The sequence below is a fragment of the Dendrobates tinctorius genome, unplaced genomic scaffold, assembly GCF_039654945.1.
Source record: "Dendrobates tinctorius isolate UK_male_01 unplaced genomic scaffold, ASM3965494v1 ptg000256l, whole genome shotgun sequence".
NCBI lineage: Eukaryota > Metazoa > Chordata > Amphibia > Anura > Dendrobatidae > Dendrobates > Dendrobates tinctorius.
In genome coordinates, this window is record NW_027361923.1 from 5,973,776 (window position 1) to 6,045,864 (window position 72,089).

Sequence of the window (72,089 nt, forward strand, 5' to 3'; positions counted from 1 at the left end):
GCAAATACAGTGGGATGTTGCATTGATAGACACATCCTCCAACATACACACACTATTTTGGTAGGTTTGATGTAACATCTTAGGGTTGCATGTAATTCATGGGTGGGCTATGTTTCACAAATAGGTAGTTACTCTTGCAGAACAGCTTCGAATTGTGGCTCATTGAGAGGTCCTGAATACGGCATTTACCTATGTGTTGCCAATATACCCTACTCAGACCTTTGGATTGGATACTGATAAGAGCTAGGAGAGGTCCCTCTGCTCCATATGAGAGCACAAGTACTGTTAATCTCTTATCGGGGGGCCATGTTACAAATTTTGCATTAGACCGCAGGAGCTTGTCAGAGTAACCTGCTTTATATTCCCTTGTAGATAAAGGATGATTGCAACAGTCAGAATATGCAGGAGTTCTTTGTTTATATCCCACCAAGGACAACATCTGCAAGGATTATGTATGTTTTCCCTGTGTTTGTTGTGTTTGCGTGGGTTTTCTCCTGATTCACCATTTTTTCCCCCCACTCCAAAGGTAGACTGATAGGGTATTTGTATATACTCGAGGATAAGATGAGTTTTTCAGTACATTTTGTGTGCTGAAAAAGCCTCCCCTCTGCTTATACTTAAGTGAGGGTCCCAGAAGATGTAGGGAGAGCGGCAGCAGCATAGCAGCAATAGCAGCAGCTCACAGGAGGCAGGAGACGGCTGCTGCAACTAAAACCTATGCCAGCTGCTAAAGAGAAATTAATATTCACTGCACTCACAGTGAATATTCCTTTCTCTTCAATAGCGCAACCTCGGTCTCATGCATGGAAAGTTTTTTTGGAGAGGTTTCCGCAATGTCTCTTGCAATTAAAACACCACCTCACAAAACCAAAGTGGATGAGTGAACACAGGGGCGCACAGTGTCCAAGAGGGAAGGGGCCACTATCCCCTCCAAAGCATGTGGAATTGTGCATTATTATGAGCCACATATTGTTCTCACATAGGGGCCACATATCTTATAGAGCCACATATTATTCTTGCATATGGACCACATATATTATAGATCCACATATTGTTCTTACATAGGGGCCACATAGCATAGAGCCACATATTGTTGTCACATAGGGGCCACATATCTTGTAGAGCCACATATTGTTCTCACGTAGCATAGAGCCACATATTGTTCTTACATAGGGGCCACATATCTTATAGAGCCACATATTACTCTTGCATAGGGACCACATTTCTTATAGAGCTAGATGTTCTTGCATAGGGGCCACATATCATAGAGCCACATATTGTTCTTGCATAGGGGCCACATATCTAATAGAGCCACAATTTATTCTTGCATAGGGGCCACATATCTTGTAGAGCCACATATTGTTCTCGCATAGGGGCCACATATCTTGTAGATCCACATATTGTTCTCGCATAGGGGCCACATATCTTATAGAGCCACATATTGTTCTCGCATAGGGGCCACATATCTTGTAGTGCCACATATTGTTCTTACATAGGGGCCACATAGCATAGAGCCACATATTGTTGTTACATAGGGGCCACATATCTTGTAGAGCCACATATTGTTCTCACGTAGCATAGAGCCACATATTGTTCTTACATAGGGGCCACATATCTTATAGAGCCACATATTACTCTTGCATAGGGACCACATATCTTATAGAGCTAGATGTTCTTGCATAGGGGCCACATATGATAGAGCCACATATTGTTCTTGCATAGGGGCCACATATCTAATAGAGCCACAATTTATTCTTGCATAGGGGCCACATATCTTGTAGAGCCACATATTGTTCTCGCATAGGGGCCACATATCTTGTAGAGCCACATATTGTTCTCGCATAGGGGCCACATATCTTGTAGAGCCACATATTGTTCTCGCATAGGGGCCACATATCTTGTAGAGCCACATATTGTTCTCGCATAGGGGCCACATATCTTATAGAGCCACAATTTGTTCTTACATAGGGGCCACATATCTTGTAGAGCCACATATTGTTCTTACATAGGGGCCACATATCTTGTAGAGCCACATATTGTTCTCGCATAGGGGCCACATATATTATAGATCCACATATTGTTCTTACATAGGGGCCACATAGCATAGAGCCACATATTGTTGTTACATAGGGGCCACATATCTTATAGAGCCACAATTTGTTCTTACATAGGGGCCACATATCTTGTAGAGCCACATATTGTTCTTACATAGGGGCCACATATCTTGTAGAGCCACATATTGTTCTCGCATAGGGGCCACATATCTTATAGAGCCACAATTTGTTCTTACATAGGGGCCACATATCTTGTAGAGCCACATATTGTTCTTACATAGGGGCCACATATCTTGTAGAGCCACATATTGTTCTCGCATAGGGGCCACATATCTTATAGAGCCACAATTTGTTCTTACATAGGGGCCACATATCTTGTAGAGCCACATATTGTTCTCGCATAGGGGCCACATATATTATGGATCCACATATTGTTCTTACATAGGGGCCACATAGCATAGAGCCACATATTGTTGTTACATAGGGGCCACATATCTTATAGAGCCACAATTTGTTCTTACATAGGGGCCACATATCTTGTAGAGCCACATATTGTTCTTACATAGGGGCCACATATCTTGTAGAGCCACATATTGTTCTCGCATAGGGGCCACATATCTTGTAGAGCCACATATTGTTCTTGCATAGGGGCCACATATCATAGAGCCACATATTGTTCTCACAAAGGGGCCACATATCTTGTAGAGCCACATATTGTTCTCACATAGGGGCCACATATCTTGTAGAGCCACACATTGTTCTCGCATAGGGGCCACATATCTTGTAGAGCCACATATTGTTCTAGCATAGGGGCCACATATCTTGTAGAGCCACATATTGTTCTCACGTAGGGGCCACATATCTTGTAGAGCCACATATTGTTCTCGCGTAGGGGCCACATATCTTGTAGAGCCACATATTGTTCTTGCATAGGGGCCACATATCATAGAGCCACATATTGTTCTCACATAGGGGCCACATATCTTATAGAGCCACAATTTGTTCTTACATAGGGGCCACATATCTTGTAGAGCCACATATTGTTCTCGCATAGGGTCCACATATCTTGTAGAGCCACATATTGTTCTCACATAGGGGCCACATATCTTGTAGAGCCACATATTGTTCTCGCATAGGGGCCACATATCTTATAGAGCCACATATTGTTCTCGCATAGGGGCCACATATCTTGTAGAGCCACATATTGTTCTAGCATAGGGGCCACATATCTTGTAGAGCCACATATTGTTCTCACGTAGGGGCCACATATCTTGTAGAGCCACATATTGTTCTCACGTAGGGGCCACATATCTTGTAGAGCCACATATTGTTCTCGCGTAGGGGCCACATATCTTGTGGAGCCACATATTGTTCTCGCATAGGGTCCACATATTTTGTAGAGCCACATATTGTTCTTACATAGGGGCCACATATCTTGTAGAGCCACATATTGTTCTTGCATAGGGGCCACATATCTTATAGAGCCACATATTGTTCTCGCATAGGGGCCACATAGCTTGTAGAGCCACATATTGTTCTAGCATAGGGGCCACATATTTTATAGAGCCACATATTACTCTTGCATAGGGGCCACATATCTTGTAGAGCCACATAATGTTCTCACATAGGGGCCACATATTTTATAGAGCCACATGTTGTACTTATATAAGGGCCACATCTTATAGAGCCACATATTGTTCTTACATAGGGGCCACATATTTTATAGAGCCACAAATTGTTCTTATATGCTCTCATCTGTGTCTTGACAATGGGTGACATCTCCACAAACAATATTTGAAAGTGATGGATCCAAATGATTGTTCATGAGATGGAACAATTTACGTCTATGTTTAAAAGAATAGTTATCTCACAGCAGTCGTCCATAAGAGTCATGTGCCACCTCCAGGCCTCATGTACCATGGACAGTGCCCAGGCCACACACAGACGCCAGCTGACATATTACATGGTGATCTGGTTGATGTAGGGGACACCAGCCACAACCGAGGTAGCCCAAGAATTGCTGGCATCTGCCATTCATTCATTGCATTCGGTCTACATGTAAATGACCAGACAAGCCTCTACGTCATTACCGGTCAGGCTGGCACACCGGCAGGTAGGGTTGCCACCTGGCTGGCATTTTTCTGTAGTGAAGACAGAGCCGTATGCCACCATTATAAACAGGGCACAAGTCTAGCAGTGCCATCAGTACATGTACACCACACACCCGATATGACGAGGGAATGTGACGGCGACAATGTGACCCTCATTTAGCATCACGTGACACCACAAGAGATACAGAAATTCCACACAGCACCCTGATGGCACCACAAGTACCATGTGACACCCACAATGGACGTGCAGACAACTCCCTGGCACTGTGGATGGGGCTGACACGGCAAACGCAGGAGGTGTTTACACAGGATCCTGTGATGTGACATGTGCAAGATGGATGTCCCTGCTGCAGCTCACATGTGAGCACCATACATGATGGATGTCACAGCCTCGGCACTGCAGCGCCAGCTCAGTCCAAGGTGATCACACAATGCGGAGTGACTGCACTGCAGCCCCGGGACTACAAAGCCCAGCATCCCTGCCCAGCTGCGGACACGGCTTACTGGATCATGCGTCCTCCCCATCCTCCATGCAGCGCATTGCATCCAGCTGGTGCAGCGGGATCCAATCCCAGGCTCGTACACAGCATCCGAGCCCGTCTCACTTCACCCTGCAAAACCCAGAGCCAGCCCCCTTGTCTTCAAGACGTGTGACATCACCGGGCTGGACTCCTCCCTCCCGACCCCGACCCAGGACAAGTCTGTTGTAGAGTTGAGCGACTTTTGGTTTTTTATGGTCGAGTTTCGTTTCGTGAAACCCGACTTTTCCAAAAGTCGGGTCGAGCAAGATCGGCCGATTATAGGGAAAAGTCGGGGTCGTCCCGAAACACGAAACCCAATGTAAGTCAATGGGGAATAAAAGTCGGCAGTGAGAGGAGGACAGGAAACACACCTACAGTGCCCATTTGAATGCCAAAAGCATCAATTCTTCTTACTTAAGCTGGTCAACCTTAATTAACTTCATAATACAAGTTACGCACTGAAAAATGGGGGTTATTTGGCTAAAGTTGTGGGGGGGGTAGGGCTGGCTCCAGGTTTTCATGTGCCCTGGGCGAAAGAGCGCCCCTTTAACACATAATACCACAACTCATCATGCTCCGATACGGCAGAGAAATAGCGGTATAGTACAATGAAAAATGCTTCACTTTTTACATCTCATGACGAGGCCCATCTATTTCTCCATACAGAATCATTGGTCCCATATAATGTTTGAAACAGTATATGATGAGCTCCACATAATGCTACAGTATACACTCACTGGCCACTTTATTAGGTACACCTGTCCAACTGTGTGTTAAGACTTAATTTCTAATCAGCCAATCACATGGCGGCAACTCAGTGCATTTAGGCATGTAGACATGGTCAAGACAATCTCCTGCAGTTCAAACCGAGCATCAGTATGGGGAAGAAAGGTGATTTGAGTGCCTTTGAACGTGGCATGATTGTTGGTGCCAGAAGGGCTGGTCTGAGTATTTCAGAAACTGCTGATCTACTGGGATTTTCACGCACAACCATCTCTAGGGTTTACAGAGAATGGTCCGAAAAAGAAAAAAAATCCAGTGAGCGGCAGTTCTGTGGCCGGAAATGCCTTGTTGATGCCAGAGGTCAGAGGAGAATGGGCATACTGGTTCGAGCTGATAGAAAGGCAACAGTGACTCAAATTGCCACCCGTTACAACCAAGGTAGGCAGAAGAGCATCTCTGAACGCACAGTGCGTCGAACTTTGAGGCAGATGGGCTACAGCAGCAGAAGACCACACTGGGTACCACTCCTCTCAGCTAAGAACAGGCATCTGATGGCTACTTTCAGCAGGATAATGCGCCATGTCATAAAGCTCGAATCATCTCAGATTGGTTTCTTGAACATGACAATGAGTTCACTGTACTCAAATGGCCTCCTCAGTCACCAGATCTCAATCCAATAGAGCATCTTTGGGATGTGGTGGAACGGGAGATTCGCATCAGGGATGTGCAGCCGACAAATCTGCGCCAACTGTGTGATGCCATCATGTCAATATGGTCCAAAATCTCTGAGGAATGCTTCCAGCACCTTGTTGAATCTCTGCCACGAAGAATTGAGGCAGTTCTGAAGGCAAAAGGGGGTCCAACCCGTTACTAGCATGGTGTACCTAATAAAGTGGCCAGTGAGTGTATGTTGGTCCCCATGGATGAAGCTCCACTGTCTTATGGGCCCAAATAATGCTCCAAACATAATGGGCCCCATTTCTAATGCTCTAGTGTATAATGGGCCCTGTAAATGCTGCTCCAGTGTCTGATGTCCACCTTTGGAATGTTCCAGTGTATGGTGGGCCCCATCTATCATTCTCCAGAGTATAGTGCTCCCCAAAAATTGCTGTCCCAACATTGAAAACAATGAAATAAGTCTCCTCGCTAGGGAATCCCTGTACTAGTCTGGACTCCTCGTCGTCCCCATCTTCCATCTCACTGCACAGTATTTCAACCTTGCAAGTGCTGTGATCCTGAGCAAGCAGGGGGGGCCCACTCGTTGGCGACGGCACTGGCACAGGGCCCTGATAGTACGGTGGTGTGTCTGATGGCGGGTGGGCCGAACCTGCACTTTCATCTGCAGCTTCCTCTTTGTCACCGTGTAAGATGGAACTGTATATGGGAAGGGTAACCTGAGTTTCATCAGGGTCAGATTCAGGCCGGGTAGCGTGCGAGGGGAATGTAGTGGTCTGGGTCAATGTACCAGCAGATTCATCGAGCAGTGGCTGGGCATCAGTGCACTTGTGTCGCCCCCAGGAGTACGGTCGCCACAGTGGCATTACCTTCCTCCTAGGGAGTGTGATGTCATGCTTGGGAGCAACGAAGGATCTCTCTAGCAGGTTAACTGATTGGGCGGCGTTATTCCCACGAGTCATGACCCTCCAAACAGCGTTCATGAAGGCAAAGTGTTTGTTTTATGTGGGCAGTATGGTTGCAAAGCTGAACCTTAAAGGAATGTCCAGAAGGGCACCACCAGGAGTGGAGCCTACGGCGTAATTTGACTCAACACGGGCAACCTCAACCATGCCAGCTACAGAACAGATGCACACATTGCAAGCTTAATTCCGTTAACGAACGAGACTCCGTCATGCCCCGCGGTCCGAGTCCGGCTCACTAGAGGGACACGTGAGGCTCTGGCACATGAGATTGGCCAATAACTGGTGTGTCATGCCCTTACATGTCCGTGGCTGCATGTGCGCTACACTGAAAAGGCCAGCGTTTGTCGCTTACAGGTACAGATAACCCGCTGAACAACATTAGTGATGGGGATCACTGATTACAATTATTACTCGCGAACGATGATTTCCCAGTAAGTGCAGGTCAACCGCAGTTCCGGAATTAGGCCTAACCGTCATTCCTGAAAAAAATGAAAAACTTACGTGTGCAAACCACAGGTGCTGTAGCTTGCTTAACAGCTCGCCAGCCGTTCTCACGCCCAGTATGGGTTACACGTGATTGCACAAAGGTGAGAAAGGGTACCGTATCCCCAGATAACATGTATGGATAGCGTACACATTCAAAATATATGTCTATACAGTATGAGGCAGGCTCAGACGGTGTTAGGCCCAGTATGGATTGCACGTGATTGCACAAAGGTTAGAAAGGGTACCGTATCCCTGGATAACATGTATGGATAGCGTACACATTCAAAATATATGTCTCAGGAGGCAGGCTCAGACGGTGTTAGGCCCAGTATGGCTTGCACGTGATTGCACAAAGGTGAGAAAGGGTACCGTATCCCCGGATAACATGTATGGATAGCGTACACATTCAAAAGATATGTCTATACATCAGGAGGCAGGCTCAGACGGTGTAAGGCCCAGTATGGCTTGCAAGTGATTGCACAAAGGTGAGAAAGGGTACCGTATCCCCGGATAACATGTATGGATAGCGTACACATTCAAAAGATATGTCTATACATCAGGAGGCAGGCTCAGACGGTGTTAGGCCCAGTATGGCTTGCAAGTGATTGCACAAAGGTGAGAAAGGGTACCGTATCCCTGGATAACATGTATGGATAGCGTACACATTCAAAAGATATGTCTATACATCAGGAGGCAGGCTCAGACGGTGTCAGGCACAGTATGGATTTGACGGCCCAGACTACACAGCGGAGGAGCAGGGAGAGGTAAAGATTGCAAATGCTGGGGCCCTGCCCAAGCAAGGGGGGCCCACTCGTGGGCGTCGGTACTGGCACTGGGCCCCTCATAGTACGGCGGTGTGTCTGACGGCGGGTGTGCACCACCACCGTCAGACACTTGATTGCACTATGAGGGACCCTGTGCCAGTGCCCGCGCCCAAGATTCGGCCTACCCACCTGTCCAGGGCAACGGCACTCGCACGGTGTCGTGCGCTAGGTGGTGACCCCGGCCATGGGGGGGGAGGCAGCACAGTTAGGGAGTTTTTGAAAGTGGCATATGTTGATGTTGGACATTCAGCTGATGCAAAAGGCGAAATAGGTCAAGTCCCAGGAAGAGGTGGACCAAAGCAAGCCATTTTTCTGTCACCCTATGTGTCATCAGGGGAAGGTGGGACAAAATCCTTGGACACCCATGCATGGTTCATTTTAATGAAGGTTAGATCATCCACATTTTGGGTTGACAGACGGGTCCTTTTTCTGTCAGGATTGATCCAGCTGCACTGAAGACTCTTTCCGATAGCACACTTGCAGCTGGGCAAGCGAGCTCCTGTAAGGCATATTGTGCCAATTCAGGCCAGGTGTCCAGTTTAGCAGCCCAATAGTCAAAGGGGAATGACCTGTGTGGGAGAACATCGATATGGGAGGAAAAGTAGTTTGTAACCATAGTTGACAACTGCTGTCTCCTGTCACTTTCCATCGATGCTGTATTACCAGTTGTGTGAGCGGTACTTGAAAAATCAGTCCACAACATTGTCATGAAACTCCTGTCTCCAACGCCACTTCTGCTGTGTGCACCATGAACACCTCTGCCAAGCTGCCCCCGGCCCGTACGGCTCGTGTGAGAACCATCACCGCTGCTGTGTGCTGGGAATGCCTCAAGCAACCGATTTACCAGAGTTGCTTGTTTATTAGCCAATATTAGGTCAAGGTTCTCCTGTGGCATGATGTTTTGTAATTTGCCTTTATAGCGTGGATCCAGGATGCTGGCCAACCAGTAGTCGTCATCGTTCATCATTTTGGCAATGCGGGGGTCCCTTTTTAGGATCCGCAAGGCATAATCTGACATGTGGGCCAATGTTCCCGGTGTCAATGATGCACTGCGAGTGCTGGTTGGAGGAGCACTTTCTGGCAAATCCACATCCCTCCAGTCACGCACAAACCCTGTACCAGACCTTGCCACGCCAACATTTTCACTTGCCCCACGAGATGCATCCTTCTCCCCTAAGTAATCATCCCCATCATCATCCTCCTCCTCCTCCTCTTCTTCCTCCAACTCGTCCAGGAGAGGTCCCTGAGCAGACAATGGCTGAATGTCATCAAAGATTCCCTCCACCTCTTCCTCCTCGTCAACATTGGCTGCAGACGCCTGCTCCTTAAGGTGCGTCAAAGTTTGCATGAGCAGACGCATAAGTGGGATGCTCATGCTTAGGATGGCGTCGTCTGCGCTTACCAGCCGTGTGCATTCCTCAAAACACTGAAGGACTCATCAGGGTCAGAATCTGGCTCTGTATACTGCGAGGACAATGTAGTGCTCTGAGTGAATGTACCAGCAGAATCATCTATCAGCGGCTGTGCATCAGTGCACTCCATGTCAGATTCATCTTGGCCTGGGTAATTCACCATTTCACTTGATAATCCAGGCATGGTATGTGAAAACAGCTCCATGGAGTAATCAGTAGTATGGCCTGCGTCATCCTTCAATCTTGGTTGTGGTGAAGGACACAAGGAAAGGTGTGGTTCATGAACATGAGCCTCCAATGACGACTCAGTGCTTTTACTTTTTACAACTTCAGAAGAGGAGGCGATAGAGCTGGAGGCTGAGTCAGCAATGTAAGACAAAACTTTTTCCTGATGCTCTGGCGTTAAAAGCGGTTTGCCAACTCCTAGAAAACTAAGCCTTCGAAGCCTTATGGAGCCAGACGATGACGCAGGCTCAACACCTCCTGCATTCGGTCTTATTTTGCTTTTGCCACTACCATCAGATCCACCACCAACACCATCATTACCAGCTGCCAACCCCCGCCCAATTCCACGGCCTCTTCCACCAGCCTTCCTCATTTTTGGTAGAAATGTAGACAAAATCCTACAAACTATATAGTAATGTAAAACAAGGTACAAGGTGTCTATAGGACAGGGGAGATTTAGATTTTCTGCAGACACTTGTGGACACTGGACACTTGGATTGTGTGAGGCCCACTGAATATCACAGCGCTATGTCACAGGCTCGATGGCACAGGTGTGAAAAAAGTGACTACAGGATAAGGGAGATTTTGAATTTCTGGGAGATTTTGAATTTCTGCAGACACTTGTGGACACTGGACACTTGGATTGTGTGAGGCCCACTGAATATCACAGCGCTATGTCACAGGCTCGATGGCACAGGTGTGAAAAAAGTGACTACAGGATAAGGGAGATTTTGAATTTCTGGGAGATTTTGAATTTCTGCAGACACTTGTGGACACTGGACACTTGGATTGTGTGAGGCCCACTGAATATCACAGTGCTATGTCACAGGCTCGATGGCACAGGTGTGAAAAAAGTGACTACTGGATAAGGGAGATTTTGAATTTCTGCAGACACTTGTGGACACTGGACACTTGGATTGTGTGAGGCCCACTGAATATCACAGTGCTATGTCACAGGCTCGATGGCACAGGTGTGTAAAAAGTGACTACAGGATAAGGGAGATTTTGAATTTCTGCAGACACTTGTGGACACTGGACACTTGGATTGTGTGTGGCCCACTGAATATCACAGTGCTATGTCACAGGCTCGATGGCACAGGTGTGAAAAAAGTGACTACAGGATAAGGGAGATTTTGAATTTCTGGGAGATTTTGAATTTCTGCAGACACTTGTGGACACTGGACACTTGGATTGTGTGAGGCCCACTGAATATCACAGCGCTATGTCACAGGCTCGATGCAGCAGGTGTGAAAAAAGTGACTACAGGATAAGGGAGATTTTGAATTTCTGCAGACACTGGACACTTTTGGATTGTGTGAGGCCCAATGAATATCAGAGTGCTATGTCACAGGCTCGATGCAGCAGGTGTGAAAAAAGTGACTACAGGATAAGGGAGATTTTGAATTTCTGCAGACACTTGTGGACACTGGACACTTTTGGATTGTGTGAGGCCCACTGAATATCAGAGCGCTATGTCACAGGCTCTATGGCACAGGTGTGAAAAAAGTGAATTGTAGAATTGGGCAGAATAGGAATCTCCCTAGAGTGTAGGTCTGTAAGAACGGAACAAGTCCTCCACTTATCCTTCCACAGTGACACACAGATAGCTTCACTGTGGCTGTGATAACAGCCGTTACACAGTACTGTGTGAGGAGCGTACACCGCTGTATGGTGTGAATAAATGCACGCTCAGTACCTTAGCAGGACAAAAAAAAAATTGGGATTGCCTTTAAAAAAGCAGTTTGCAGAGCAGTGGGGAAACAGCAATGCAGCTGTCAGGAAGCCTTAGAAGGCAGCCTAACAACCAACACCGCTGATCCACCACAATATAGCCTCCCCTTGCACTGCACACACAGTGACTGGTGTGTTGCACAGGCAAAATCGCTAGCAGCAGAAGCAGTTTTTTTATCTTCTTCCCTGCCTAACGCTCTCCCTACAGAATCAGCAACCTCTCCCTATGCTAAGATCGGCAGAAGTAACATAGCGGTCGGCGTGCACGCCCTTTTATACCCCCTGTGACGCCCACCAAAGCAAGCCAATCACTTGCATGCCCTTCTGAAAGATGGTGGCGACCCCTGCCTATGTCATCACGTTGCCCACAGTGTCCGTGGATCCTGATTGGCTGAAAAAGAGCGCTAAACAAACTTTTGAAACGCGACTTTGGCGCGTAAGTCGCCGACCTCGTGGCCGACCTCATCCTAGGGTCGGGTTTCGTTTCATGAAACCCGACTTTGCCAAAAGTCGGCGACTTTTGAAATTGTTCGACCTGTTTCGCTCAACTCTAGTCTGTTGTACTTGGTAGCTGCCATCAGCGGTGTTCGCCGGGCCGGACGTGCGCTGCCACACCCACGGTGGAGACACACAGAGACAGGTCCTGCTGGCTGCTGCTGCACTGTGCCTCCGCGCTTCTCCCACAGAGGAGAGGAATTGCTGCTGCTGCCGCGCCGCCCCAACACACGTGCCGCCTGGGGCGGACCACCCCCCCGTCCCCCCCATGCTATGCCACTGGAGGGAGCATAGGGACCTTAAGTAGGATGGTTTATTTTTTTAATGTTTTTCTGCTAAGGGGCATTTATTCCAGGATAGGAAAGAGGAGCCATCCATACCAGGATAGGAAAGAGGAGCCATGAATACCAGGATAGGAAAGAGGAGCCATGGAAACCAGGATAGGGATGAGGAGCCATGTATACCAGGAGAGGGATGAGGAGCCATGCGCACCAGGATAGGGGATGAGGAGCCATGCATACCAGGAGAGGGATTGAGGAGCCATGTATGCCAGGATAGGAAAGAGGAGCCATGAATACCAGGATAGGGATGAGGAGCCATGTATACCTGGAGAGGGATGAGAAGACATGAATACCAGGATAGGAAAGAGGAGCCATGCACACCAGGATGGGGATGAGGAGCCATGCATACCCGGATAGGGATGAGGAGCCATGTATACCAGGAGAGGGATGAGGAGGCCATGCATACCAGGATAGGAAAGAGGAGCCATGCATACCAGGATAGGGATGAGGAGCCATGAATACCAGGATAGGAAAGAGGAGCCATGAATACCAGGATAGGGATGAGGAGCCATGGAAACCAGGATAGGGATGAGGAGCCATGTATACCTGGAGAGGGATGAGAAGACATGCATACCAGGATAGGAAAGAGGAGCCATGCACACCAGGATGGGGATGAGGGGGCCATGCATACCAGGATAGGGGATGAGGGGACAATGAGTACCCGGCTTATACTCAAGTCAATAAGTTTTCCCAGATTTTTGTGGTAAAATTAGGTGCCTCGGCTTATACTCGAGTATATATGGTAGTTTGTTTGTCCCAAAAAGGACAGTGATGATGATGTCTGTAACTGAATTAATGGCGTTATAAATAAGTAAATATAAATAAATCTTAGATCATTCCTCCTCATATATAGTAAATGCAGTTGTGGCCTTTTTCCCATTTGTCTGGTTCACTTTATGAACCATGTCGATTATTATTATAATCCAGAGAGCGTTTCTCAGGTGGTTCTGATGTTTCTGGTGTCCCCACATCAAAGAAAAGCTTGTTTCCGGTGCTTTATGTGTGAAAAATCACATCAGGTGCAGCTCGGCCGCAGTTATTTTATAGTGGAGAGTTTCCTCTGATCTACTATTTACATGGTGCTCGTTGTCCCACCGCCGGATCAGCAAATGAAGAACATCTTATCTGCCAGCCTAGGCGTCTGAACACATGAAGGATGATAGAAAGCAAGGCAGAGAGCGGAGTAAGGACTGTGTGAGGACCGTCTACTGTGTGATCTTACAGAAAGACAGTTAAAAGTAGTAGGCCTCAGTTTTTTAAAACGTTCTAAAAAGAAAAACTGTATTTGTCACCTGTGGCAACCAATCAAAGGTCACCTTCCATCTTGTCAACTGCTCTGATAAAATGAAAGCTGTGCTGTGATTGGTTGCTATTTCTTTCAACTAGTTTTGATAAATCTGCATCTTTGTTGTTAGGAGTCAGGTTCCTGCGTCTGCTCTGGAGGGATCCAGACCCTTACATTCTGCGGTCTCTTGCTCTTTATCTACCGCAGAGGAGATTGCTTGCAGCTAATCTCTCCAGGGGCTAAGTCCCTCTGTCCTCCTACTGAGTATGCTCATGAGACGGTTTCCCATTGCAGATCAGGAGTCATGTGCTCAGGTCCTGCTCCAGATCTCATTGGTCCATCTCGGAGGTCTGGAAGCTTCCGGAAGGTCCCGGCTGCTATAAAAAGCGCGCATTGCCGTTCCGCCATGCGCTAGTATAGACTATACTGCTATGTGTGAATGGTGACGGATGTATGATTCTGGTGACTGACTTATTATGAAACCCCTTCCCTCTGATATTACGCATGTGGTTAGGGAATTAGTTCAGTAGTCTGTGCCAGTCTGTGGCAAGCCTTAGGCCACTGTGCACACCGCACCTCTGCGCTAGCATCCGACATAGCGTCTGCTCTGTAGCTGTGTCATCCAGCGGCAGTGTCCTGCGCCGCGCTGCAGTTGCAGCCCTTCCTGGCGTTCACAGTAGCGACGCCACACACACGGTAGGTCTAGACGCAGCTCCTCTGTGTTAGTTCCTGCTCCTGTGACCTTATACCGTGTGTGCATTTTCCTGAGGCCTGTGACTCTAACAGGCTCAGCCTTTTTGTATGTTTTTGTTGCGGCGCCTCTGTGTGTGAACAGAGCCCGCTCTGCGCACTTCGAGTGAAGTTGAACCCGTATGCATTATATCGCCATATTGCTCGTCTGCCATTACCTAGCAGCAGTGTAACACCTACTGCACGGTGGACCCCGAGCGGCGAACGCACTTTATTATAGTGCTTTTGAAAAAAACACTATATTGTAATCCGAACGCTGCTAACTTCTTCTTATAATTATTAAGTTAATTTCCGCAATTAATGCGTCCCGAACCGCTACACGCACAGACTCCGTTGAGGTGTCGTTTCGAAGCCAGCGTCCACAAGTGGTGTGCTAAGTATTTTTCGTGTCAATCGGATTTGTAGTTTTTGTGCAATTTGCGTTTGAAAAAACATTTTCCCATCATTGGAATGTATTGTCTCAATGCTTTTCAATGGGAAAAAATGTTGCCACAGTCAAAACATGCCCTTAGGCGATTGAAATGGCAGTTAAACTCATTGATATGCGCAGGCACACCCAGTTACTATGCCAACGCCTACGAACTTCACATGACCCCTCCAGGACAGAGTTTCTGGCAGATAATATCAGCTCTTAAAGCGAAACCCACAGCACAAATGCAAATCTAGCTTCATAACATGACGCAGGCCCCTGAGAGAGAATGTGCGCCAAAGTGTATTTAGAAGCCCAGTGGGTAAAATTAGATCTTAAAGGGCCGACACGCCAAAGTGATTCTTAAAGGGCCGGCGCACCGAAATGAGTCTTAAAGGGCCGGCGCGCCAAATCGAAAGCTGAGAAAGGAATACCCTCCCCCATCCCTAGTTTAAACACTCCTCCAACCTTCTAGCCATTTTCTCCCCCAACACAGCTGCACCCTCCCCATTGAGGTGCAACCCATCCCTAGCATAGAACCTAATAAAAAACAAATCTGAACTGAGAAAAGTAAGTTAATGTGTATGCACAATGTAAGTGCATATTAACACATGACCATTAACCAGAGAAAACAAAAAACACAAATATCCTGAACTAAAAAGTAAAAAATATACTGCAAATAATGCATAAAGGTAATAATAATAATAATAATAATAAGGGTATTTAGTAAACATAATTTTGATCAAAATAATGTACAAGCCATCCCGCCACGTCACGGCAACCCTTGTGGGACAGTCCCTACTCTAGTATTTAAAACCTTTTCACTTGCCAAGTGGCGTGAATGTGAATAAGGGTCGAGCGGCTGAACCACTAGTAACAGCTTAGGCCAGCCTAAGATAGCATAGAACCTGTAGCCAACTGAGAAGTCGGCCCAGTTCTCCAGGAACCCAAACCCCTCCTTCCTACACCAATTCTTGAGCCACTTATTAACCTCCCTAATCTCCCGTTGCCTCTCTGGCATGGCACGTGGTACAGGAAGTATTTCCGAAAATACCACCTTGGAGGTCCTTGCTTTAAGCTTACAGCCTAATTCCCTGAAATCATCTTTAAGGACTTTCCACCTACCTCTAACTTTGTCATTTGTGCCAATGTGCACCATGACCTCTGGATCCTCACCAGCCCCTCCCAGTAATCTGTCAACCCGATCAGCGATGTGTCGGACTCGAGCGCCAGTTAGGCAGCACACCGTTCGACGATCCCTGTCTTTGTGACAGATTGCCCTATCTGTTCCCCTAATAATTGAGTTCCCTACTACCAGCATCTGTCTGGCCTGCCCTGCTCTCCTATTTCCCCCCTTACTGGAGCAGACACTCCGGTTTTCTGAGGACATGCCTTGCTGCAGCAGTGCTACTCCTGCACTACACTCCCTTCATCTGACAACTTAGCAAACTTATTGAGGTGTGCCAGATCAGGACTAGCCTCCCTGGTGCTCTTCCCTCTACCTCGCCTTCTAACTGTCACCCAGCTAACTGCTTCATTGTCCTGCAGCTCCAACCTAGCATCCCCCCCTCATCTATCCCATTGAGCGTCTGCTCAGTGAGCAGGAGACTCCTTTCCATATTGTCTATGGATCTCAGTGTTGCCAGCTGCACATTTAGATCCAGTATCTGGGCTTTCAAATGCACAACGTGCTCACATCTCGCACAGCAGTATGCACCCTCGACCGGCTGTTCAAGGATTTCATACATGTGGCAAGACGTGCACTGGATGGTATTGGCAATAGTGGAGCACATCCTAATGGGGATTGCACCAGACAAAAAGATAAGCAAAAATAAATAAAAAGTATTAATAAAATATAACAGCAATTCAGTAATACCTCCCTTGGAAACTCCCTGAATCCAAAGTCACTGAATCTCATGTCACACACTTACCACAGTTTGCACTTACACTCAGGTCACACTCAGCTCGTTCACACTCACTCAGGAAGAAGATTTAAGAGATTTTTTTTCCCTTTTACCAGCACACCACCCTGCTGCTCAATGCACTTCCAAAAGGAGTTGAGCCCCAACCAGCTGCCTCTTATAAACCCTTAATTATGAACTCCCACCCTTAATTAACCCCTTGTGAATATAGTTACACCTCAAGATTTGAATGCAATATAGTTAACCCTTAAAACACAGATAGTAAAATAAGGGATTAACCCTGTAGAGAGAAAAAATAGGTTAAACAAGCCCCCAAGCCCCCCAAAAATTGAACAGGTAAAAAGCACTCAGCAACCTACAATTCAGCAACTCACACAGGTATTTGTTATAGGTTTTCCAAATACCTCTTCACTGAATCTCAAGTCACACACTTACCACAGTTCGCACTTACGCTCAGGAGACAGAATGAAAAAAAACAGCAATTCAGGAATTGCTTTTGTTTTTTTTTTATACCGTTCCTCGAGTGGTAAAATTAGTAAGACAGCTCTATTCTTGGGTCACTACGATTACAGCGATGCCTCAGTTATATCGCTTTTTTACGTTTTGTTGGTTTTACACAATAAAAACTTTTATAGAAAAAATTATTATTTTTGCATCGATTTATTCTGAGAGCTATAACTTTTTTATTTTTCTGCTGATGGAGCTGTATGGCGGCTTGTTTTTTTGTGGGACAAGATGACGTTTTCAGCGGTACCATTTTTATTTACATTCGTCTGTTTGATTGCATTAAATTGCACTTTTTCTTCGGCGGTATGATGATAAAGCATTGTTTTTTTGCCTCATTTCTTATTTATTTTTTATGGCGTTCACCGAAGGGGTTAACTAGTGGGACATTTTTATAGAGCAGGTCATTACGGACGTGGCGATACCAAATGTGTACGTTTATTGTTTTTTTTTATTTACATAAATGTATTTATTGGTAAAATATTTATTTTATTTTTTTCTTTATTTGGGGATTTTTTAAAAAAAAAATATTTTTATAATTTTTTTTTAACTTTACTACATTGTCCCAGGATGGGACATCACTATATAAAGTCAGATCACTGATCTGACACTGCACAGCAGAGTATCAGATCAGGATCTAACAGGTAGGGAAGGAGACATACCGACACCTGCTCTTAGCACCGATCGTGAGCATTGCTGCTGGGTGTCAGCTGTCACATACAGCTGACTCCCACACGCGATCGCCACGGCACTCAGCGTGAGGCCTCGTGATCGTGCCGCCGTACTAGTACTGCCCGGGGCTCAAAGGCACCTCCCGCAGAGCAGTACTAGTATGGCAAAGGTCGCGAAGGGGTTAAGGGTAAGTTCATTTTAACATTGACAGATAGAATATCAAAAATAAAATCCAGAAAATCACATTGTATAAATTATAGAAAAATATTTAGAACTAGCTGAAGAGCCCGGCGCTGCCCGGGCATAGTAACAAACTGTGGTTAGTTATAACAAATTATAATTATCCTCCATCCCATAGTTCCGTTCCCATATACCCATCATACATATCCCCCATCCCATAGTCGAGTGCCCATATACCCATCACACATCCTCCTTCCCATAGTCCCATGCCCATATACCCATCATACATATCCGCCATCCCATAGTCCCGTGCCCATATACCCATCATACATATCCGCCATCCCATAGTCTCGTGCCCATATACCCGTCACACATCCTCCATCCCATAGTGCCGTGCCCATATACATATCCGCCATCCCATAGTCCAGTGCCCATATACCCATCACACATCCTTCATCTCATAGTCCCATGCCCATATACCCATCATACATATCCGCAATCCCATAGTCTCGTGCCCATATACCCGTCACACATCCTCCATCCCATAGTGCCGTGCCCATATACATATTCGCCATCCCATAGTCCCGTGCCCATATACCCATCAAACATATCCTCCATCCCATAGTCAAGTGCCCATATACCCATCATACATATTCTCCATCCCATAGTCCAATGCCCATATACCCATCGTACATATTCGCCATCCCATAGTCGAGTGTCCATATACCCATCACACATCCTTCATCTCATTGTCCCATGCCCATATACCCATCATACATATCTTCCATCCCATAGTCCCGTGCCCATATACATATCCGCCATCCCATAGTCCCGTGCCCATATACCCGTCAAACATATCTTCCATCCCATAGTCAAGTGCCCATATACCCATCATACATATTCTCCATCCCATAGTCCAATGCCCATATACCCATCATACATATTCTCCATCCCATAGTCGAGTGCCCATATACCCATCACACATCCTTCATCTCATAGTCCCATGCCCATATACCATCATACATATCTTCCATCCCATAGTCCCATGCCCATATACCATCATACATATCTTCCATCCCATAGTCCCTTGCCCATATACCCATCATACATATCCGCCATCTCATAGTCCTGTGCCCATATACCCGTCATACATATCCTCCATCCCATAGTCCAGTGCCCATATACCCATCACACATCCTCCATCCCATAGTCAACCATTATGACATCATAATGAGCGGCGGCAGGGCTTGCAACCTTTGATGACATCAGCGTCGCCATGGCAACCACTGTGACATTGTAATGAGGGGCGGGGCTTGATACGCACACACTGCTTCCCCAGTATGCAAATAGGGGCATTGTGACATCACAATGAGGGGCGGGGCTTGACGCGCACACACTTTTTCCCCCAGTATGTAGATAGGGGCAAAATTGTTTGGTGAATTGGAACGTGCGGGGTTAAAATTTCGCCTCACAACATAGCTTAGGACGCTCTCAGGGTCCAGACGTGCGACTGTGCCAAATTTTGTGGCTGTAGCTGCGACGGTGCGGATGCCTATCCCGGACATACACACATACACACACACATACACACACATACACACACACATACACACACATACATACATACATACACACATACACACTGTGAGCTTTATATATTAGATTGAGGGTCCTCAGTGGTTGATACCTTTTAATGGGTAACTGAAAAGATGGCAACAAATTGCAAGCTTTCGAGACTACTCAGGTCTCTTCATCAGGCAAAGACAAAATCGGTGACGCACGCTTAAGCGATATCGCTTAGTGTGACGGGCCCTTAATACAAGATCTGAAGAATCACATATTTATACACAACACAGCACAGAAAGAAATAATGCAATAGATAAGACAAGTGACGTGAAGCAGAATTGTCATTATGGGAGACATCAATTAAGGAATTTGCTCTTCAAACCTTCTGGGGTCATCACACAACACAGAACCAGACCCCAATCAGAGGACAATAAAACTTTCACACTCCTTATCTATGAACTGTTCCAATATTTATGTTTATTCCTCTCCCATAATGACAATTCTGCTTCACTTGTGTTATCTATTGCGTTATTTCTGTGCTGTTTTGTGCATGAATATGTGATTCTTCAGATTACTCATTATAATCCACCCTTAATATAATATGTGCGTGACACTTGTCCCACTTTTCTGAACCGCTCTCGGACCATTTTTTTGCATGGTGATGGGTATGAGCCCTTAGTAGTGATCACTAGAAATGAGCGAATGTTTAGAAAATCAAATTCGGCAGCTACGCTTAATTTTTCTGCAAATTTTGATATGCCGTGAATTGTAAGTACTGGAAAGCCTCCATTTGCTTAGAGAAACAAGCACTTTTAAAACTCTGGGGTCTCCTTGAACAATTTTCAAGTTCTTTAATATCGCGTACACAGCTTTATTGATATCAAAGTGACCTCCACATATACTGTATAACTGTGGGTACACGGATGGAAGCTGATCTTCACTGTGTGCCCACAATGAGTTTTTGGTGAGTTTTGATGCTGTGTATTTTTACATGCACTTTCATGCGTTTCTGCTGTGGAAATACACTATAATAAATGCATGTGTGGTTTTTTACCTGCGGATTTTCCGCATCTAATACAAATTTATTGGAGAAATTTTCACATAAAACTTGGCAAATCCACAAGAGAAATTGACATGTTACTGATTGGAAACCCGCACTGCTGGTCAGATTATGCTGAGTAAAGAAGAAGAGCAGCGGGCAGGAGGTTTCTATAAATCCCATCCACTTTGCTGGTCTGTAAGACGCTGTATTTTTAACGGAGTGCAAATATGCAGCTTTAAAATCTCACTAAAAATTCATTTCTAGCATGATTAAAGATGCCCTCTCCCTAGCTTTCACGGAAAGTCTTGGAATTTTAGATATCCAAAATGCACATTCCCCTGTTACAGGTCTTGTTAAAATCTATATCGATCTGGGTGGTATTAAAAGGAATCTTTCAGCAGGTTTTTGCTATCTAATCTGATGGCAGTATGAGGTAGTGGCTGAGACCAGGGCTGCTTTAGGCAAAGTGGGGTCCTAGGCAAAGTTTAAAATGAGGCCCCAAAGGCTAACATATTGCACATCACACAGAAGCATTTCGGTTGTAGTTACATGCGCTGAGTTTAGGCCGCAAAACGAATGTGATCGACAATATTGAAGTTGTTCAACACTTGTTTCCCGGCCTCTTCCACCGCTTGAGAAAGAATGATGGGGACAGAACAATCACTAACGGATCACTAACAGATCACCATACAGTATCATGTTATCAGCAGCACATCTACAGTTTACACCCCATAGTCCTATATATAATATAATGTGCCCCATAGTCCTCCAAATAGTATAATACACTCCCTATAGTCCTTCATATAATATAATGTGCCCCATAGCCCTCCATATAGTATAATACACTCCCTATAGTCCTTCATATAATATAATGTGCCCCATAGTCCTCCAAATAGTATAATACACTCCCTATAGTCCTTCATATAATATAATGTGCCCCATAGCCCTCCATATAGTATAATACACTCCTCGTAGCCCTCCATATATTAAAATACACTTAGACCTCCATATAGTATAATATACTCCTCAGTCCTCCATATGGTATAATACACTCCTCATAGTACTCCATATATTAAAATACACTGCTCCGTCCTCCATATAGTATAATACACTCCTCATAGTGCTCCATATAGTATAATACACCACCATTCATCCATATAGCACAATTCACTTCCCATAATATAATGTACCCATAGTTCTTCATATAGTATAATGTATTCCCCATGGTCCTCGATACAGTATAATGCAGCCCACATATAGTATAATGCAGCCACCCCTTAGAGCATAATGTAGCCACCCCACAGAGTATAATGGAGCCACTCCACAGATGTAACCCCCCGTAGAATATAATGCAGCCCCCTTCATATAGTATAATGAAGCCACCCCATAGAATATATGGCAGCCCCCTCATAGAGTATAATGCATCCTCCATAGAATATAATGCAGACCCTTATATAGTATAATGTAGCCCCTCCATAGAATACAATGTAGACCTCCTCATATGGTATAATGCAGCCCCCATAGAATATCATGTAGCCCCCTCACAAAGTATAATGAAGCCCCCCCGTACAATATAATCTAGCCCCCATAGAATATAATGCAGCCCCCATAGAATACAATGTAGCCTCCTCATATAGTATAATGTAGCCCCCTCATAGAGTATGATGCAATCACCCTTCATAGAATATAATAAATATAATACAGCCCCCATAGAATATAATGTAGCTCCAAATAGAATATAATACAGCCCACCTTCCCATAGAATATAATGTAGCCCCCATAGAATATAATGTAGCCCCCCATATTATGTAACACAGCCTCCCCCATAGAATGTAATGTATAATGTACTGTACCTCCCATAGTATATAACACAGCCTCCCCCCATAGAATATAATGTATAATGTACCCCCCATGGTATATAACACAGCCACATAGTATATAACACAGCCACATAGTAAGTACAGTATATAACATAGCCACATAGTAAGTATATAACGCAGCCAGCCTCATACTATATAACACAGCCACATAGTATATAGCACAGCCACATAGTATATAGCACAGCCACATAGTACATAGCACAGCCACATAGTATATAACACAGCCACATAGTACTGGGCCATTTATATGGATGCACCTAAATAAAATGGTTGGTGATATCAACTTCCTGTTTGTGGTACATTAGTATATGGGAGGGGGGAATATTTTCAAGATGGGTGGTGACCATGGTGGCCATTTTGAAGTTGGCCATTTTTGATCCAACTTTATTTTTTCCAATGGTAAGAGGGTCATGTGACACATCAAGCTTATTGAGAATTTCACAAGAAAAGCAATGGTGTGCTTAATTTTAACGTAACTTTATTCTTTCATGAGTTATTTACAAGTTAATAACCACTTATAAAATGTGTTCAAAGTGCTGCCCATTGTGTTGGATTGTCAATGCAACCATCTTCTCCCACTCTTGACACACTGATGGCAACACCACAGAATCATAGAATCATAGAATCATAGAATCGTAGAGTTGGAAGGGACCTCCTGGGCCATCTGGTCCAACCCCCTGCTCAAAGCAGGATTCGCTAAATCATCCAAGTCAGATGTCTGTCCAGCCTCTGTTTGAAGACTTCCATTGAAGGAGAACTCACCACTTCTCGTGGCAGCCTGTTCCACTCATTGATCACTCTAACTGTCAAAAAGTTTTTTCTAATATCTAATCTGTGTCTCCTCCCATTCAGTTTCATCCCATTGCTTCTAGTCTTTCCTTGTGCAAATGAGAATAAAGTTGATCCTTCTACAATGTGACAGCCCTTTAGATATTTGTAGACAGCAATTAAGTCTCCTCTCAGTCTTCTCTTTTGCAAACTAAACATTCCCAAATCCTGCAACCTTTCCTCATAAGACAGGGTTTGCAGACCGGTCACCATTCTGGTCGCTCTTTTCTGAACTTGCTCCAGTTTGTTGATGTCTTTTTTAAAATGTGGTGCCCAAAACTGGACACAATATTCCAGATGAGGTCTGACCAAAGAGGAGTAGAGGGAAATAATGACTTCACGTGATCTAAACTGTATGCTTCTGTTAATACATCCTAGAACTGCATTTGCCTTTTTTGCTGCTGCATCACACTGTTGACTCATATTCAGTCTGTGATCTATTAGTATACCCAAGTCTTTTTCACATGTGCTGTCACTTAGCCCTATTCCTCCCATTCTATATATGCTTTTTTCATTTTTATTGCCCAGATGTAGTACTTTGCATTTCTCCCTGTTAAAAACCATTCTGTTAGTTACTGCCCACTTCTCCAGTTTATTTAAATCTTTTTGAATCCTCTCTCTCTTCTCTAGTATTAGCTATCCCTCCTAGCTTTGTGTCATCAGCAAATTTAATCAGTTTACCCTCAATTCCTTCATCTAAATCGTTGATAAAGATGTTGAACAATACAGGGCCCAGGACAGAGCCCTGTGGTACCCCACTTGAGACATTCTTCCAACTGGATGTGCAGCCATTTACGACCACTCTTTGGGTCCGATCACTAAGCCAGCTATGAATCCACCTAACAGTTGCCTTGTCCATTCCATACTTAGTCATTTTTTCAATAAGGATTGTATGAGAGACTTTGTCAAATGCTTTGCTGAAGTCAAGATATACTATATCTACAGCATTTCCTTGATCCACCCAATCAGTGATACCGTCATAGAAGGAAATTAAGTTAGTCTGACATGACTTATTAGTTACAAACCCATGCTGACTCTGTTTGATCACTTCATTCTTATCCAGGTATTGACTTACATGTTGTTTAATAATTTGTTCAAAGATCTTTCCTGGTATAGAAGTCAGACTCACCGGCCTATAGTTGCCTGGGTCCACCTTCTTCCCCTTTTTGAAGATAGGAACAACATTTGCTCTTCTCCAGTCTTCTGGCACTTCTCCTGTTCTCCAAGAATTTTCAAAGATTATGGAGAGTGGTTCAGAAATTTCTTCTGCTATCTCCTTCAGTACTCTGGGGTGTAATTCATCTGGACCTGGAGACTTGAATTCATTTAGGTTAGCTAAGTGTTTCCTCACTATCTTTCTGTTTATAGATATCCTGGATTCTTCTATTCCCTTAATAGGACAGTGAATAACAGTTGGTGTTACATTTCCTTTCTGAGAGAAAACAGATGCAAAATAGGAATTTAAAAGTTCAGCCTTCTCAACATCCTGTCTTACCATTTCATCATTTTCATCCTGTAAAAATCCTATAGCATCTTTGACTTTTCTTTTACTTTTGACATATCCCCAAAATCCTTTATTATTGCTTTTGACATCTCTTGCAAGCCTCAATTCATTTTCAGCTTTAGCTAATCTGATTTGTGCCCTGCAGATTCTGCAGACAGCATTATATTCTTCTTTAAATATGCCTCCCTCTTTCCATTTTATAAACATTTTTTTCTTCCTTTTTAGCATGTGCTTAAGTTCTGTGTTCACCCATCCTGGTTTCCTTAAATGCTTCCTATTCTTCCCTCTTTTCGGAATTGTTAACAACTGTGCTTTGAGAATTTCATTTTTCAAGATTTCCCATCCTTCCTGGACATTTTTGTCTTTAAGGATATCCAGCCATTGGATCCTTCCAATTATCTTTCTGAATCCCTTAAAATCTGCCTTTCTGAAATCTAACCTTGACGTCTGAGTCTTCACAGGTCTTCCGCCTCTAGTTATCCAAAATTCTAAAATAGCATGGTCGCTACCTCCTAGGGTTCCAGCCACTTTTACCTCCTCAACCATTTCCTCCCTGTTTATAAGGATTAGATCCAAGGTAGCAGTTCCCCTTGTTTTCTCCCCTACCTTTTGGAAGATAAAGTTGTCAGCAAGAGAGGATAAGAATTTCCTTGACCTGTTAGTTTTGCCTGAGAGAGATTCCCAACAAATGTCTGGATAGTTGAAATCTCCCATGACAACTATGTCATATTTTTTGGAGAACTTGGCCATTTGATGCATAAAGAGTTCATCCATATCTTCAGCTTGCACAGGCGGCCTGTAGTAAATGCCTACAATGGTGTCCTTTCCATTGTTCTGTCCTTGTATTCTTACCCAAACAGTTTCCACAGAGCTCCCAGTCTCTGAAGCTTCAATCTCTGTGCAGAAATACGCATTTCTAACATACAATGCAACACCCCCTCCTCGTTTATCAAGTCTGTTTCTTGCAAATAAGTTGTATCCTTCTAGTCTTGTATTCCAATCATGTGTATCGTCCCACCAAGTTTCAGTGATTCCAATGACATCATATTTCTTTTCCTGTGTTAGTAGTTCCAATTCTCCTTGTTTGTTGCCCATGCTTTGTGCATTAGTATAGAAACATTTTAGTTTGTGATTGGTTTCTCTTTCTCCAATATTTTTATTAATTAGATTCTTTCGTCTTTGTTCTTCCTTTCCACTTCTATTAGCAGAGTTCTCAATAGCATTTGTCAGGTGTATGGCTTTTTCTGGTCTTTTGCTTCCCTTCCCATGTTGTTCTAGTTTAAAGCTCTCCTTACAAGTGTAGCAAGGCGACTTCCAAATACATGCTTTCCAGTCTTCGTAAGGTGCACCCCATCTCTAGCAAGTAGTCCATCGTATAAGTAGTACACTCCGTGATCCAGAAATCCAAATCGTTGCTGACGGCACCATCGACGTAGCCAGTTGTTCACCTGCAGAATCTTATTCCACCTCCTTGTTCCATGGCCATCCACTGGGAGGATGGAAGAGAAGACCACCTGCGCTCCCAGTTCTTTCACTTTCTTGCCTAAGTCTTCAAAGTCTCTGCAGATGGTTTCCAGGTCGTTTCTTGCGGTGTCATTTGTCCCCACATGTAGTAGCAGGAATGGGTAGTCATCTGTAGGTCTGAAGAGTCCTGATAGAAGAAATGCTAGTCTTAGGGGGTCAGATTCCTTGTTGGAATACTCGGACCTGACACCCATAATGTGTTGGTGCACCATCTAGCTGGAAAAACTCAGGGAACGTGCCATCTTCAGTGCATAAAGAGGGCAACATATCATCATGTAGCAATTTCAGATATCCAGTGGTATTGAGGTTTCCATTGATGAAGAATGGCCCCACTATCTTTGTACCCCATATACCACTCAATACCATCAATTATGGGTGTCAGGTCCGAGCATTCCTACATGAACAGTTTCTTGGAAAGTGGATTGGTTGTCGTGGGCCAGTTGAATGGCCACCAAGGTCTCTCGATCTGACCCCCTTAGACTTTTATCTTTGGGATCATCTGTAGGCAATTGTCTATGCTGTGAAGATAGGAGATGTGCAGCATCTGAAACAACAGATACTGGACGCCTGTGCTAGCATTTCTTCTGCGGTGTTGCTATCAGTGTGTCAAGAGTGAGAGAAGAGGGTTGCATTGACAATCCAACAGAACGGGCAGCACTTTGAACACATTCATAAACTTGTAAATAACTCATGAAAGAATAAAGTTACATTAAAACCAAGAACACCATAGTTTTTCCTGTGAAATTCTCAACAAGTTTGATGTGTCTTCCCATTGAAAAAAATAAAGTTGGATCCAAAATGGCCGACTTCAAAGTGGCCGCCATGGTCACACCCATCTTGAAAAGTTTTCCCCCTCCCATATACTAATGTGCCTCAAACAGGAAGTTGATATCACCAACCATTCCCATTTTAGTTAGGTGTATCCATATAAATGGCCCACCCTGTGTATAACACAGTCATATAGTATATTGCACAGCCACATGGTATATAGCACAGCCACATAGTATATAGTACAGCCGCATAGTATATAACACAGTCACATAGTATATAGCACAGCCACATAGTATATAGCACAGCCACATAGTATATAACACAGCCACATAGTATATAACAGCCACATAGTATATAGCACAGCCACATAGTATATAACAGCCCCGTAGTGTATAACCCTGCCACATAGTGTATTAAAACAGCCACATAGTGTATAGCACAGCCACATAGTATATAGCACAGCCACATAGAATATAACACAACCACATAGTATATTAAAACAGCCAAATGGTATAGTAAAACAGCCACATGGTATATATCATAGGCACATGGTATATAGCACAGCCACATGGTATATAGCACAGCCCTCATAGTATATAGCACAGCCCACATAGTATATAGCACAGCCCGCATAGTTTATAGAACAGCCCGCATAGTAAATAGCACAGCCCTCATAGTATATAGCACAACCACATAGTATATAACACAGCCACATAGAATATAACACAACCACATAGTATATTAAAACAGCCACATGGTATAGTAAAACAGCCACATGGTATATATCACAGCCACATGGTATATAGCACAGCCACATGGTATATAGCACAGCCCTCACAGTATATAGCACAGCCCACATAGTATATAGCACAGCCCGCATAGTTTATAGAACAGCCTGCATAGTAAATAGCACAGCCCTCATAGTATATAGCACAGCCACATAGTATATAACACAGCCACATAGTATATTAAAACAGCCACATGGTATATTAAAACAGCCACATGGTATATAGCATAGCCACATGGTATATAGCACAGCTTCCCCCCCGAGAATGGCCCCACAGTCCAGTACTCACTGATATATTAAGAAAAAAAAATCCACACTCCTCACGTCTCCTCGTGCCCCGCACTGCTCCCGGCTGGCTCCTGTCTCAACGGCTGCACTGCCTAGCACATAGTGGGTGCGCGATGAAGTCATCGCACACCCGCAGTCAGTGTCAGAGGCAGAGGAGAATGATGGGAGAGGGAGCATCAGCTGACACTCTCTCCTCCATTGCTTTGAACTGTAGTTCAATGCAGCGGCGGAGGGAGTCGGCACTGGCGGCAGGCGGGCCCCCCTGCCTCTTGGGCCCCATAGTGGCTGCGTGATGTGCCACTAGCTGGGGGCAGCTGCCTGGTCTGCCTGCCGCTAACGCCGGCCCTGGCTCAGACACTGATTTCAGGGATGTGTCGCTCATTAGGCTGTGTGCTGTAGTTTCAATACAGTTAGTGTTTTCTTAGCAAGAGATTATCACTGCAGGACTACATCTCTGGTACTTCCTGGTCCAACCACGCCCCGAGTACTGATTATGAAATTACTGTCAATAAACAATGTACACAGAAAGCTGTGGTGTGGGCGGGGACAGCATTGCTACGTGCTACATTTAAAAACCCTGAGTTACAACTGCTGTACCAAGTAAACTAAGTGACATTGCTGGAATCACTGTCTCTTTCTCTACATAACACATCAGTTAGAAAAAACCTGCTGACAGACAGAAAAATTCACCTTTCAAATCAAATCAATCAAATCAAATTTATTATCGCCAAGTACATATTACATATATACAAGGAATTCTTTGTGGCAAAGAGGCAACATAATATATAACAACAGATACAACAAGTAACATCTAACAAGACAGATACAGTATATAGTCTACACATGACGATTTAATTGTTGAACAGAGAGTGGATAGAAGCTGTTCATATAGCGGTTGGTGCTGCATTTGGGGACTCTGAAGCGACGTCCTGAAGGGAGTAGTTGGAATGAGGAGTGTCCCGGGTGAGAGGGATCGGACAGCTAGCACCAAGGTAAATTGTGTTTTTTCTTAAAGCTATGCTCTCTAATGTTGCTAAGAAATGGATACTTTAGTGTAGCGCTTTTCAATAGGATTACTAATAAATAGTGATGACCGAGCTTGCTGGGACATGGTGTTTTCCAAGCATGCTCGTGTGCTAATATAGTATGATCCCTGCATGTGTCGCGGCAATCGAACAGACACGAAACATGCAGCCATGGCGACTCGAACATAGTTTTTGAGTACGTCGAAGATACTCTTAGCACGTGAGTGTACTCGGATAACACCTCATCCCAGCACATTTGCTCATCACTACTAATAAATCCATGATCACAAGTGATTCTCACATTTCTCCTGTTCCCAGAACCTCTAGAAATATCTGTCCTGACTCTGTTGTTGGGAGTCCTGAGACCAGGGGCTCCTTCCTTGTCCCTAATGGGCCCTAGCTTGCCTTGTTCCCTGGATTACTTATGATGGTGAAGATACCGGGGCCATGTGCCTTGCCTTGCTCTAAATCTGCCCTTGGTCTGTACCCTTCCCTCACCCAGGAAAGAGTGGAGTAGTATTGTACCCTTACACACCAACCAGACTAAAAAGCAATGCACCGTGGAGGATGGGGTTAAACTAAAGTAGGAGAAGAAAGGGAATTATCACACACTCAAAGTCTAGCAACAGTCACAGATACATCCACCAAACACCTTCTCCAATAGCAATCACCAACAACCCCTAGCCATGCAGCATAAGCTTGCTCTGACAATGAGTGCAAGCCAGGGCCCAGATTATATTGAAGATGGGAGTGGCTAACAGTGAACAGCTGAGAGCCTTAATGCAGGAAAGCTTCCAAGAGCTCTCAACTGAGCAGATTAACCCCTGCACTGCTAAAAGAAACCTGCACCATTCCATATGAAGGTGAAGTGCTTCTAATCAGTGCAGAAGTTGGAGAAATCAGACCCTGTGGTATTCTGGGTCCTCTTTGTCATGGTAAACCTGTGACAGTATCTATGTATACACAATAGTATATTTATATTACATAAGGTCATGTTGCCCTTTAGCATTTTCTAACCCAGTCATTTCTATCAGAAAATAGGGGGGGGAGCCAGCACTGCTTAAGGTTAGAACGCATAAATTGGAGTGCATATGCACATAATGTCTAGCTGTATTCAAAAATGAGATATTTAGCAAAAAAATTGATCAATTCAATTGAGCCACCCCGCCGCGCCAAGGCAATCTCATATGGCGGGTCCTACTCTATATATTTTTAATAAATGCTGTGCCATTACGGCCTCCTAAATACATTTAGAGCATGACCACATCAAGTGCAATCTGTACCTGAACATTACTGGATCGCTCCCATGAAGCCAGATGAAGCAAGTGCAGATGAAGGCCAACCAGGTCTGAACACAGACATATCAGGAATGGCCTCCACACATTGCCTGACCAGCAAACATAGATGAAGGGCGATGTTGGTCCAGACACAGGTGCACAATTAAATAAAGCTTGGGGCAGGGTGGGGCTGCCGTGTGTGTGCACAGCAGCCTAATCCATCACAATGAACACAGAAAAATTATGGCGGACATAACCAAGCGTGCACGGCAACAGTGGTGGTGAGCCACAAACCAACAACAAGAAAATAGGGGGGGAAGCCAGCACTGCTTAAGGTTAGAACGCATAAATTGGAGTGCATATGCACATAATGTCTAGCTGTATTCAAAAATGAGATATTTAGCAAATATCTGTGTTTGCTGGTTAGGCAGTGTGTGGAGGTCAAACCTGAGATGTCTGTGTTCAGACCTGGTTGGCCTTCATCTGCACCTGCTCCATCTGGCTGCACGGGAGTGATGCAGATATGCTTCAGGTATGGATTGCATTTGATATGGTCTTGCTTTTAAAACATTTAGGAGGCCGCAATGGCACAGTGAATAAATAAAAATGTAGAGTAGGACCCCCCATATGAGATTGCCTTGGCGTGGCGGGGTGGCTCAATATATTGATCAATATTTTGCTAAATGTCTCATTTTGAATGCAGTAAGATATGTGCATATGCACCTCATGTTATGCGTTCTGACCACTGGCAGTGCTGGCTCTTCTCTCTTTTTATTTCTATCAGATCCCTGATTAGCATCTTGCAAAAGTCATGACAGTGTTATAAGTATTCACGCCTGATTATGATAGAGACGCTTTTTTACACTTCTCTAAAGACTTTTTTCTTTTTGTTTTCGCACATGAATTTCTTTCTATGACCTGCATGGTTGGTTAATCGCTGATTTACTGTATAAACATTGTGTACTTCCAAAGAAAATGAAATTCTTTCAAATTTACTACATCAAACATTAGCGGCTGTATGAGGCTAAAGTGGAAAGACGGCGCCGGCCCACTCTGCATCTGTAAGTGCCTGGTAATTGAAGTGCTTTCTGCTCTGCGGGTAGACATTGAGGCTGATGGATTCATGACATCGACGGACAGGTAATTATCGCAGAGTCAATGCCGGTCTTTGGTTGTTTCCCGTCTGAGATACTAAATGGATTTTGTGTTAATAACAGGTAAGGGCTAGAAATTATTAGGTGTTAAACATTTTCTTTTCATGTTTGCAAAAGCACTAAGAAAAACAGTCTTCGCCACTAAATAGTATATTCTTTCCACTACATTTACAGGTGTTTTTTTTTTTTTAATGGAAGTTTTCAGCTCAGGAACAGATGTTAAATTATTCCCCAGGACTAGGTAATTAAAATTGGATACAAAAGAAAAGGAAGACAAACCACTGCACATCAAACATTTAGGGATCTTGTGTTAAAAGCATCAACTCGCTCTACTTAAAGGGACTGTCTGGTCTTAAAGTGAACCTGACACCTGATACGTGCTGCCTAATCCGTGGGCAGCATGGATCAGGCACAGGCTGTAAGAACACAGCCAGGTATGTTTCACTGAAAAGCTTTAGTGTGTCAGAGAAAAATATACTTTTACTAGCTACCGTTGACTGAGCCACGAGGCACAAGAAGGTCCCTGGTGGCTTCACGCCTCTTGCTGTCCTGGAGTAACAGATCTCTGCCTATGTGCATGTATAAGCAGAGACCTGTGAGTCACTGGCATTAGGAGGGAAGAAATGTTCCAGAGTTATTACCACATAAGTGACAGTGGTCAGAATTGTACATTATGGCCTGGTCAGGAAGGGGAAAACAGGCTAAAGAGACACTGGTCAGAATCGTAATTATGGCCTGGTCAGGAAGAGGAAGACAGGCTAAAGAGACACTGGTCAGAATCGTAAATTATGGCCTGGTCAGGAAGAGGAAGACAGGCTAAAGAGAAGCTAGTCAGAATCGTAAATTATGGCCTGGTCAGGAAGAGGAAAACAGGCTAAAGAGAAGCTAGTCAGAATCGTAATTATGGCCTGGTCAGGAAGGGGAAAACAGGCTAAAGAGACAATGGTCAGAATCGTAAATTATGGCCTGGTCAGGAAGAGGAAAACAGGCTAAAGAGACACTGGTCAGAATTGTACATTATGGCCTGGTCAGGAAGGGGAAAACAGGCTAAAGAGACACTGGTCAGAATCGTAAATTATGGTCTGGTCAGGAAGAGGAAAACAGGCTAAAGAGAAGCTAGTCAGAATCGTAATTATGGCCTGGTCAGGAAGGGGAAAACAGGCTAAAGAGACAATGGTCAGAATCGTAAATTATGGCCTGGTCAGGAAGAGGAAGATAGGCTAAAGAGACACTGGTCAGAATCGTAAATTATGGCCTGGTCAGGAAGAGGAAAACAGGCTAAAGAGAAGCTAGTCAGAATCATAATTATGGCCTGGTCAGGAAGGGGAAAACAGGCTAAAGAGACAATGGTCAGAATCGTAAATTATGGCCTGGTCAGGAAGAGGAAAACAGGCTAAAGAGACACTGGTCAGAATTGTACATTATGGCCTGGTCAGGAAGGGGAAAACAGGCTAAAGAGACACTGGTCAGAATCGTAATTATGGCCTGGTCAGGAAGAGGAAAACAGGCTAAAGAGACACTGGTCAGAATCGTAATTATGGCCTGGTCAGGAAGAGGAAAACAGGCTAAAGAGAAGCTAGTCAGAATCGTAATTATGGCCTGGTCAGGAAGGGGAAAACAGGCTAAAGAGACACTGGTCAGAATTGTACATTATGGCCTGGTCAGGAAGAGGAAAACAGGCTAAAGAGACACTGGTCAGAATCGTAATTATGGCCTGGTCAGGAAGAGGAAAACAGGCTAAAGAGACACTGGTCAGAATTGTACATTATGGCCTGGTCAGGAAGAGGAAAACAGGCTAAAGAGACACTGGTCAGAATTGTACATTATGGCCTGGTCAGGAAGAGGAAAACAGGCTAAAGAGACACTGGTCAGAATCGTAATTATGGCCTGGTCAGGAAGAGGAAAACAGGCTAAAGAGACACTGGTCAGAATCGTAATTATGGCCTGGTCAGGAAGAGGAAAACAGGCTAAAGAGAAGCTAGTCAGAATCGTAATTATGGCCTGGTCAGGAAGAGGAAGACAGGCTAAAGAGACAATGGTCAGAATCGTAAATTATGGCCTGGTCAGGAAGAGGAAAACAGGCTAAAGAGAAGCTAGTCAGAATCGTAATTATGGCCTGGTCAGGAAGAGGAAAACAGGCTAAAGAGACAATGGTCAGAATCGTAAATTATGGCCTGGTCAGGAAGAGGAAAACAGGCTAAAGAGACACTGGTCAGAATTGTACATTATGGCCTGGTCAGGAAGGGGAAAACAGGCTAAAGAGACAATGGTCAGAATCGTAAATTATGGTCTGGTCAGGAAGAGGAAGACAGGCTAAAGAGACACTGGTCAGAATCGTAAATTATGGCCTGGTCAGGAAGAGGAAAACAGGCTAAAGAGAAGCTAGTCAGAATCGTAATTATGGCCTGGTCAGGAAGGGGAAAACAGGCTAAAGAGACAATGGTCAGAATCGTAAATTATGGCCTGGTCAGGAAGAGGAAAACAGGCTAAAGAGACACTGGTCAGAATTGTACATTATGGCCTGGTCAGGAAGAGGAAAACAGGCTAAAGAGACACTGGTCAGAATTGTACATTATGGCCTGGTCAGGAAGAGGAAAACAGGCTAAAGAGACACTGGTCAGAATTGTACATTATGGCCTGGTCAGGAAGAGGAAAACAGGCTAAAGAGACACTGGTCAGAATCGTAATTATGGCCTGGTCAGGAAGAGGAAAACAGGCTAAAGAGACACTGGTCAGAATCGTAATTATGGCCTGGTCAGGAAGAGGAAAACAGGCTAAAGAGAAGCTAGTCAGAATCGTAATTATGGCCTGGTCAGGAAGGGGAAAACAGGCTAAAGAGACACTGGTCAGAATTGTACATTATGGCCTGGTCAGGAAGAGGAAAACAGGCTAAAGAGACACTGGTCAGAATCGTAATTATGGCCTGGTCAGGAAGAGGAAAACAGGCTAAAGAGACACTGGTCAGAATTGTACATTATGGCCTGGTCAGGAAGAGGAAAACAGGCTAAAGAGACACTGGTCAGAATTGTACATTATGGCCTGGTCAGGAAGAGGAAAACAGGCTAAAGAGACACTGGTCAGAATCGTAATTATGGCCTGGTCAGGAAGAGGAAAACAGGCTAAAGAGAAGCTAGTCAGAATCGTAATTATGGCCTGGTCAGGAAGAGGAAAACAGGCTAAAGAGAAGCTAGTCAGAATCGTAATTATGGCCTGGTCAGGAAGGGGAAAACAGGCTAAAGAGACACTGGTCAGAATTGTACATTATGGCCTGGTCAGGAAGAGGAAAACAGGCTAAAGAGACACTGGTCAGAATTGTACATTATGGCCTGGTCAGGAAGAGGAAAACAGGCTAAAGAGACACTGGTCAGAATCGTAATTATGGCCTGGTCAGGAAGAGGAAAACAGGCTAAAGAGACACTGGTCAGAATCGTAATTATGGCCTGGTCAGGAAGAGGAAAACAGGCTAAAGAGACACTGGTCAGAATCGTAATTATGGCCTGGTCAGGAAGAGGAAAACAGGCTAAAGAGAAGCTAGTCAGAATCGTAATTATGGCCTGGTCAGGAAGAGGAAGACAGGCTAAAGAGACAATGGTCAGAATCGTAATTATGGCCTGGTCAGGAAGAGGAAAACAGGCTAAAGAGAAGCTAGTCAGAATCGTAATTATGGCCTGGTCAGGAAGGGAAAAAACAGGCTAAAGAGACACTGGTCAGAATTGTACATTATGGCCTGGTCAGGAAGAGGAAAACAGTCTCGGGGCTGAAGCTACTGAATTTCTTATAGCCCCATAACCTGCACAGTTTTTAGTTTAGGGTGACGGTTGAATGAACTGACAGGTTTCCCTTAAATTATTAATGCATTTAATACTGCAAAGATGTTAAGTAAAGGGAATCGAGAGTTGGCCAACTCTTGCATAGAGCAGAGAATAGATATAAAACACTTGAAGAACCAGTGGAGGGAATTTAGGATTCCACATACTTCATTTCTACAGTTTATGCAAACTAAATCATTCTGCATAGAAAGGCTGAAGGAGCGAGGGCCCAATAAATTTGATTATATAATTGGTAAAGTCCCACATTAAAAACAGTTTCCACAGAAACCTCCGAGACCATGACGTTAAGGTAGAGCTAAGTCTAAAGTTTCCCAACTAGAGAAGACACATGTAACCACCAGACGGAAACATGATATTAATGAACACTTTAAAATGATGCATGTCAAAATTTATGCTTTCAACGTTCTGCCGACTTGTTGCTGCTCTGACTGATTATATACAGTATGTGCCCTAAATGTTATGAGCAGAAAACAGGGAATGTGGAACTGTACACATGGACCTTTCCAAATTGACATACCTCCAAATATTTTTTTATTTTAATTCTTTTACATACTAAAAACACTTGTCATCACTTTCAAAATTGATGTCACCTATAACATTTTTATGTTTCCATTGCAAAAGCTTTACAAGAGCTCCTTCTTTACAGCACGAGGTTTCATTTTTATTGGTAACATTTAGGGACCATACAAGTTTTTTATCACTGATTATTCCACTTCTTCCAGTCGTTACAGATGACAATAGCCATTATATGTACTTTACAAAAACAAAAGATTTGACATAAAGTGTAAGGGTTATTTTTTTTCTTTTACTTTTTTTTATATTTTCTAACATTTTATTAAACCTTTTTTTTTTTTTTTTAAAAAAAGGCCTTGAGCATGCAAAAGATTGAATAATACACTGCAGTATTGTGTGTTATTTCACGTCACGTATTATTTCCTGGGTTAATAAATTAACAGGAGGAATATTCTTAGATGCCACATTGCTGCCGAAGTGTCTAAGGGGTTAAATGGCTGATAAAGTTATCTATGATCTAGGCAGTTATGCAGGGAGCATGGCAGTGTATTATGGCCAGCTCTCACTCTGGTCAGACAGAAAAAACTTTAAGTATGTTTGTTTTTAAGATCTTAAAGGGGTTGTCCACTACCTTGACAATCTCTTTTAAAATTAAATGGTCTCCCTTGTAAAATAAATATATATACAGTATATATTCTCGCCTCCTGCTTTAGAAACGTTGGCCCTGGGTCTCCCATGGCTTGCGTGACATTTCTATGCCATGTGAGCCCTGCAGCCAATCATTGGCCACTATTGGGCTGCTGCGCACTTATTATTTCTACTTGGCTGAGGTTCATATGAAGGAGTAAGCCTCTGCAAAATAGAAAAATTAAGGGCACAGCAGCCCAATAGTGGCCGCTGAGTGACTGCAGGGTTCACATGGCATAACAATGTCACATGAGCCCTTGGAGACCCAGAGCCAACATCATTGGAATTGCGCCATTGCATGAGGTTAGTATATAGTGTTTTTATTTTAAGAGCGGGACTATTTGGTTTAAAAAGGGTTGTCCAGATAGTGAACAACCCCTTTTGAGAGGCTTAAGCAGAGTTTGATTATTGGAGGTTGAGCTATACTCTACATCATTATAATCAGTGTACGTAGAAATGATTGATTAACTTTTATTCTTTTATAAGAAATGCTAAACAAAATCACAGCATTTATTGCAAAGTTTTTTTTTAATTTGTGGAGTAAATAATTATCATGTCTGTGATGGGGATACCACAACATAGTGAGACCAGAAGATCGTGACGTCTGGTTACATGAACTCCTGCACTGATTAGCACTGCTTCACCTTCCTATTAATAGTGCAGGTTTTCCTTGCTCTGTCATTGCTAGGGTTAATCAGCTCTGTTAATCTCCTGCAGTTCTCCATCCTAAATTGTTTCAGTGTTAGTATAGATGCTTACCACTGACACTTGGGAGTTGCCAGTAATAGTTTTTCCACTTCCTGGTTTGGAATTGAAGGAGACCGTTTAGTAATTGCTGTAGGCGGTTAGGGAGTTTTTTCAGGAGATATCAACGTGGAGTTGGCTTGCGTGTTTTTCCTTATCCTCTCCTATTTTCTTTCTCCTTCCTCCCCTGACTTCCACTCGGTTATTTTGTGAGTGTATTTGCATGATAGTAGTTTTCTTTTATCTGTGTTTACCCCTGTCTGTCTAGCTAGCATTTTCCAGACAGTTAAGTAATTTTTTCAGGCTCTGGGTCTTATCTATGAGGAGTATTCCTCCAATTTCCGTAGGTGGTCTCTGGATATTAGGTGAAATGTTCCTGATCTCTGTAGTCAGTCTTGTCAGGGTCTTTCTGAGAGTTTGTAAAGGATACCTTTGCTCTGTATGAGACCCCAGTTTCCTTAGAGGCAGCATGCCTCTAGATATTTACGTGAGAGATATTAAGAGACACCTCAATTTTCGGGGACAGACGTCAATAAAACCTAGGGCTGAGTCTATTGAGGAACTGTCACGCCGTCTCTGCATACTCACCCGGCCACCGCTCCAACGCTGCAGCCCCCCGCAATCCGACATCCACGGAGGTCACCTCTGACAGGCTCGCGGCATCTCTGCATGCATAGGCCGCGGCCGGGCCTCCCTTCTGCTTCTTGTGCTCCGGCTATGCCCTGACCCGGAAGCACCCCCCTGACCAATGGCAGACCAGAAAGGGGCATATCAAGCCGCTTCCCCCTGAGGGAGGCGCCTGATCATTGTGTTTCCTAGCACACTGGGCCTTGCTTCTTTGTGTGCTCTCTGCAGTCTCAGTCCCATTCTCATGTGTTCCCTGCAGCAGCCTCCCTGTCCGGCTATCCGTGTCTCCTGCCGTACTCCAGTCCTGCCTCCGGTGTTCCTGTTCCATCCTGCTCCAGTCCTGCTGTCCTACTCCAGTCCTGTCTCCGGTGTTCCTGTTCCATCCTGCTCCAGTCCTGCCGTCCTACTCCAGTTCTGCCTCCGGTGTTCCTGTTCCATCCTGCTCCAGTCCTTCCGTCCTACTCCAGTCCTGCCTCCGGTGTTCCTGTTCCATCCTGCTCCAGTCCTGCCGTCCTCCTCTAATCCTGTCTCCTGTGTTTCTGCTCCAACCATCCCTCCACGTTCCAGTCTACTGTCTTACTACATCCCTGTCTTCTGTGTTCCAGCTCTGTCCTGTCATCTACACTTCACTTTACAGTCTTACCCTACTCCAGTCTCCTGTGTTCCAGCTCTGTTCCGTCATCTACACTTCAGTTCTACAGTGATACTCCAGTCCATCCTGAGCCGCCCCTCTCGGTACCGGCTACCGTGGTACTCGAACCCCTGGGCCTGCTCCTAGCGGTCCCTGTATAGGGGTCGGTTCCACCTGGCAGCTCGCCCGGGGCCCCTCAGCGCCACGGCCCAGAGGGTCCACTCCTGGAGATTCTGGCTCTAGACCAGCCACGCTAACAGGAACCTATGCAGTTGGGGGGATGACTTGTTGCATCGGTTCTTCTGCTGTTTGGCGCAAAGAAGGAGATTGCTTTTTTTTGTGGTAAGAAGGGTCATTTTGTTTGTATCTGTACATCGATACATAGCCACAAACAATCACTGGAAAACTAAGGAACCCCTTGTTGAGGGGAGGTTAGCAATCCCGGTGTACATATTTCCTCTGTGGGTAGGTCACAAATCTTTTTACCCGCCTAGATTCATTTTGGCTAAAGAAAGGTTGTTATTTTGGCTTTTTTGGACAGTGGGCCAGGTTTAATCTGATTGACGCCTGGTTACTCCAGGACCAGGTTCTCAATGCTCATAAATTGTCTAGACCTATACCTATAATTACTATTGATTCTGTACCCTTGGGCCAGGGATATTTCACTCAGGTTGCTTGAGAGATACGTCTGCATGTAGGGGCATACACTTGGAATCTATCGATTGCTCTCTCCTGTGGTTCTTGGATTACCTTGGCAGACATTGCACAATCGCATAGTGGACTGGCATACTCAAGAAGTAGTAAAGTGGAGCAAGTACTGCCATTAATTTAATTTCTGGGGCCAAATTGCCTAAGAACAGGTTATATAATGTTTCATGTCCAGAGAGCCAGACCATTAAGGACTATATCACAGAAAGTCTCACTAAGGATCATGTCCGATCCTCCTCATCCCCTGCTGCAGCAGGGTTTTTATTTGTTAAGTAAAAAGATGGGGGTTACGCCCGTGGCTATATTTCCGAGAACTAAATCGGATCATGGTTCGGGTTAAATATCCTCTCCCTCTCACTCCAGATTTCTTTACTCAGATCGTTGAGGCCAAGTGGTTTTTGAAACTGGACTTCAGATGGAATATAATCTTATCCATATAGGAGGGGGATGAGTGGAAGACTGCTTTGAACACACATAACAGGGATACTACAAAAACCTTGGTATAAAAAACTGGAGTCTGAACTGAGAAAGTAAATTAATGTGTATGCACAATGTAAGTGCATATTAACACATGACCATTAACCAGAGAAAACAAAAAGCAAAAAGCACAAATATCCTGAAATAAAAAGTAAAAAATAAACTGCAAATAATGCATAAGGTAATAATAATAAGGGTAATTAGTAAACATAATTTTGATCAAAATAATGTACAAGCCATCCCGCCGCGTCACGGCAACCCTTGTTGGACAGTCCTACTCTAGTATTTAAAACCTTTTCACTTGCCAAGTGACATGAATGTGAACAAGGATCGAGGGACTGACCCACTAGTAAAAGCATAGGCCAGACTGGATGGCTTTCCCAGCTAAGAAAACCTTGGTATGCCACTTGGGCTGACTAATGATTCCACAGTTTTTCAGAACTTTATAAATGACATTTTTCATCATCTGGCAGGGAGATTTGTGGTAGTCTATCTGGATGACATATTGATTTATTCGCCGGACCTTGAGTCACATCAGGTACATGTCAGGCAGGTCTTACAAATACTCAGGGACAATAAATTATGTCAAACCAGAGAAATGTATGTTTTCTGGGGTATTTTTTTTATCATCCACAGGTTTTCGCATGGATCCGGCAAAAGTCCAGGTGGTACTGGATTTAGATAGTCCTGAAGGCTTAAAAGTTTTACAAAGGTTTTAGGTTTCACCAATTATTACTGTAAGCTCATCAAGAATTTTTCGGTAGTGGCCAAACCACTGATCTATATGACCAGGATAGTTAAAGACTGGTCCAGTCTGGCCAGTGAGTCATTTGGTAACTTAAAGAAATTTTTTGCTTCTGCGCCAACAATACAACCCCAACCCCCACCTTTGATGCGTCAACCTCTACAATGAACAACCTCTACATTGAGCAACGTCAAACGGTATAAGGCTATAATCACAAATTGTCAATAGGATATAATAGAGCTAAGGAAGCCCCTACTAAGGAAACCAACTACCATCACATATTAAAAAAACCTCCATAAGAAATGATCAACCAGTCAGATTTATCACCTCCTTTCATACCAGATGGACAGACATTGTACAAGTTTTCAAAAAACACTGTCCAGTTTTGCTAACGGATGAAAATCTAGCTCAGCACCTATCCAATTTTCCATCAGTAACCTGGAGTGGATCGAAAAATCTCAAGGATCTACTAACCAGAATCCACTATGTGGCCCCCCAAAAATCTTTTGTTACCAATACAGTAGATCCAAAATGGGACTCCTTCCAGTATTGTACTGTTCAATGTGCAAATTTATTGACAGGTCCTTCACATTTGTAAACAGTGATGGTACCATAACACACCACATTACATGCAAATCAGAAATTGTAGAGTCCGTCTCATGCTACCACGAGTGTGAAAGCACAACCAACATTCAAAAGTGACCAAAACATCAGCCAGAAAGCATTGGTACTGAGATGTGGCCTGTGGTTCCCACCTGCAGAACCACTCCTTTATTGAGGGTGTCTTGATAATTGCCAATAATTTCCATCTGTTGTCTATTCATTTTGCACAACAGCATGTGAAATTGATTGTCAATCAGTGTTGCTTCCTAAGTGGACATTTGGATTTCACGGAAGTTTGATTTACGTGGAGTTATATTCTGTTGTTTAAGTGTTCCCTTTATTTTTTTGAGCAGTGTATTTCTGTAGATTTTTTTTACATGTTTGAATATATCTGTATACTATTTCAATATACTTACCTGTATTCTATCTTCTAGTCTTGATGTGTGCCGACTTAGATGCATACCGGTTGAACAGGATGCATCGGCTGTTATCTTGGATTTTGCCTCCTGTAGAAAAACCATAAGACAATTACAGCTTACCGTATATGTGTTTTATACTCCTATATATATTTCACTTATATTGTCCTGTTTCAGTTTTTATATGTCACCCATATATATATATTTTCACAGTCTGTTACTTTTTGTGTAACTTTTTAGTTGATACTTTCAGTTGTGCTCAAAAGTTTACATACCCCGACAGAATTTTTGCTTTTTTTGTTGTTCCAGGCGAAGAACCCAAAGATCCCGAGTCAGGGGTACCTGCCATAGGGGTCGCCAACCTAGGGACAGAGTGTAACCCCGATAGGTTTCCCTTAGAGGTTTTGGCAGGAGAGGTCATGGAGACCCCACCGAACCTCAAGCTGGAAATGTCCCCTGTTCGGGACAGCTCAGTTACAGGGTATCATGCAGAGATGCACATATAGAAAGAAAACCTGGAGGAATCAGGAAGGTGTGATCATGGAGATGACTAAGGTCGTACCCACGGGGAACCCTCTGACACAGACCAAGGATGTAGCTGGGGGTCAGTTTAAAATGAATATAGCTCTTGCTAGACAGCAGCGTTGGGAAGCTTGGGTTAGAGTGCGATGTGGTACGGATGTATGCCCGGAGTTGCCGGGGCGGACCTCTGCATTTTGGCAGGATGTAGTCACTGAGGCACGGGAAAGGGTATGGAGGAAACGGTACCAAGGGCCCAAAAGCAGGTATTGATGTTACAGGATGAGCTGCAGGGTTAGTGAACCCAAAATAAACCGGGTCAAGGCCACCTGAAACTGGCCCAAGTTTACTGTCAGTCAGGAAAAGGGGCATGTCGTTTGCAATGGAGAACGTGGAGGTGGTTGGTCACATAGCGAAGTATGGATGAGAAACGTAAAGGCGAGGGATGCTTTTGTCAACCGATGGTTCCAGTCCCTACTTTGGTTTCTACTACAGTGTTGGGCAGGAGTGTCATAGGGTCATGCGGATGCCCTGTCACATGCCCATGTGGGGTGTCAAGTGTTCAACCACACAGGTTTAAACAGAGGTGGGGAATGTGAGGCAGTGACCGGTGTCACATGTAAGGGTCACTGTATGTTCCCCCAGGATGTGCACGGAGGGGTATTGAGGCCATGGGAGTGCATTGCAGTCACAGGTGTAGCTGTGATTGCAAAATAAAAGTGAGTATAGGTCTTGGACAAGCTATTTGTCCAGGGCAAATTTAAGAAAACCTGCTGGGCTTTTATTTTTTAAATGGACTACAGGAAGGTAGTGGGGCAGTCCGTTTCCTCCCCCGGCCCGGGTTTTCCATGTGGCCCATGGCCACAGATTCCAGTTAAAAACCCTGCAGTAAAGGGTTTGGATGTGTCAGGGATTAGTATCAGTGTCAGTTTGGTTTTTGCATGAGTGCAGAGCAGAAGGTTCTGCGGAGCTCCACCTGTGTGGGGCAACACAGGAAATTGGAGCCAAACAGCCAACGGAGCTGAAAGGTCTGGCACCCACACTCTTGCATCTTTTCATCCAGTCACTGACATTTCTGGATTGTGAGTCATGGGGAAAGCAAAAGAATTGTCATCGGATCTACGAGAAAAGGTAGTTGAACTGTATAAAACACGAAAGGGTTGCAAGAAGATATCCAAGGAATTGATAATGCCAGTCAGCAGCATTCAAACTGTGATTAACAAATGGAAAATTAGGGGCTCTGTAAAAACAAAACCACGGTCAGGTAGACCAACAAAAATGTCATCCACAACTGCGAGGTAAATTGTTCAGGATGCAAAGAAAAACACACAAATAACATCAGCTGAAATACAGGACTCTTTGAAAACTAGCAGTGTGGCTGTTTCAAGATGCACAATAAGGAGGCTCTTGAAGGAAAATGGTCTGCATGGCCGAGTCGCCAGAATAAAGTCATTACTGCACAAATGCCACTAAGTATCTCACCAACAATACGCAAAATAGCACAGAGTCATGCCTCAAAACTTCTGGAACAAGGTAATTTGGAGTGATGAGACCAAAATTGAACTTTTTGGCCAGAACCATAAATGTTACTTTTGCAGAGAGGTCAACAAGGCCTATGATGTAAGGAACACCATTCCTACTGTAAAGCACGGAGGTGGATCGCTGATGTTTTGTGGATGTGTGAGCTACAAAGGCACAGGAAATTTGGTCAAAGTTGAAGGAATGATGAATGCAGCACATAATCAGCAAATACTGGAGGCAAATGCGCAGTCATCAGCCCGGAAGCTGCACATGGATGTACTTGGACATTTAAACATGACAACAATCCAAAACACAAGGCCAAGTCGACCTGTCATTGGCTATAGCAGAACAAAATGATGGGTCTGGAGTGGCCAACTCAGTCTCCTGATCTCAATATCATTGCGCCACTTTGGGGAGATTTCAAGCGCACAGTTCATGCCAGACAGCCCAGGAATTTACAGGAACTGGAGTCTTTTTTGCCATGAAGAGTGGGCAGCTTTACCATCTGAGAAAATAAAGAACCTCATCCACAACTACCACAAAAGACTTCATGTTGTCATTGATGTTAGAGAGGGCAATACACAATATTAAGAAATGGGTTATGTGAACTTTTGATCATGGTCATTTGGATGTTTTTGGTTGTCATTATGATTTAAATAGAAAACAAAGTAGTTTGACAATAAATGTCTTCACCCAACCACTAACAATGAGTGAAGAAAAGGTTTTGGTGTTATAATTCATATTCTCTGAAAAAAAGGCCAAAAAAGAAAAATTTCTGCCGGGGGTAAACTTTTGAGCGCAACTGTATATACTGTGTTAGTGACTTATTGTGACCCTCCCATAATATATATGCATTACCATCAGGACATTGCTAATTGACACCTAGCAGTCTTTTATATACATTTTTTAACGATACAATTACCCTAGTATTATATCATACAATAATTTAGATTCCTATATAATTTACAATATGTCCATTGTAACATAACTGCTATTCTTAGATGTACGGCTTCACTAATGTTTTGTGTATCAATGCCACTCCATGTGAAAGTGATTGTATTATCCTTGTAGTTTTTTTTTATTATGTGTTATCCATTTCTAATCTTTTCTAAATAAAATTTACATTTTATTATACTTTTTGAATATCATCAAAAAGTTAATTTATTTCGGTTCTTCAATACAAAAAGTGAAACTCATATATTATATAGAGTCATTAGAGACAGAGTGATCTCTTTCAAGTGTTTATTTCTGTTAATGTTGATGATTATGGCTTACAGCCAATGAAAACCCAAAAGTCATTATCTCAGTAAATTAGAATAATTAACAAAAAACACCTGCAAAGATTTCCTAAGAATTTAAAAGGTCCCCTAGTCTCAGTAGGCTCCACAATCATGGGGAAGACTGCGAACTTGACAGATGTCCAGAAGGCAGTCATTGACACACTCCACAAGGAGAGTAAGCCTCATCTGTCTACCAGCCGGTCCAGCCCACATCTGTCAGTGCTTCTTTATATCAGCCGGTCCCATCTGTATCCATGGCCCCTGTGTTCGTTCAGTGCTTTCCTGCATCTGGTGTCCCTCCCTGTTAACAATTACTTCGGAGTCAGCTGCCTTGCATTCGTGGTCTGTTCTCGAGTAGCACTTCGGTGTTCATCAGGAGCCAAGCCTAACCCCACCATCAGGGGCTCTAGTGAAGAGTTAGGTACTCACCTAGTGATGCCCTTTCAGGCTCTCCTTGTACCACGGCACAGTGGTTCCACCATTCCCATTACACTCTGAATTGTGGAGAAGTGTTCTTCAAGTGTTGTGCCTGCTATCTGACATATTTAATTCTTATCAATAAAGAAAAGTTTATTTTTGGACTTTCGAGTCATGTCAAGTCAAGTGGCAGCATGTGGCTTGCAGAGGTAACAGCAGCACACACGGAAAGTCAAGATCTCCGTTTTCCTGTAGCATGGCGGGAGCGCATGAGAGCCTCGGCCTTGGTTTCACCGCCCATTACATCTGCTATAGACCGGCCATTTTCCTACATTTGATTTTTTATTTCAGTGGGTTCCAGCCAGTTCTGTCTTGTCTGCTGATGCCTTGGTTCCGTGTGTGCACCCTGACCTGTGGCTTCAGAAATCCACCTCAACAGGTAAGCCTAGAATCTTCCCTCCTGGTTCTTACCAGGAGACTTCATTTTTCCTGCCATCCAGCTCTATTGGCAAGTTACTCTGAGGACTCAAACCAAGACCCATATGTAAGTCCACATTTCTCTACAAGCTTTGACGGGTAAAGGCCACAGCTCCCCAGGGACCTAAGTGTCAGAGTAGCTAGCTCAAAGATTATCTATGTAAGCCCTACTTAGAGCTGCCTGACAACCATTGACAAAGCCTTATGAAAATGGGAATCCTTCCATAAGAAGCAAATTTTAGGAGGATTCATGGCACCGAGATGATTAGTCTAACTCTCCTTTTTTTCAGGATCATCTGAACATTCCGGGACAGTTGGCAAGTATGAATTTGTTGTATTCCAAAATGACATATACCATCACTGACTATCATGAAGTTTCTATAAAATAATTCTAACTATAATCAAGTTTATATAATAAATTTCAGACATTTTAGAACAACCCGTTGGCTAATATATATTGGGGTATTCAATTTCTTCTAGTTATGATATTTCTCAGCAATGGCTCGGTGTATTCACCTCCTCTTCTAAGTTCCACCATCGCTATATATTACACATTATATACTGTAATAAACTCCTCGTGGAGAATACTTAAGAGATAGTATAGCATCGGAGCTTAAATTAATAAGAATCCAGAGACTTTTGAACCCAAAAGAACATCAAGAAATAAATTGATTTTTTTTGCAAAAGAAACCCCTCCGGATACAATTATTTAAGGGCCAACCTCTAACATCAAAGTGTATCCAGCATTTCATCTCATTTTATTGGATCATTAGGTCTTACGTTGTTATTCTGGTTGACTTGGCTGGTGTGTTTGCGATCATTGGGAAACACCGGCCGACAGTCAATGAATATTTGTGTTACAGAAATGTGCAAGCATTTGAGATGGTGAAATGCATAATAAGCTATTAATCAGCCATGCTAATTATACATCAGCCTCCCGGGCGTTCTTCATCTAGACATGGGGCTCTGAAATAAAGTCTAATTATTAAGTAACATGAACAAAGTTATACATATTAGTTTAATATTTTTCTTATGAACTAGAAAATTCTTCTATAACTGTCCCAGTGGATCCTGTTTTTGCCCATATCACCATCCTATGGGTAAAAGTGGAGGATCCAGAACCTTGACATTATGTCATCATTGCCAACCCTCCCGAACCATCTGGGAGACTACCAGAAAAAGGAAAGGTCTACCAGTCACTCGGAAGAGTTTGAAAATCTCCAGGTAGACTTAGAAGAAAAAGGGTCTCTCCCTTAAACTTGTTCATTGTCGTGACACTGAGCCTCGACATCAATGGGGAAATCATGGGGCACAAAAGGGTATACTTATATAAATAAAAAAATCTGAATTTGCCATCTGCTGAAAAATAATTTTAAAAAGTTGGCAAGTACACACTAGGTGGTTCCACCAAAATTTGCAGAGAGGCTGGTGAATATTATAGTATTTTGGAGCTACAGGCACTCCATGTGCCACCTCCATATTGTATGGTGCTGCACAGGTCTACAATTTTTTTTTCAAAGGTGCCAAAGCTTTTTTTTTTAATGGATTTAGGGTATTTTGAAGTTGCTGAATTAAAAAAATCCCATTCTCTTTGCTGAATTGGTTCTAGTTTATGAGATAATTCATCCATGAAAATAATGCATTCCCCCAATTGTGTGTGACAACAATGCAATATCTTTTGGTCTTTTGGTCTATCTTACATAAGGAAATATCCCATATAATTAATTTTGCATTTCAATTTGTAGGCCTCAAATGCTATAAAAGCAACTTTTTGAAGCCAGAGTTCTACTGCAATAAATTAATTAATTCACTATTAAATATCTCAAGAACTAGAGCAAATTTATCAAAACCAAAGTCGTATTCTTAATCATCACCATAAACTTAATATATAAGCCACTCAGACATTGTTGGCACCAAAATCACTGAATACCAGAGTTATGGATAACTTTAGCCATAATGATGGAGGATTCCGCAAGTTTATTTTTCCAGGTTTATACAGTAAAAAAAGATATATACAGTCATGGCCAAAAGTGTTGGCACCCTTGAAATTACTTCAGAAATTGAAGTATTTCTCCCAGTAAATTATTGCAATTTAACATGTCTTGTTATACACATTTTTTTTCTATTGTGTGTATTGGAACAACACATAAAGCAGAGAAAAAAAGCAAATTGGAAATAGTTTCACAGAAAATCCCCAAAATATCCTGGACAAAATTGTTGGCACTGTAAGGTAGCGCTGTCATTTAAGTAGGGGACACTCGCTTAACAGCCACAAAACCAGATCCCGCACGGGTTTTCCATAAACAATTACAGTCCATGCGGTTTATTTTGCATCATAAACCCACAGAGCAACATAAAGTTCACTTAATCAGCATAAGGAGGAGATCCCAAGAGGGAAAAAAACATCAGATTTCCGCGCTGCTATATTTCAACCATAAAATAGAGGAAATCCAGTAGATTGTAGAAATTGGTTCCAATATCAGTACTTTATTTATGGTACATACAGAGACAACGCGTTTCGAGGTCCATTTAGTGACCTCTTCTTCAGGTCGAATGCACAGGAATGAAGATAAATCAGAAGTAGGCGGTTTATATCATATTGAGGTTAGGCCCCCCACTGTTCACAAAAAAAAATGGAGGGGGAGGGGGTAGTAACCAAATGCAAGTACATAGAACTTTCACAAAAAAACGACCAAGTGTTAAAAGATACAATAACCTACATCCCATAGATCACAAGTTGGACTAATTAAAAAAGAAATAAAAAATAAGAGTATTTAAAAGTGAAACATAAAAGACTCCCCACACCAGGATCAAACCAATAAGGGTGTGGGACTGAGTGTATGTATATGAACCAAGGTCATCCATTTTAACTAGTAGTGCTATATGTATTCTGCTATATTTGACTGATAAGAGAGACATGTTAAAATGGAAAGTAAACATTATACATGGGGAGCGCCAGAGACCATGACTGTGGGTAACCCAAAGGGTTTTCCAGTTCCCACGGTCAGTACTGACGTCAGAGGCCAGGGAGACATTTCCAAGGAAGCGGAGAGATGTCAGCCGAACACTTCAACATCAGATATCTGAGCTATTGGGATCATTAAAAAATATCAGAGGATCCCAGGTGAGAGGAAAAAAAAAAAAATGCCGGATTAATACATATGAGGGGAAGTTTTACTCGAAGATATCACACACCTCATTGAGGCCATTCGGATTTATAGTATTCATCCTATAAATCCAATAAATTTCTCTCCTACACAGAGCATGGAATCTGTTAGGAGTATTAGGAGTAATCCGGTCAATATGTAAAAACCGCAAACATTACATCTTTTGAGGGTGACATACTCAGGAATTAGTAGGGCACACTCAAGTCGGAGCTGTCTGGCCATAGACAGATGTTTTGGTTGAACTTGTACGAGTATGGCATGGATGTCATTTGGGGAATAGATTGTCAAAAGAAACGTCAGTGTGATCTCACATGCCTTTCCTAGTAGTAGTGCAGCTGCTCCTACCGCACAGACACAATCAATTTTGTGTGAGGTCATACGGATCTTATTACAAGCAGTCATAAAGTGGTTGGAATATTTGTGAAGCGGACCTTATCCAAGGCCTACAGTAGGTCACTAAACCTAGGAAGTGCATAGATGCTGATGTGACCTGGGTAGAGGGAGATCTTGAATTGCCTGTTTCCTGTCAGGTGTCTGGTACCTTCGTCAATATAATGTCCCAACAAATGTCACCTTTTGTTTGTAATACTGTAATTTGTCACGTGAGACCTTGCAACCCTTAGGGTCATCCACGTACTGTAATAGTACAATCAGCGGATGAGGTGATTGCCACTACTCAAGGATCCCTGCCATTGCCGCTGAATAGGTGGCAGGGGATTTCTTTCCCCCTTTGTGGGAGGACTGTCCAACAATATTATTCACCTTTATAAGTAAGGGAGAAAGATACTGACAGTCAGGGTGCAGGGATACAGAGAAAAATGCACCCGCTAAATCAATGACTATGAAACATTTTGACATTACTGGGATCTGTGACAGTATTGTGCGTGTTAGGGATGATTGAGGTCACTCTCACTGTATCATCATTAATAGCCCATAAGTCATGAACCTTTCTGTAAGTGTCAGCAAACCCTTGAGTCCTTTTTTTCCTAATGGGATACAAAGGGGTGTCGAAGGGGGAAGATCTTTGCACTAGAACCCCTGCCTTAACATACTCTCTAATATCTCTATTCGGGGCCATTGATTTGGCTAGGCTCAAGGGGTATTGCTTTAAACAAGGAGTGTTTCCTTCTTTCAATTTAATCATGACAGTAAATTCATAGGGGTATTGTCACTAACAATAAGTTTTGTAAGTACCACAATTACAGCAGCTCACTGTTTCTAGGTCCCTTGGTACCTTACTACGTCTCCACTGTTTTCCTTGTGCTCCAGCATTCATGACAGGTCGTCTTACCGTCCATTGTTGCTCAACTCCTTTAGCTACCTTAAGGAGGTCTTTCGGATCTACATATCTCCATTCAGGTCTGGTTGTCTGTACTGCATCTCGTAAGTCTTTGTTCATACCGTCAATGAATGCATTCACTAGTATTCTAACATCAAGTGGGTTTATGCAAATGTACCCCATGTCTGCCCATTTCAGCTGTAACCGTCCAAAGTACAACTCTACACTCTCTCCTTTTTGCTGTGTCACATTAGTCAGGAGTACGGACTGCCCTGATTGTTCCACTGCAGCCCATTGTCTTAGTGACTCACAGTACGTCTCCCCAGATCGTGCAGATTTATCAGCCATGCCCCAAGCCTGATTCTTTGTCACGTCTGTGTGTGTCTTAATTATATTTCCTAGTGCGTCACCTGCCTTTAAACTCACCAACCTCTCTAGGTCTGCCCAGGTACACTTATGTCTGCTGTATTTTCTTTATGTGTCTGTAAAACGGGAATGGTTGGTCCTCAGGGTCAGGCAACTGCTTCAGCAAAGCTAGCTGGTCAGAGGGGCTCCAGGGATAATACACCTGCATCTTTCTTATTCTTAGTCGTCCTTCTTGGTCCTGATGGGGTTGGTTGTCCAATATCTACTGTCAGCTTACTCCTCAAAGGTCAATGTCCCCACTACCCACACTATTATGTCACTACATATGATCTTGTCTGGATAGGACTTAGTGCAATTTACTTAGGTCAGTGGCACAGGTCACATATGTAGCTATTCAGTCTTGGTTTGTCTGAGTCTGACCACAGTGTTTACAAGTCCATCTGTTTTGTCTGGATCTCTGGTTAAATTTTGCCAATCAAAACATTCATAATACACCTTCCATACTGCTGCACATTCTCAAACATCATTTATTCACTATTTTCTTCCCTTGTCTGTGCCTTTTTGTACATCCAGCATTCACACTCTGGTATTTTTGCCTTTTTCAATATTTGTCCTACTTGTTTCACTGCTTCCTTTCTTCTCTGTCTTTTACAATTTGCATAGCTGTCTTGGAACCCAATGGGGCACCGACTGTATACAGAAAAAGTTGCCACGGCTTCAACCTTTTTGCTACCGACAGCTCACCTTTATTCTGAAATGCCCCTCTAGTGTGCCTAACCTTATCTACGGGCGGCCACACGTTGCAAGTCAGAGCGAGCCTGCCAAGGTGTAGCGGGAAGGCTCCTTGCCTCTCACCTGGTAGACATACAGGATGTAACGAGAAGGCTCTCTGCCTCTCACCTGTTAGATCAGCTGGATAGAATAGGAATAGGCCTTTTTCCCTCCAGCCCAGCTCCATGGATAGTTGTGGGAAGGCTACTTCAACTTTAGACAGCTTACCTTTATTCTGAAATGCCCATATAGTGTGCCTAACCTTATCTACGGGGGGCCTCACGTAGCAAGTCAGAGCGAGCCTGCCAAGGTGTATCTGGAAGGCTCCTTGCCTTTGCCTCTCACCCACAACAAAAAAAACCCGCTGACTAAAGTAAGAAGGCCCAGGTGTGATAGGCCTCTGATCTACTTTATCACCCATACAGTCGGCTACCTCCTTTGCTGATCCATAATATGCTATACAAATCAATCACACAACTAGAAGCAGGTTCAAAACACATTGATGACCAAACAATCACTTACAATGACCAAACAATCACTTACAATTTCCTTCTAAATTAGGCACCATATTTTACTTTCAATTTCAACTTACATCATTCCCCCCTCCCATCAGAATGTAGCGTCCTTCACAGAATTCCGTAGTTCTTTAGACTTATCAAAATCAATTTCTACAAAGAAAACTCAAAATCACGGGATTTCACTGTAAGAGCAGATAACTGTATAATGAGATTAACTGAGTCTTGCCCTTTTTCTGGCCAAATGCATTCAGGGAACTTTACAATGTAATGCCACATATAACACGAGCTATATCATTACTCAATTCATTCAGTCTCAGATGTAGATTTGAAATATCTATAATGTATCTGTCCGGGATTGCACCACAACTAGAAAGGTAACAAATCTCTTGACACAAAAATGATGTGTGATGATTCATTCATACGTGCTCATTCAGGGATTTTTTTTTTCCTTTCACTTTTCAGCGGTCATTTGATTTTGCAAAGAGAAGATAACAAAAATCCCTTATCTCAATCACACCGCCTAATTCAGCTCAAAGTGAGTTGAATAATGTCCTCTGTCACATACAGAGGACCATGCCTAATGGAACCCCTCATCAATCAGGGATTTATTTATATCCCTTATACTCAATTACTCATCACACAGCTAACAGCAGCCGTGGAGCGTACCTACCATGATTCTAGACGCCTTGTCACAGCCGGAGGACTAAATATGCCTGAAGCAGGAAAAGGGGAAATCTAAATTGCCCCAGAGCAGACCCCAAAGGAATAGACAGCCCCCACACATGTATTGACGGTGAGACAAGATGAAAGCACAGGTAGAAAAATAGGCTGAGCAAATGATGGGGCCCACACTAACTAGAAAGGACAGGAAAGTAAAGATACTGTCTGCAATCACACCAAAAAAACCCTGCAAAAATGTCCAACACTTCTGATAGCAAAAAAACCCTGATGTCACTAGACTTCTCCCACTATATCAGCACTCTGACATATTCTGAGAACAGAGCAAAAAGAGGCCAATCTAATAAGGGACAAAAAGCAAACTGGCACATACAGTGACATAAGAATGGAGATTCATCACAGCCCCAGCCGGGGCTGGCTGACCACACAAAGAACTGAATCGACCAAACCAAAACAAATGTGAACATTAGCAGAGAACACTTAGCTTGAGAAGACAGGAACTGAGCTGGAAACTAAGACCTCAGGAGGCAGGAAAAAATCACCAGCATGGGAATAGGGAGTCGGCTGTCTTAAATCCAGTCTGAGACTCCAGATGTCCAATCCTCATCCTCATTATCAGGTGGCAGGTCTCTATTAATTAGATCAGCTTCATTACCTCCTGCCACCACCAGAGGGAGCCCGGAAAAAGAACTCACAACTCCTCTGTCAGCACAACCAGCTCCCTCACCAGAAACCAGAGGCAGACCAGAAAATGAGTTCACAACAGTACCCCCCCTTGAGGAGGGGTCACCGAACCCTCATCCACACCACCAGGCCGATCAGGATGGCCCCAGTAAAAAGCACAAATGATTCTATTGGCATGAATGTCAGAGGCAGAGACCCAAGAATTATCCTCCTGGCCATAACCCTTCCATTTGACCAAATACTGGCGTCTCCATCTAGTCAAATGAGAATCCTATATTTTCTCTACCTCATATTCCACATTGGCTTTAACCAATACAGGGTCAGGAGGTGCCACCATAGGAACTACTGGCTCAACAAACCTCTTCAACAGAGATTTAAGAAACACGTTGTGGATTTTAAACGTAACTGGAAGAGTCAATCAAAAAGAAACAGGATTAAGAATCTCCAAGATCTTATAAGGTCCAATAAATCTTGGCTTGAACTTTGGAGACGCAACCTTCATAGAGATATTCTTTGACAACAACCAAACCATATCACCCACTTTAAACCGGGGACCAATGGTCCTATGCCAGTTGGAAAACCGCTGGGCCTTTTCCTGAGAGAGTGACACCTTATCCACCACTTGGTCCCAAATCTGCTGCATTATCTCTACCACAGTGTCCACACCTGGGCAGGCTGAAGATTCCACTTGCCCTGAAGAAAATCGAGGATGAAACCCAAAGTTACAGAAAAAGGGCGACATCAAAGTGTCAGAACTAGCTCTATTGTTTAGCTAGAATTTGGCCAAGGGAAAAAATGAGACCCAGTCTTCCCGATCAGCAGATATAAAACATCTCAAATAGGACTCCAAAGTCTGGTTTGTTCTCTCAGTCTGCCCATTGGTCTGAGGATGAAACGCAGAGGAGAAAGATAACTGAATTCCCAGATTGGAACAAAAGGCTTTCCAGAATCTGGAAACAAACTGGACTCCTCTGTCCGACACAATGTTCTCAGGAATCCCGTGCAACCGAACCACCTGTTGTAAAAACAAGGGCACCAACTCTGAGGAAGATGGCAACTTTGGGAGTGGTACAAGATGGACCATATTAGAAAGTCTATCTCAAATCACCCAGATAACAGTCATTCTCTGAGAGACAGGAAGATCAGAAATAAAATCCATTGGGATATGGGTCCATGGCCTCTTGGGCATCGGCAGGGGCATCAACAATCCACTAGAACGAGAACAGGGTTTAGACCGAGAACAAGTCCCACAGGACTGCACAAAATTCCAGATATCACGAGATAAGGCAGGCCACCAAAAAGACCGACTCACCAAATCTCTGGTGCCAAAAATACCTGGATGACCAATCAATGCGGAGCAATGAACTTCAGACATCACTCTCTTCCTCCACTGTCAGGAACATACAATTTTCCCATAGGACAACGCTCAGGTTTATCCTGAAATTCCTCCAGGGCGCGTCTCAAATCAGGCGAAATGGCAGAAAGAATTACTCCCTCACCTAGGATGGTAGTAGGCTCTGTCACAATAAGAGAATCAGCAAAGAAACTCCTAGAAAGGGCGTCTCCCTTAACATTCTTAGTGCCCGGAAGAAAAGAGACTACAAAATTAAAACGCGTGAAAAACAAGGCCCACCTAGCCTGTCTAGGATTCAAGCGTTTGGCCGACTCCAGATAAATCAAATTCTTGTGGTCGGTGAGGACCACAACTTGATGTCTAGCTCCCTCCAACCAATGTCTCCACTCTTCAAATGCCCATTTCATGGCCAACAATTCCTGATTCCCCACGTCATAGTTACGTTCAGATGGGGAGAAATTTTGAGCAAAGAAGGCACAGGGATTCTTTTTAGAAGTCACAGGATCTTTTGGGGACAAAACAGCTCCTGCACCAATCTCAGAAGCATCTACCTCCAACTGAAATGGAAGTGAGATATCAGGTTGCCGTGAAACTGGAGCAGAAGTGAATCTCCGCTTAAGCTCCTGAAATGCCGAGACAGCCTCTGGAGACCAATTCAGCACATTAGCGCCCTTCTTGGTCAGATCAGTCAGTGGTTTGACAATACCAGAAAAATTACCTATAAATTTACGATAGAAATGAGCAAAACCCAAAAACTTCTGGAGAGCCTTCAATGAAGTGGGCGGAACCCAATCATAAATGGCCTGTACCTTGGCCGGGTCCATTTCAATAGTCGATGGAGACAAAATAAATCCCAAAAATGAAATCCTCTGTACACCAAAGAGCATTTCGATCCCTTAACAAACAGGGAATTTTCCCTCAAAATCCGGAACACAGTCCGGACATGTTCCACATGAGAATCCCAATCACTGGAAAAGATCAAAATATCATCCAGATAGATGATCAAAAACTTATCCACAAAGTCCCGGAAAATATCATTCATAAAGGACTGGAAGACAGAAGGGGCATTAGAGAGCCCAAAAGGCATCACCAGGTACTCAAAATGTCCCTCTGGAGTATTAAACGCCGTCTTCCATTCATCCCCATGCTTGATGCGAATAAGATTATACGTCCTCCTGAGGTCAAGCTTAGTAAACCATCAAACCCAATGCAAGTCAATGGGGAGAAAAGTCGGCAGTGAGTGGCAGACTGTAAACACACCTGGCATGAATTTTAATCCTAGAGGCGGCATAATCTCTCTCTCTTCTCTCTCTCTCTTCTCTCTCTCCCTCTCTCTCACTCTCCCACTCCCACACCCACTCCAGCTATGCTCCCGCTATGATACACTCCGCTTCTCTCATTGGCAGAAAAAAGTCATGTGCAAGCATTCGGCGAAACCCGACTTTGGCGCTTGGGTCGCTGACCGCATGGCCGACTTCACACTGGTCGGGTTTCGATCATGAAACCCAACTTTGGCAAAAGGCGGCAACTTTTGAATCTGACCGACCTGTTTCGCTCAACTCTACTCACCACAGACACAGATTTCCAATCCAAAACTGGATTATGAGTTTGCAACCAGGGGAAACCCAGAACAATAGTATCATGCAAATTGTGCAGCACCAAAAATTTACAATTTTCTTGGTGGTCTGGGGCAACTCGCATTATCACCTGGGTCCAAAACTGAGGTTTATTTTCCTCCAAAGGAGTAGCATCAATACCCCTCAAAGGAATAGGCGTCAGCAGAGGTATCATGGGAAAACCACAACTTTTAGCAAAGTCCAAATCCATCAGATTCAAAGTTGCTCCTGAATCTACAAAAGCCTTAGCGGAAAATACGGATAAGGAGCTGATCAGAGTAATTGCCAAAAGAAACTTAGGTTGTACACCGCCCACAGCAAATGTGTGTGCAAAACGTTTCTCTCGTTTAGGGCAGACAGAAATAGTATGAGAGGCGTCTCCACAGAAAAAACACAGCTTATTACGCCTTCTAAACTCCTGACGTTGCGCCCTAGGCAAAACACTATCACATTGCATAGGTTCAGACGTTTGTTCAAAAGGTGGCAACGCCTCTCGTGTAGTCTTACGTTCACGTAAACGCCGATCAACTTGAATGGCTAATGACATAGAATCATCAAGACCAGAGGGAACAGGAAATCTCACCATAACATCTTTTACGGTCTCTGATAAACCCTTCTGAAAGAGAGCTGCCAATGCACCATCATTCCATGTAGTAAGGACCGCCCACTTTTGGAATTTTTGACAGTATAACTCTGCAGAATCCTGACCCTGGTTCAGTGCCAACAGGGTTTTCTCAGCTTGATCAACAGCATTAGGTTCATCATACAACAACCCCAAGGCTTGAAAAAATGCATCCACATTAGTCAGAATAGGATTTTCAGGTGTCAGAGAAAAAGCCCAATCCTGGGGATTGCCGCGCAGCAAGGAGATGACATTTTTAGCCTGCTGCACAGAGCTCCCCGATGAGTTAGGCTTCAAGGCAAGAAATAATTTATAATTATTCTTAAAATTCAAAAATTTAGACTGATCCCCAGAAAACACATCAGGAATAGGGATCTTTGGTTCAACAGCATGTGACTGAGTGAGATAGGCGGAAATTCCCTGCACTTCAGCAGCGAGCTGCTCCACACGATCAAACAATTGCTTAATCTCCATTAGAGAAAAAATCCTCCTACGGCTCCATTTTTTCTCTAATTGAGATTAAGCAATTGTTTGATCGTGTGGAGCAGCTTGCTGCTGAAGTGCAGGGAATTTCCGCCTATCTCACTCAGTCACATGCTGTTGAACCAAAGATCCCTATTCCTGATGTGTTTTCTGGGGATCAGTCTAAATTTTTGAATTTTAAGAATAATTATAAATTATTTCTTGCCTTGAAGCCTAACTCATCGGGGAGCTCTGTGCAGCAGGTTAAATACTGTCTGCAATCACGCCAAAAAATCCCTGCAAAAATGTCCAACACTTCTGATAGCAAAAAACCCCTGAAGTTACTAGACTTCTCCCACTATATCAGCACTCTGGCATATTTTGAGAACAGAGCAAAAAGAGGCCAATCTAATAAGGGACAAAAACAAATGCACATACAGTGACATAAGAATGGAAATTCAGCACAGCCCCAGCCGGGGCTGGCTGACCACACAAAAAACTGAATAGACCAAACCAAAACAAATGTGAACATTAGCAGAGAACACTTAGCTTGAGAAGACAGGAACTGAGCTGGAAACTAAGACCTCAGGAGGCAGGAAAAAATCACCAGCATGGGAATAGGGAGTCGGCTGTCTTAAATCTAGTCTGAGACTCCATATGTCCAATCATCATCCTCATTAACAGGTGGCAGGTCTCTGTTAATTAGATCAGCTTCATTACCTCCTGCCACCACCAGTGGGAGCCCAGAAAGAGAACTCACAACTCCTCTGTCAGCACAACCAGCTCCCTCACCAGAAAACAGAGGCAGACCAGAAAATGAATTCACATCACACATCCACTGCATTCCCTTGGTCCAGTCCTGAACTTACCTCTTCATAAAAGCTTATCAGATTAGTCTGACAGGAACGGTCCCTTGTAAACCCATGTTGATATTGGGTCATGAGGTTATTCTTCTCCAGATATTCCAGTATAGTATCTCTTAGAAAACCCTCCAGGATTTTACCCACAGTTGAGGTTAAGCTTACTGGCCTATAATTTCCAAGTTCAGTTTTTGTCCCCTTTTTGAATATTGGCACCACATTTGCCATATGTCAGTCCTGTGGTACAGACCCTGTTATTATGGAATCTTTAAAGATTAAAAATAATGGTCTATCTATGACTGTGCTTAATTCCTGCAGTACTCGGGGGTGTATCCCATCCGGGCCCGGGGATTTGTCAATTTTAGTGATTTTTAGATGCCGCCGTACTTCCTGCTTGGTTAAGCAGGTGACATTTAATGGAGAATTTTTATCCCTGATCATGTTATCTGTCATGGGATTTTCTTGTGTAAATACTGTTGAAAAAAAGTCATTTAGCATATTGGCTTTCTCCTCATCCTCATCCACCATTTCACCCAGACTATTTCTAAGGGGGCCAACACTATCATTTTTTAGCTTCTTACTATTTGTGTAGTTAAAGAATATTTTGGGATTATTTTTATTTTCTCTGGCAATGAGTCTCTCTGTCTCAATCTTTGCTGTTTTGATTTGCTTTTTACAGAATTTATTTAACTTTCTGTATAAATTTAATGCCTCATCACTACCTACTTGCTTTAATTCTCTAAATGCTTTCTTTTTGTCACTTATTGCACTCCTTACAGCTCTATTTAACCATAGTGGTTTCCTCCTATTTCTAGCATGTTTATTCCCATACGGTATATATTGTGCACAGGTCCTATTCAGGATGCTAATAAACGTCTCCCATTTTCTTTGTGTATTTTTATGTCTGAGGATATCGTCCCAGTTAATTGCACCAAGATCATCTCTTATCCGTTGGAAATTTGCCTTCCTGAAGTTTAGTGTCCTTGTAACCCCTCTACTACACATCTTATTAAAGGACACATGAAAACGTATTAATTTGTGATCACTATTACCCAAGTGACCCTCAACCCTTATATTCAATATGCGGTCTGGCCTGTTGGTTAATATTAGGTCTAGCAGGGACCCCCTCTTGTTGGGTCCTGAACCAGTTGTGAAAGGTAATTGTCTCTCATAGTTGTCAAAAACCTATTACTTTTGCTGGAACTGCAGGTTTCGGTTCCCCAATGTATTTCAGGGTAGTTGAAGTCCCCCATAATACTGACTTCTCCTTGAGTCGCAGCTTCATCTATTTGCTTGATGAGGATATTCTCTGTTGCTTCCATTATTTTTGGAGACTTTGATCATCATTACCATGAAAACAAGGCCAGGAGCTGACTATGGAACTGATCATGAACTTCTGACAACACAGATTAGAGACTAGACAACAGATCTTCTTTTATTTGACCAACATATCTTTAGTTTCTTGTGTTGTAGCTGTTTTCCTTCTGACCCAAAGTCAGGCATGCCAGATCACCAGTGAGGCCAAGTTAGGAGTTTACGCCCTTAATCTACAAGCACGTTTGGAGACAAAAGAGACTGCACACACGGGCCGTGGGCAAATCACTTTATCTGATCTACTAAAGACACAAGGCAATATTTTATACCATTTACAACAAATATGTAATTCTATGGAGCTCATGTGGCCCCCACCGTCACCTCAGGGTCATACCTTGTTTACCATGTACCCAGAACACGTTGTGGCTGACTATTGAGAACATATATGATAAGAAGCATAGTTTCCTTGAAGAGGAGACTGACAGACTGCTGTGTCATGAGAATAAATTCTAGCAATGAAAGGCAAAAGGCAATTAAAGAATTAAAGGCACTTGAAGGCAAGCAATTAACCCTTCTTTATCACTTGGAATGGTCTGCACAACCGATTTATATAATTGGACACTGATGAAAGAAAGCCTGATGAACCTGCAAAACCTCAGAGCTTGTGTGAGGCTGGGACTGTACAGAGGATCACAGCACTTGTAAGTACAGATTCCCTGACATTACTGCAAAATGGAGACTGGTCTGAAGCCCCCTCAGGGACTGGATGTGACTTCATGTAATCTGTCCCAGACTTGGAGACATTGGAAGGAAGAGTTTACACTGTATGTGGATCTCACAGTGGGCCCCACTGATGACAAACAAAAAGTAAAGCTGTTTTATTACCTTATTGGGGAAAATGGCAGAGAATTAGCCCACACCTTAAGGCCCCGTCACACTAAACGATGTCCCAGCGATACCACCAACGATCCGACATGATGGGATCGCTGAGATATCGTTAGGCTGATCGCTGGTGAGCTGTTGCAGAAACAGCCCCAGCGATCAGGACCAGCGACGCTGGACGCTGGTTTCTAATGTAACCGTCGGGTATCCAGGAGCCGCGCGACTCCTGGATAGCCCACGTTTACCTTGGAAACCAGCGTGTATGCCGGTTTCCAAGGTAAACAGCGGGTATCCAGGAGCCGTGGCTCCTGGATACCTGATGTTTACATTAGCAACCAGCGTCCAGTGTTACTGATCGCTGGTCTCTTGCTGCCACATGCAGCGATGCGCGCTGGGCAGCGGGAGGCCAGCGATTGAAAACGGCCCAGGCCGCTCGATCACGATCATCGATAACCGGCAGGGGGGCCGGTCGCTGATCCCCGTCACACACAGTGATCTCGCTGGCGAGATCGCTGATGTATCACAAAATCAGCGATCTCGCTAGCAAGATCGCTTAGTGTGACGGTGCCTTTACTCCCACTCACAGATAACCTCCTTCTAGCAGATATTGTGCAGGCATTTGATAAACACTGTGACCCAAAGAAGAATGAGACAGTGGAAAGATATAACTTTTTCACAAGACATCAGGAGGATGGTGAAAATGTGGACAGATATCTGACAGAGCTGAGGAGGCTGACAACAACATGTGGTTTTGGAGAGATCAGGGACAGTCTAATCAAAGACAGAATGGTGTGTGGCATAAGAGACAGTCATCTGAAAGAAGATTACTGAAAGAGGAAGACATGACTTAAGAGAAATGCATGCAAATCTGCAGGGCTGCTGAGCTGTCAAAACACAGCCTGAAGATGATGGCAGGGACCAGTGATAATGATGATGATAAGGTACATGCAGTATCTATGAAAGGAAAGACAAGACAAAGCTCCCCTATAAGCACAGTCCACTGCAAGTATTGTGGGAAAAGACATGAGAGAGACAAAACCAAGTGTTCAGCATATGGTGAAACCTGCAGATTGTGTGGAAAGAAGAATCATTTCTCAGCTGTCTGCAGGCTGATAACAGGCAAACAGTACAGACAGCTCCACACTGTGACACCAGACACTGACAGTGCAGAGGACATTACATGGCTACAACTGCAGCCTGCAGCAGAGAAAGTCAATGTAGTCAGGCAGTCAGTAGGCAAGGATGCCAAGCAGCTTTATGTAACATTCTTGTTGGATGAGAAGCCCATTAGATTTCAGCTGGATTGTGGAGCAAGCTGCAATGTAATTCCATCTGCTCTGCTGAACAGACAGGTTTCTATTGAGCCAACTGACAAGGTACTGGTGATGTACAACAAAAGTGTTCTGAAACCGATGGGGACATGTAAGCTCAAAATACGGAACCCATGTAAAAGAAAGAGTTTTAGAGTTGAATTTACCGTGTTACGTGGTGGTAACCATGTACCATAATTGGGAGTAAAAGCTGTTCAGGCAATGGACTTAATAAAAGTGCAGGCTCAGAATATTATGTCTGTTGACGTTTCCCAGGATATACCAAATCCCAAACTAAACGACGAGCACAACTTGGATATTCAGAAAATAAAAGCGAAGTATGCGGATTTATTTGAAGGTGATGGGTGCTTTGAAGGTAAATATAGGCTAGAAATTGACAACACCGTGCAGCCTACCAGATTAACTACAAGGAGAGTGCCTGTAGCTTTAATGCAACCACTCAAAGTAGAACTGCAAGATTTACAGAGAAGAGGCATGATAGCACCAGTCCATAAGAGCACAGATTGGATCAACAGGTTGGTCATAGTGCAGAAACCATCTGGCAAGTTAAGAATACGCATTGATCCTAAGCCACTCAACAAGGCGCTGAAAAGAAATCATTACCCCATGCCAACATTAGAAGATATTCTACCAGATCTATCAAAAGCTAAAATATTTTCTGTATGTGATGTGAAAAATGGATTTTGGCATGTGGCACTGACTGAAGAATCAAGTTTATTGACAACACTTTCTTCACCATTTGGACACTTTAAATGGCTGAGAATGCCCATGGGACTAAAACCTGCTCCAGAGGTGTTCCAGCAGACGTTAATGCAGGCTTTGGAATGACTTACAGGAGTGAACACAATAGCAGATGATATACTAATAGTGGGAGAAGGTGAAGATATGGAATCTGCAATCAAGGATCACGATCAGAAGATGATAGAATTTTTGTACAGATGCAGAGCAAAACACATAAAGCTGAACTTGGACAAATTCAAACTGAAAATTACGGAAGTGGCCTATATTGGACATCGTCTGACATCAAACGGTGTAAAAGTGGATCCTGAAAAGGTGAGAGTGTGGCGCCCCTGAGGGTTCAGTCGCCGCAGAGGTACTGCACCTCCTCCTGAGGTGTGGTACCCCACCATCCAGGTAAGGTGGAGACACCTGACCACACTCCAACACCTGCATCCCACACAACATAGTAGTGTAGCAAAGCACACTTTGGTGGCTCCCTGCTTGGAACTCGAAGCGTGCTGGGAGGCGGGTGGAGTTTAGCTGCACTAAAAGAGCGGGAGGAGGATAGGATTTAGTTAGTTAGTCACAGGAGTCTGACGAGGTCAGACTGTGAAAGGAGATCCCCTGAGTGGGATGGATGAAGGAAATGCTGCAGCCGACCTCAGTGATCTGGGTCCACTGGCACAAGAAAGGAACATCGATAGAAAGCCTGACTCTCCATAAGAAAGAAAGGATTGATACGGAACGTGAGGAGAATAAGAGAACAAGGACCAGGGCTAGAGGAGAACCCTTCCCAAGTTCTAAGCGCAAGGCCGGAGTCCGGTGCTCGAGGTTGTATGGATACTAATGGTCCTGCAGCAGACACTGGAGGAATAGAAGTAGTGACCACTTTATTCCCACACCAGACTTGGGGGCACAACAGCAACGTGTGTGAGCCAGGAATAGGTAGAAGAAGTCCCCGAAGCAGGCTACAGCTGTCTGCCGTACAAGTAGGATTCTTAGGAACATCTGACAGGAAGAACTCCAGTGTAACTCAGTACTGTGAGTACTTCACTTAAAGGCGCTAAGAGGGAGACGTTCAGAAAAGGCACATATGTTGGCGGAGTGTTGGAAGGGAGTACTTCATCTTGCTGGAAGTTGGCTGAGCTCCTGACCAGGAGGACACGACACGGATGCGGGCACCTGTACCACAACAGACTGTGAGTAAAGCTTTGGAACTACACGCCCTGGTGTACTCCACTTATTCCTGCGCCAGCCTGCCCGACACTGCTACATCCCTCCTGCGCCTGACACTGCACCATCTAAGTGTCACTTCACCTACACTGCCCTGGGACTACAGCCGTACCTGTGGAGGGCTATAACATCATTGCTGCACTACACCATCTGTCCCAGAGACTCTGTCTGCAGCGTCGGCTTAACATTTGCCGAACACCAAAGTTGGCGTCACGAATCACTTATAAACTGTCACCACTATAAGCACACTGAAACAACCCCTTTTGCAATGGAGCCCCAGGGCCACGGACCGGGTCACTGCTGCCGTGACAACTCCCATTGAGAAGATCAACCGGCCCGGTACCGAGTACCCCACGGCCCTGGCGAGTGAGGGCGCTCCAAGAGCAGTACAGTCCAGGAAGAGACTTACTGATTGCAGATACGCTAAGCAGAGCTTACCTTCCTATCACAAATGATGAGGAAAAAGACATTGAAACCATCAATATGTGTAACTATCTTGCAGTGTCAAAAGAAAAGTTGAAGCAAATCCAGACTTTCACAGGATAAAAGTCTCCAGAGTTTAAAGACTGTCATCTTGCAGGGCTGGCCAAAATACAAGCAACATGCTCCAAGGGAAGTTTCACCATTCTTCCACATAAGAGATGAATTGTCAGTGCAGCAAGGAATCATCTTTAAAGGAGATAGGGCGGTTATACCAGAAGTCGTCAGAAGAGACATACTGAAAACATTGCACTCCTCTCACTTAGGCATGGAAGGATGTCTGTTATGATTGGGTCACTGAGGAGGAAATCAAGACCAAGCTAAGCCACAGAAAACCAGAGAGGTTGTTAACTAAGCAGATTGCAGACCCCTGATCCTATCCACACAACTGGCAGTAGCCGTGGAGCATACCTATGATGATCCTAGAAGCCTTCGACACAGCCGGAGAACTGAATTAGCCTAAAGAAAGAAAGGGGAAATCTAAACTTCCACAGAGCAGACCCCAAAGGAATAGATAGCCCCAAACATATATTGCCGGTGAGACAAGATGAAAACACAGACGCAGGTAGAAAAATAGACTGAGCAAACGATGGGGCCCACACTAAATAGACAGGACAGGAAAGGAAAGACACTGTCTGCAATCATGCAAAAAACCCTGCAAAAAATGCCCAACACGTCTGATAGAAAAATACTGAAGTCACTAGACTTCGCCCACTATATCAGCACTCTGGTATATTCTGAAAGCAGAGCAAAAAGAGGCCAATCTAATAAGGGACAAAACAAACTGGCACAAGCAGTAACACATGTATGGAAATTCAGCACAGCCCCAGCCGGGGCTGGCTGAACACACAAAACTGAAATAGACAAAACCAGATCAAATGTGAACAAGAGCAAAAGAACACTTAGCTGAGCATGCAGGGACTGAGCTGGAAACTAAGACCTCAGGAGGCAGGAAAAAATCACCAGCAGGGATAGAGGGAGTCGGCTGTCTTAAATCCAGTCATAAACTCCAGATCTCCAGTCATCCTCCTCACTATCAGGTGGCAGGCCTCTGCCAATTAGATCAGCTCCAGTACCTCCAGTAACCACCAGAGGGAGCCCGGAAAGAGAGCTCGCGACCCCTCTGTCAATATAACCAGTTCCACTACCTTCACTAGTAACCAGAGGTAGGCCAGAAAGCGAATTCACAACAGATGTCTACGTCGAGCGTGAGAATCTGTTAATTGGTCAGGCATGAATGACCACATTAAAAATTATATAGCACAACGTGAAATATGTGCATCCTGCAGTGATAAGCAACCAAAGGAGACATTGCAACCACATGAAATTCCACATAGGCCACGGTCAAAAATAGGAACGGACTTGTTCACATGGAATGACAAAGACTACTTGATTACAGTGGACTATTTCTCTAACTTCTGAGAGGTTGATTTGTTGCAGGACACAAGGGCGGGAACAGTGATTAAAATACTCAAGGCCCATTTTGCCAGGTATGGCATTCCAGATATTGTTTTCTCGGACAATGCGGCGCAGTTTACTTCGGAAGAGTTCAAAACCCTCAGCAAGAAATGGGAATTTGAACACCAGACATCTTCTCCCAGATATTCTCAGAGTAATGGGAAAGCAGAGTCAGCAGTAAAAAGAGCCAAAAGACTCATGCAGAACGCAAAACAAGCAGCTACTGATGTATATCTGTCTATACTGGATCATAGAAACACACCCACCCAAGGCCTAGACAGCAGTCCGGCACAGAGGCTCATGGGTAGGCGTACAAAGACACTCTTACCAACTGCTAGTCATCTGTTAAAGCCAAAGTTGCTGGGAAACATCAAGGCTAAATTACAGAAGAATCAAGATAGGCAAGCGTTCTATTACAATAAATCTGCAAAGGATCTGCCTGAGCTCCAGAGGAATGACAACATTCGGCTGCAGCCAAGCAGCACATTTGACAAACACTGGCAAAAGTTGTCCAGAAACTAGGACCTCGGTCCTGCGAAATTCTAACAGAGGACAGAAGAAGACTAAGGAGAAATCAGAGATATCTGAGGAAATCGCAAGAAAGATGATTCATGGCCTTTTGAGAAGTATTCTGTCACCCAAGACAACGAGGCAGCATGTACAAGTCAAGTACCAACAGTGACAGCTGACCATCAGGGTGAGGATTCTGGCCAGAGACAGACAATATCAGAAGGCATATTACCAGGATCAGAAGAACTACCAGATGTAGACAGTGACACATCTTATGTTACTAGAGCTGGCAGAATTATCAGAAAGCCGAAGCACCTAAAGGATTATATCTAACTGGACTTAATATGTTATAGCTCTAACTTGGTCAGGATATCTATTGTTTTATTAATTTTATTGTTCTTCCAGTTACAAGAGAAAGGATGTAGCAATATGTTACAGTATATGTGATGTGGCCTCTAGGGGTCTCACTACATTGATGTGTGTACTATAGAGTTTAAGAACTTGTTGGTTGGTTGTTGTTAGCAGACATCTTGTAATGGAGGAATGCTTCACAAGTCTCATGTAATAAAAAGCCTGGAGATATCAAAGGAGTTTGATCCATGACAGGAAACAAATAACAGAACAGAGATGTGACAAGAGTTTCCACCAGGAGTTGGAATGTTGAAAGATACCAACAGGAACAAATTTGCTGAGCCAGAACGGATCAAGGAGAGATGAAAAGAAAACATGGAGCACCCTCCACAAGAATGACCCTGAGATAGGTGAAGAAAGGGATACTGGAAGTGATTGAGAGCCGAATATCCTAAAAGACAAAGTCGTTATTGCGATAAAGCTTCTGTCAAGCAACAAAGTGCCTGAATGTGACAATATTCCAATAGAGCTAATCAAGTCTTCTGAAGCAGCAGCTTATGTAATCACATATCTGTGTCAACAGATATGGACAACTGATAAATGGCCCAAGGACTGGACAAGGTCTGCATGTATTCCTATTTGGAAGAAGGGAGATGTTACCGATTGTGGAAACTATTGGACTTTTCCACTCAGACTTTATGCTGGCAAAAAACTACTGAAGATTTTACAAAGATGGCTACAGCCTTCCTTTGGCAAGGAGCTGCCAGAAAACAAAAGGATTCAGAAAAGGCAGAAGAAAAAGAGATGTGATTGCTAGCATTTTTTATCTATTTTTGCTTCATCGACTACAGCAAAGCCTTCGACTGTGTTGATCACCAGTATCTTTGGAATACCATGAAGGATATGGATGTGCCGAACCATCTGATCAGCCTCATTAGGAATCTTTATTCTCTTATAGACCTAGATACAACAGTCTGAACGGAACACGGCGACGCAACATGGTTCAAAGTACAGACAAGGCTGAATCCTTTCACCATTTCTCTTTAATTTATATGCAGAAGTTATTTTCAGGAAGGCTGGACTTGCCGAAAAAGAAGAAGAAATAAAAATTCCTGGCAGAAGCATCAATAATCTTAAATATGCAGATGATACAACATTCTTAGCAACAAACGTAGATGGAATGAAAGTGTCAAGATTGAAAGCTCAAAGATTGGGTTACTACTCAGCACAGTAAATGGCGATGAACTGGAAGTTGTAAAGGTCTTAAACCTACTCAGATCAATCATCACTCAAGATGCAGCAACGGCACTGAAATTCAATAGGAAAACCTCTATGGGAAAATCAGCAATGAAGTAAATGCAAAAGGTCTTTAAATCAAGGAAAATTTCACTGGCGATGAAGACACTGCTTGCACATGGTTCGGCATTTTCTGTGGTAACATGCGAATGCAAAACCTGGACAATAAAGAAGCAGAAGAAAAATCGATGTCTTTGAAATGTGGTGCTGGAGAAGGATTTTATCAATGCCATGGATGGCAGAAAGATGAAACAAATCCATTTTGGAACAAATCAAGCAAGATGTGTCACTCAAAGCAAGGATCATCAAGCTACGACTTGCCTACTTTGGACACATAATATGAGGAGAGCAATCACTGGAGAAGGACATCATGATTGGAAGAAAAGAAGGAACAAGGCGAAGAGGAAGACCAGCAGCACAATGGCTTGATACTATCAAGATAATGGCAGAGAAGACCCTGGTGGACTTATCTAAGCTTGCACAAGATCGTTCTTGCTACAGATCGTTCGTCCATCAAGTCATGGCTCAAGATTGAGCTGAGGGGCTGTTAAATAATAATTAAATAATAAAGGGTTTACTATGGGCTTAAAACCTAATAGGCAGGGAGTTGCTGCCTACCTGCCTGTTGTGCCTGGCGCCAATTCCTATCGGCACAGAGCGGTCCCAGATTGTTCCTGCTGGCGATTCTGCGACTTCTGCTGATGTCATGTTGACACAGCAACGGATTCTATTCTGCTCTACAAATGGGGTGTGATTGTCAGTCATGCTGACTGACAGCCAGGTCCCGGATGCCTATCTGCAGGGAGCCAGCCGCCAATGAGCATGACGTTGGCAGTCAAGCCCCACCAACAGAGCAGCTCATAACAGGAAGAGCTGGGCTGCTGATGTTGAGTAGTTAAATCACCGGCAGGAGCGGTCAGTGACTGCTCTGTGCCAGCGCCGGGTAGAACATGCATAGAATTAGCAACTACCTGTCTCTTCGTTTTTAAGCCCATAGTTAAAAAAAAAAGGCCCGTATAAACGCTTTAATTGAAATATGAATATGATTCAAAATAGTATCAAAGGTGAGAAGGAAATTAAAAAGTATGTTCCGCTATGTTTTTTTTTTTTTAAACATTTTTTGTGCATTTTTTTATATTTTTAGTTTTCCTTTAAAAAAAAAAAAACAAAAGCGCAAAAATTCAAAAACAAATAGAGGTGAAAATGATTATAAAATCCGCAGTGTCGTCCTTTTTAATCAAGGTCGCTGTGTAATAAATCATGTTGTCAAGTCAGAGACAAAAGAATGATAAGACAAGAGTCAAGAAGTAATCCGATGCCATTGTCCTCCCATCCTGAGCAAAGTCAAAAGTTGGAGAGGAACCAGATAACAGCAAGAAACAACTTGAAACACAAAAGAGTTGAAAAACAATTATCAGAGAGAAGACCACGGACGCGTAATCACTGGATCTCCATATGTAAAATGCTTACTAGAGTAGGAGGCCCAGATTTTGTGAACGATAATGAGGTCCCTTGAGTTCTACATTTCAATGAACACCTGGAGCAAGGAACCAAGGTAAAAATCAAACTTCTATATCTTTCAGTTACTACCTTCAAGGCTTAGAACAAATCACTTGTTACCATTCCTATTTGCTTTCGCCTAATATATTCATTGTTTTACACGGATATCAAGCAGACATCACAGTTGGACCATGTTGCCAAAGGAAGATGTGGTATGATTAATCAGTCTACTTCGGGCTTCCCATCACATCCAAAATAATGTGTAACATATTTCAACCCCTTGTTGACGAAAGCTCCCTGCGTAAACGTTAAGAAGGTAGCCTGCAAAATGATTCAATTTTGAGCATCTGTCTTCGAAAAACAGCTTCAAATGCCAATGCCAACACTATATACAGCCACATATCATTAAATATGCAGGGTACCCTTGCTTCACTCCATGGATTTTGGCTGCTGGCACAATATAAATGACTTTTGGTTGTGGAGTAATATTTATACGCTAATGGGAAATATGGGAAATATGTTGTACAGACACATTATATAAATAGGACAATATATGGCACGCGTGCTTCAGTCTGCTATGTATCAGTGGCTCCATATGGTGTTTTCTTGTAATGATCGAGGCGAGATAGAATTATTTCCGAACGATCATATAGTCAAACAAGTTAAATGTTCCATTCAGTTGCACTTAATGCTATTTTTAAAGTTTGCCTATAGCTCTTAAGGCATTTACTGGTGCCGATAACGACCTTTCAGTCATTGGTTACTCATCTCAACAGTCGAATATTGTATCTGGAAAACTTTCTTGGGAACATAGAGGCAATCACTTGGGTTGTAGAAGGCTAATCTGCTCAAGGTTGTCCCATTTAACAGACATGTAAAAGAGTCTTGTAGGCATTCTTTTACACGGTGTGCAAAAGGTGAGAAAAACAAGCAGTGGATCTAGTATAGTTTTAAGTTTTACCACACTGGTGGTTCTGTAGGGATGTGGACCGTCTTACCTTGTTCCTACCCGAGAAGACATCAGATGCACTATGTGAATAGAGTTGTGCGGTTTTATATGTAAGAGTAATGTGTGTCTAGTGTAATGTATTATTAATGCATAATGTTAACATGACATAATAGTAAGCTTAGGACAGCATAGAATATAGAATAAGAATTATAGGTTAGCATGTTAAGGTTAGGATTAGCCCAGTGAGGGGCACTAGTGCTGATAAAAGGGGGGCACTTCCTGGTTAGGGCGAGTTCAGTATCATCTACTGAAGTGTATAGTAAAAGCCAAGTTCCGGTGCGGTAGGTTGCTAGGGGCAGCGTGGGCCATCCATTTGAGGCAGTGGAAAGCCAAGTGGAGTTCCCTGATGGACATTCGAACAGCATTCAGAGACTAGAGCTTGGACCAGGTACCCAGGAACGCGCCTGGTCTTCTGACATCACGAGGTCAGTGGACGTGGAATTACGTGGGTGTGGGGGGGCAGATGGCTAGTCCTGAGTGAACTGCAAGAGTGGACAGCAAATCGCTGAGGCTGATGGAGTCAGAGGGCTTGGGGGTCATCCAGAATGAATGGGAGGCAGAACAGAAGAGGAGTTGTAATAAGGAGGAAGGAAGTGAAAATTGCTGTGTCCTTTCCCACCTGTGTGCACCTGATGTACTTGGACTGTTTAATAAAAGTTGGACTGTTGCAAAGAACTTGTTGTCCCATGCATTGTGAGGACAGTAGCCTGAAGGCAGGCCAAGTTTACAAGTGAGTGTGATGCACCCCACAACCTACAGCACATTGTGACTGGAACACCCCTTGTTTATAAAGTGCCAGAGCACAACCGGTCAGCGGTTTGGTCGCGACTACCACTATCAGTCACTTTACAGTCCCACCAAGCAAAATTTGCAGAGGACATCCCATAAACAAATTATCACCTATCCTCAGGTAAGTGATAAATATATGATCGCTGAGAGTTTGACCAATGAAGACCAGAACAATCATGAGAACGAGGCTCCTAAGACCATTGTGTGAATGCAGCAGTAGTGTGCAAGTGCAATCAATGCTATATTCAGTTGCAGAATTACACATGCTCACTACGTGGAGAATAGGTACCTCGTTCTATGAATGAGTGGGGGGGGGTCTTTGCCGCCAGATCACCAGCAATCATACACTAAGGCCGGAGTCACACTACAGCGAGATACGGCCGAGTCTCGCAGGTTAAAACCAAGCTCTGGCGCCGGCACTCCGGAGCGGAGCGTGCAGCTCCATGTATTGCTGTGCGGCTGCACGCTCCGCTCCGGAGTGCTGGCGCCAGAGCTTGGTTTTAACCTGCGAGACTCGGACGTATCTCGCTGTGTGTGATCCCGGCCTTAACATCTATTTGGCGTGCCATTACATGATCACGGAGCACCGATGGGTTGCCTCATCACAGCCGAGAGTCTGCTGAAGACTTTTGTGCTTGTCAGGAGACTGTGATTTTCTGAATACAAACCAGTGCTGTACGACTCTTATATATAGTAAAAGTGATAAGATGACA